Source organism: Hyla sarda, chromosome 4 (genome assembly GCF_029499605.1).
Source record: "Hyla sarda isolate aHylSar1 chromosome 4, aHylSar1.hap1, whole genome shotgun sequence".
Classification (NCBI taxonomy): Eukaryota; Metazoa; Chordata; class Amphibia; order Anura; family Hylidae; genus Hyla; species Hyla sarda.
In genome coordinates, this window is record NC_079192.1 from 57,421,937 (window position 1) to 57,494,025 (window position 72,089).

Consider the following 72,089-nt stretch of genomic DNA (forward strand, 5'->3'; position numbering starts at 1 on the left):
CAACAACGCTGTGCTCTGTGTCCTACAGAAGGCTGAGGTGACTAAGAGGTGAAACGCTGCTGTAAAAAGCTTTTCTGTGTAACACACACACAGTGATGTCTGTCTTATCTCTATTCAGTGTAATGAATGAAATGACGAGCTGGAAAATATATAGGGCTGTGACATCACAGGGGTGACTGGCTGCTGATAGGCTGCATACTGCATGTGATTAAGGGTCATCCCGCCTACCTCCCTTCCTGCATTGCCTTCCCAGCGTTCCTTGCCCCATGTGGATCCGCCATTTTAGATGCCCTGGAGCCTGGGCCGCACTAAATGGAGTTTAATGAAGCGATTCGCGCAATAGAATCGTGGCGATATTCACATTCGTTGCGAATCAAATTTTTCATGAAATTCGTAACGAAATCGGGTTTGTCAACTTCGATTCGCTCCTCTCTAAAAGTAACCTTTTAAGGAATGCTCGACAAATATGTTATAAGGGGTTCCTGATTGTCATTATATAAGGTATGTTTTGACCAAACACCATGGATCCAAATTCTAAAAGAACATTGAACATGTACAATCTTCTGTCGGAATTCGATAGTAAAACCCCCATAAGTCAATAGAAATTTTGCACGAAATAAGAACTGATTCAGGTTGATTTCTGGTCCATCTACAATGGATAAGCAGGAAATTTTCCTTGCTGAATTCCATACTGTCAACACACCCTTAGGCTGGATCCACACTGCATAAAATTTGGTGGATGATTTATTTTACCTAGGATTTATTATAAAAATGAGGCAGTAAAAAATAAAATAAAGTGCCTGCATACCAGGGGAATATCAGAGCGTACAATACAATACATGCCAAAAATGTTATGGTGTGAACCCAGCCTTAGAATAGGAAAAGGGCCAGATTTTTATCAATCTGTTTTGAAACAAAAAAAAACTGTCTGGTACAACAACCAATCGCAGCTCAGCTTTTATTTTACTAGAGCAATTTAAGAAATGTGTATACAGGGATGGTAGCCGTGGCTGTTTGTGTGTATTTATATGTGTGTGGGGGTGGTGCTAGCTCTGGTTATATAACCGTAATTACAGCTAATTATTATTTCTAATGAATCATCGTCACATCTAATTGTGCGGAAGCTGAAGTGTGCACTGTGGGAGCAGCGTGACATGTAGCCGTGTTCTGTGCGTGACAGATCTTTCATCTTCAGCATAGCTGGTGGCAGGAGATGTGTGAGGTCTTCATTGACAGCTGTCGGAGATTTAGTGTTTACTGACATGACCGCCATTGTCTGACTGACTGTCTGACTATACCCATAGGTCACGTTTTAGTATATTTTTTATCAAGTGGTATGTTTTTTAGACTTCTTTAAGAGGATATGTTTTGGTCTCACTTCTCTAGACTCCTCCACAGGTGTCTGGTTAATGGGCAGAATTCCATAGACATTTTTCTTACTAGTGAAGAGAAGAAAATGATGAGGAAGATCCAAGTCATATTTCTAAGGCTGAGTTTCCACTTGTTTTTTTTTTTCTGGCAGTTTTTGGAATAATGCCACTGCAGTTTTTGAGCCAGCTGTTGCTGAGCAGCAGAGTACCCCTTTAAGCTGACATCTGTCTGTGATTGCCGTGGTCAAGCCAAGAAGTGTATATCAGTGTTGTTGTCATCTAGCTTGGTGGACATATACTGCATATTGCCACGGACATAATTTCGTAGCCTAATCCAGCAGAAACATTTGGCTCAGAAATTCCATTGCAGCGGCCTTCCATTATTTTCAATGGGATTCTGCGGCATTGTGCACACAGCAGAACATCTGCCATGGAAAGTTCTTATTCCGCACTCCTCAGAAAGTATGAAGATGTTCACTTGGAAATGTGCGCATTTCCAGGTTGTCCTAGCGCCGGCATGTTCTGATATTCTGCCGTGTGAATGGGCCCCTACAGAAGAACATGGACAGTTTTTGTAGCAGTTACCTCAAGTCCTAGATGCCTGAAGGTGCCCAAAGGTCCCTCTACCTAAGAAGGCAGCATCATATATAGAATATAGTAGGTCAGGTCCCAGTTACACATTTTGCAGATAAAAGCTGGTCAAACACATGAAATAACGGTCGACTGATATTGAAAATTTCGTTCTATCTTTGTGATCGGCCATGTTTTTTGTTTTTTTGTCGTGGTTGGCTGAAGTGTATGGCATGGTTGGCCCAATCCAGCTGATAATTTGACACTTACAACTAAAGTCCTTATCCAAGTGAAACTTTTTAAGAATAAAATAAAAAGATAAAAACAAAAATGGATTTACCTCCCGCCACTTCCCTCCGGTATCCTGCCCCTGTCCTCCGATGCGATCTTCTTCCTGGTAATGGGGCCCAATATGTCACACGGTTGGTCAGCCAATCAATGGCCGGACATTGGCCGGTGATTAGCTGAGCTGAGGAAGACAACACTGGGGAACAAGAGCAGGTTACCGGAGGCACTAGGGGGAGGTAAGCTGCAGGAGGTTAGTCTTGTTTTTTTAATTTTTTTTTTATTATTTTTTATTTTATTTATTTTGCCAGCATTCTGGGCAGATTTAAAAAAAGTTTCATCCCTGATAATCCCTTTAAAGAAATCACAGTGTCTCCCTGTTTAGTCTGGCATGTTGCTGGTTGGATTGTTTGTACAATTGATTGGCTATATGTATGATCAGATTGAAGTAAATGTATCATCAAAAAATAACAACCTATCGTCTTTGTCCCGCTACAGCCACATCTTGCTTCTCCTCTTTGCTTCACAACTCCTTGAACAACATGTCTACTTTTTTTTATACATAGAACATAAAATAGAGAATAAAAATACACAAATTTGGTATCACCACCATGATCATAAAGACCCAAACAATAAATTTTTTTTTTTATTTATACTTAAAGTTGAACAATACAAAAAAAACACCATGATTGCGGTATTTGGACACTCCTCTCCTGCTTGCACAATGACATATGCACAGGTCACAGAGCTTGCAAACAAATTTGCATAGAAGTCAGTAGGGTACTGTACGGTCCATTGTTGCCTATGTCCATGGGACTTGCTGTAAAGCATATCTCTAAATGCTTTTAAAAACAGCTCTGACAAGATGGATGCCCCCATAATAATGTTACTGTTATCTTGAAGTTTTCCCTAATTAGCTGTTAAAAAATGTGCACCAATCTAATTGCATCTCTTCTTCCTAATACATGACACAGATTGTCTGCCACTTGTCATGATGCTTCCCTATTCTCTCACAATCATTAATACCCTAACCCTTTCTGTCCAAACCTTCCATGATCCTCCCAAGGGATATACCAGGCACTGTCAGCAATTTGCAGGACCATAGTAATATAGGCAAAAGTTATTTAATGTGTAACGTATTGTGCGTTTCTGGGCCAATCTGGCCCCTTCATCAGGAACGATTTCTGATTCTTACCTGATGAAAGAGCGTGATTGGCCCAGAAACGTGCTGTACTTTAAAGATAACATAACTTTTGCCACCACGGTCCTGCAAATTGCTGGCAGCGCCTGATATATAACTTGGTAGGTGACATCCTCCAGAGAAGTCCCGTTTGTCAGAGGGGCGACACTTATGTTCACCGCAAATTGCAGAGGAGCAGGAATATCGCGGATCCACAGAGAAATTCAGTAAGGAAATTTTTCTTGCTGAATTTCCTCAGTGTAAGCGATCCCTGTGAACCATGCAGGTGCCTTTTGGCCCGGAGGCGAAGGGCTTAGTTTGTTTGGGGGCCTCCCTCTGTTGGAGAAGGGCATACGATGGACCGCATCCTTGTGCACGTTTTTTTCTGTGAACACTTGCTGGCACTTTTTACTTGCACTTGGGTGATTTGAGAGTATGTACCTCGACTCTTTAAAAAATCTGTGAAGAAAATATCTTTTCCATGGTCAAAATGAAAACCGAATGACCATGGATTCAGGAGTTTGTCTGGCGCAGAGAGGAACCATCAGGAAGCCAAGTAAAATCAATGGATTTATTAAATGCAACGCGTTTCGCTGCACATGCGCAGCCTCATCATGATGCCTGATGAAGCTGCGCATGCGCAGCGAAACGCGTTGCATTTAATAAATCCATTGATTTTACTTGGCTTCCTGATGGTTCCTCTCTGCGCCAGACAAACTCCTGAATCCATGGTCATTCGGTTTTGATTTTACTTCTACCCAGGAGGGCTGCAGTGGACCTTCTTTTACATTTCTTCTGCACTTTACCTTGTTGTGTGTGGGCGCACAACCAACTTTGGTAAGCGGTTTGGGAATTACCGTCCCCCACCCCCACTAACAAGATCTGCTGATCCCGCACATGAGGCGCCTTCCTCCCTCTCTCTAGATGGTCAAAATGAGTTACACTAGTTGAATCTAAATGTTCCCTCCAAACCTGGGGGTCACGAGGTGTACTTATTTGCAGAACCAAGGCTAGGCAGGATTTGGTGCCCTGACCATGGCAGAATGGCTTGTAGATTCTCCACTGTCACCCACATGTCCCCAGCTATGCCCCTGCATTTTAATTGAGATTATGGCATTAAAGGGGTACTCCGGTGGAAAACATTTATTCTTTTTTTTAAATCAACTGGTGCCAGAAAGTTAAACAGATTTGTAAATTACTTCTATAAAAAAAATCCTAATCCTTCCAGTACTTATCAGCTGCTGTTATGATCCACAGGAAGTTCTTTTCTTTTTGAATTTCCTTTCTGTCTGACCACAGTGCACTCTGCTGACACCTCTGTCCATTTTAGGAACTGTCCATAGTAGGAGCAAATCCCCATAGAAAACCTATCCTGCTCTGGACAGTTCCTGACATGGACAGAGGTGTCAGCAGAGAGCACTGTGGTCAGGCAGAAAGGAAATTCAAAAAGAAAAGAACTTCCTGTGGATCATACAGCAGCTGATAAGTACTGGAAGTATTAAGATTTTTTAAATAGAAGTAATTTACAAATCCGTTTAACTTTCTGGCACCAGTTGATTTAAAAAAAAAAAATGTTTTCCACCGGAGTACCTCTTTAAGCTTTCCATAGGTTGCAGATAGCTGTTGCAGATAGCTATTCCATAGGTTGCAGATAGCTATTAATCCTGATGCCCCATACACATGCATGCACGGTTCAATTGAGCATGCATGTATTCTGAATGGGTAGAAGGAAGAAAGCTGCTGCCAGACACCTCTGGTGGCAAATTACTTGAGAACAAAACAATAAGGCTAGGTTCAGACTACGGAATCTCCGGGCAGAAAATTTCCGCCCGGAGATTCCGAGTGCGGCCAGCGCTGACTGAATCAGTCGGCGCTAGGACCGCGCGGACACAGCAGTCTCCAATAGACTGCAATGTGTTTAGCACGGATTTCCGCCTGAAGAAAGAGCAACGCCTTTCTTCAGGTGGAAATTTCCAAGCGGATTTTCTGTTCACAAATTCCGCTTCACAAATTCCGAAGTGTGAATTTGTGAACGGAAACCCATTCACTACACTATACATTTTAGCAAGCGGAATTTCCGCCTGCAATTTCAAAGCAGAATTGCAGGCGGAAACTCCGTAGTCTGAACCTATCCTAAGGCAGATGTAAGAGAAGAGTCAGGAGGCCCCCCCATACACATTAGATAGTAGGCCAATCCTGCCGAAATTGTGGGTTCAGTCGAGAATCATAATTTTTTGCTCATCAATCTGTTTGGGTCTATTCTCTATGGCCCAGATTTTACAAAGAATGTCTACGGTAGAGCTATTTTCCCATGTTTATTTGGGTGGTGGGTTTGACTAGCGTGCATCTTATTTATCAAGAAGGTGCAGCAGGATGATGAATTTTGCGCAGCTCTTGTGTGGTGGGAAAAGCTCTACCACATACTCTTTTTCTAGACGTTTCTAAGGGAGGGAAGTACCGTATTTTTCGCCCTATAGGACGCACCGGCGTATAAGACGCACCCAATTTATAGGTGCAAAATAAAAAAAAAATAAAGATTTTGAACCCAGTAGTGGTCTTCAACCTGCGGACCTCCAGATGTTGCAAAACTACAACTCCCAGCATTCCCGGACAGCCGTTGGCTGTCCGGGCATGCTGGGAATTGTAGTTTTGCAACATCTGGAGGTCCGCAGATTGAAGACCACTGCATAGGAGGTAATACTCACGTGTCCCCGCCGCTCCGGACCCGTCGCCGCTGCCCTGGATGTTGCTCCATCGCTGTCGCCGTGTCCCCGTCGCTCCGGAACGTCTCTGCTGCCGGCCGGGTATCCTCGCTCTCCGTCGCCGCCATCACGTCGTTACGCACGCCGACGCACGTACGCAACGACGTGATGACGAGGAAGGAGAGCGCCGGCCATACAGGGGATCCCTGAACAGAGAAGACACCGAGGAGGCAGGTAAGGTCCCCCCCGGTGTCCTGTAAGCACTAACCCGGCTATTCAGTCGGGCTGTTCGGTGAAATCGCGGCGGTCCCGAACAGCCCGACTGAACAGCCGGGTTAGTGTCACTTTCCCTTCAGACGCGGCGGTCCGCTTTGATCGCCGTGTCTGAAGGGTTAATACAGGGCATCACCGCGATCGGTGATATCCTTTATTAGCCGCGGGTCCCGGCCTTTGAAGGCCGCAGGGACTGCCGCGATAGGGGTGTATTCGCCGTATAAGACGCACCGACTTTTCCCCCCCAGGGAAGAAAAAGTGCGTCTTATACGGCGAAAAATACGGTAGACACTTTCCCGGGTTCTTAATTTGGCAGGTTAGGTGTTTTTACAGTGGTCCCTCAACATATGATGGTAATCTGTTCCAAATGGACCATCGTTTGTTGAAACCATCGTATGTTGAGGAATCCGTGCAATGTAAAGTATAGGACAGTGGTCTACAACCTGCGCACCTCCAGATGGGCATGCTGGGTGTTGTAGTTTTGCAACATCTGGAGGTCCGCAGGTTGAAGACCACTGGTATTGGAGGTTATACCCACGTGTCCCCGCCGCTCCAGACCGTCACCGCTGCCCGGGATGTCGCCTTCCATCGCTGTCGCCGCGTCCCCGGGGTGTCCCCGACGCTCCGGCAAGGCCTCTGCTTCCCCGGCATCCTCGCTCTCACGTCGTCGCCATCACGTCGCTACGCACGCCGCTCCTATTGGATGACGGGACGGCGTGCACAGCGATGTGATGACGACGATGGAGAGCGCCGACGATGCAGGGGATCCCGAAGAGGACGCGCCGGAGCCCCGAGGACAGGTAAGTGATCGTCAGCGGACGTAAACGGCTATCTGGTGGCAGCTGAAGCAGTCTGCGCTGCCGGATAGCCGTTTATGTGATGGCCCCGAAATACAAAAGCATCGTATGTTGATGCTGCCTTCAACATGCGATGGCCTCTGAGAGGCCATCGTATGTTGAAATGATGGTATGTCGGGGCCATCAGAGCTGCTTGGACATTTTTACTTGCATTTTAGACGCTACAATCAAATTTGATTGCGGTGTCTAAGGGGTTAAAGCCGGGCATCACCGTGATCGGTGATGTCTGGCATTAAAGATGGGTCCTGGTGGCAGATAGCTGCCAGGACCACCCAGCTGTGACCCGCGCTCAGCTCCTGAGCGTGTGTCATAGTCGGGGAGTGGGACACTGTCGTCCACAAGTGGTTATAGGTTGAATTGCAGAAGGTAGAAGTGATTCTCACGCCTACTGGTAGGTGGTGTAGCTTTGGGCCTAAAAAAGTACCTTTCCACAAAAAAATGGCGACTTTTCACAAAAGTCGCAAATGATAAATACGTGACCACTGCATGGTCAAAAAGAAAAAGTTCTACGGGCAGGCAAACAGAGTAAAACTGTGTGGTGTCCCGTACCGTATTTTATACGTTACCTTTGCAGAAACCCCCATAGTCAGAGTCCCTAGGACGTCGGGGTCCCTCTCCTATAATTATCCCCTTGTCACCCCTCAGTTAGTCAATGATTATATAGAAGTTCATATAAGTATATAGATATATGTATATATGTAATTGCCTACCTGTTCAAGCATAGCAGGACCTGCGGGTCACGTGATTATATTAGAACTGGTTTTGCTACAGGACCTTTGGAGGTTCCCATGACATGTTCACCCACATAATGGTGAGTGACAGTTGTTATGGACCAATCCAAAATGGCCAGCCCCTGCCCATATAAGGGACCTGCGCCATCTTGATCCTCTCTTGGGTTGCTGACTCTGGAAGAGGTAGGACCTCCGCAGCTTACAAGACGATTTACTATGCCAAAGCCTTGCGGCCTAGGCCTCTAACATAGCGGATATACTAAGCAATTTCCCATTACTCACCGCAAGATCACTGGACCTAAACGCACCCCTAAATCCAGCGGATCTCTGCTATACAATCCCTAAGAAGCTAAATTAAGCTTATCTGATCCCAACACACTGTCAATCGCTGCTCAGATATATCTATAGAGACTCTGGGAGCAAACGGAGCGGGGGAACCCCTGGCGTAGTGGTGCCTTGACGGGGGTTTTAGTGGCCCTCCCAGATGTTAGTAAGGGTTAATGTGGTTAGAGGTATATTTCAAGGGAATGGGGGTTAAAGGGTTAAATGGCTGCTGCTCCTTTAAGGGACAGTAGCAGGTGGCTCGAGAGTGGGGTGAAAGGGAGGTCATCTGGAGGGGAGGGGGAGGAGGGTATATAGGGGGGTGCCCCGGGGGGGGGAGGGTACTCACCAGTCGGCATGTAGAAGCGAGAAGAAGGTGCCATGTCGTCCCTACAGTGAGTAGGGGCACTTCCTGTGCGGCTTCCCGGGGGACAGTGTCAGGGCGTAGGGCAGAGGATGCAGGAGGGGGGGCAGCTGCTGGTCCCTCCGCTCCTTCCCCACTGTGCGGCCCGGGTGGTGGTGCGGCCGTCCCTGAGGAGGGAGTGTCAGGCCGGAGATCATCGAGGAAGGGCACCAGGAGTGAACGGGGGACGGCCGGAGCTGCCGGTCCCCCTGTGATGATTGCTCCGGCTTCTACATCTGCCCGGCGTGGGTCCCGACGTGAGGAGCTGGCGGGGCCTTCTAGTACTGAGGCCCGGCAGGTTGGAGGAGAGGAGGCAGGGCCGGCCCTGTCCAGTACAGGGTCGGGCTCTAAGCAGCGTTCTGGGGCCAGGTCTGCAGAGGAGAGGAGGCCCGAAGGCAGCAGGGACATGGCTGGCTCACCTTCTCTGAGTGCAGCACAGCAGCAGAGCTCCGGGAATGCAGGGGAGGCCAGAGCTCGGAGATCTTCTTCTTCTATCAGAGTCTCTATGCCTGTGAGGGAAGATAGGCTGGTTGGAGGACGGCAAGATCCAGAGTGCTACAGTGAGAGGGCGCCACCTGGTGGTAGGAGTCGGCATGGCAGGTCTGGAACTGCAGCTGGGGAATATTCTCGTTCTGATTCTTCCCTTTCTGATTGTGCTGCAGATGCTGAAGAGGAGCTGGCGGATCCGGAAAGGAGGGTGGCCGGTGAGGCGGTCAATCGTCGGCAGGAGCCTGGAGCCGATTTGGCGGGACCTTCATCAGCGTTGGATGACAGGAGTGCGGCCGGCGGTTCCAGGGAGCGGACGCCCAGGCCAGCGGCTGTTGGGGCATCGGCTTCGGGTCAGCCTGGTGAGTCCTCTGGGGATTTGGGGCTGGGGCCTGTTCCTTTGAATGTGACGGGTGATGGGGGGTTGCGGGTTTTGCTTTCACAGTTAATGTGTGTTTTTTCTGGGCGTCCTGGGGGTGCGGCTGTGGGGGCGTCCCCGGTTCCTGTGTGGGTTGCTCCGGCGGTGGGAGTGCAGGTTGAGGCGCCGGCAGGGGGCGGGCCGGTGGTGGCATCGGCCGTGGGTAGAGGTGCTGCAGGAGCTGCGGCGGTCGCTAAGGCAGCGGTGGAGGATGTCCGTATGGCGGACTCCGCGAAAGGGGAAGTGTATGTCTGTTTTGAGGGGCCCCTGGGGGCTGACTTGAAACCGGAAGTGAAGGAGAAGATCTGGAAGGACGAATATGTCGAGATCTTCTCCTTGCTTCCGTTGGAAAAATGTAATTTAGATAGGAAGAAGCCGGAGGAGAGTAAGAAGGAGGAGGAGGAGAAACGGCGGTATCGGCTGATACCTCTCACGTTTACTAATTGGATGCAGGCCTTTTCTATCCTGGCGAGTGTTATCGGGGAGAAGGCACCAGAACATTGTTCGGCGCTTTTTTGTTATTTTGATTCTATTGGTGAGGCATACCGGGTGTATGGGGGAGTGGCGTGGCTGCGTTATGACGAGCATTTTCGTCAGCGCAAGGCGGTCCGGGCTTCCTTGAGGTGGGATCATAAGGACATAAGTTTATGGATGCACCTTATGGCCGCTCCTCATGGGGAGTCTCAGCCCTTTCAGGGGGTGGCCGGCGGTTTCTCAGCGGCCGGCGGTTTCTCAGCGGCCGGATTTGGTGGTTTCACCGCTAGGCCTGGTTCCTAAAAAGGAGCCGGGCAAGTTCAAATTAATACATCATTTGTCTTACCCGCCTGGGGCTTCGGTTAATGATGGGATTGCGGAGGGTGTGTGTGCGGTGCGGTGGGTTCGGAAGTTTGGACAAGGGGCTTTATTGGCCAAGACGGATATGGAATCGGCGTTCCGTTTGTTGCCGGTCCATCCGGGTACTTTTCGTTTATTAGGAATTTGTTGGGAGGGTCAGTATTATGTTGATTGTTGTTTGCCGATGGGCTGTTCGATTTCATGTGTGTATTTTGAGACTTTTAGTTGTCTTTTGGAATGGGTGGTGCGGCAGGAGGCCGGATGGTCCTCTGTGCTGCATTACCTTGATGACTTTCTTTTTTTGGGGCCCAGGGGCTCTCGGATTTGTTCGGTGTTGTTGCATACTATGGAGGCAGTAGCGCAGCGTTTCGGGGTCCCGTTAGCTCCTGATAAGACGGAAGGACCGTCCACGGTGGTGAAGTTCTTGGGTTTAGTGATTGATTCGGATCGTATGGAGTGTCGCTTGCCGGAGGATAAGTTGGCGGATTTGAGGCAGTGTGTGCAGCAGTGTCGGCGTTGTAAGAGGGCACCTTTGAAGGAGATCCAGTCATTGTTGGGGAAATTGAATTTTGCCTGTAGGATTTTACCTATGGGTACGTTTTTTTGTAGACGTTTGTCCTTGGCCATGGCGGGGGTGACGGTTTCGCATCACTATGTTAGGTTGTCTGGGGAGGTGCGTGCAGACTTGGAGGTGTGGGATTCCTTTTTGTTGGTTTACAACGGCAGGTCCATGTGGATGATGGTGGTTGATGATGCTGAGTTGGAATTGTTTACCGATGCATCGGGTTCGGTAGGTTATGGGGCATTTTTTCAGGGGGAGTGGAGTGCGGCGGGGTGGCCGGATTCTTGGCGTGCGGTGGGTTTGGTGGCTAATCTAGTTGTGTTGGAGCTGTTTCCTATTGTGGTGGCAACGGAAATTTGGGGGGATCGGCTGAGGGATAGGAGGGTCCGTTTTCGTTGTGACAATATGGGGGTGGTCCATGCGATTAATCATCAGACTTCTAGTTCTCCGCCGGTTTTGCGCTTGCTTCGTCATTTGGTTCTGCGGGGATTGTTGTTGAATGCGCAGTTTGTTGCTGTACATGTTCCAGGTGTTGTCAACTCTGTCGCTGATTCTCTTTCTCGTTCACAGTGGGACAGGTTTCGAATGCTGGCACCGGAGGCAGAGCGGTGCGGGATCCCTTGCCCCGATTGGCTGTGGAGCGTGGTTTGGGAGCGGCGGCGCAGTTGATCCAGAGGTCACTGAGTGCTCGCACTTGGTCTGCGTATTCGAAGGTTTGGTGAGAATGGGAGGCGTTACTGGAGAGGGTGGGTGTGTGTGCTGGTACTGAGGACTGGGTGACTGTGGTGCTGTATTTTGTGGGGATGCAGTTTGAGTCGGGGGTGTCTGTTTCGGGTGTGTCACGCCGCATGTCAGCTCTGGCGTTTTGGTTTTTGGTGCGGGGCCTGGGGGATGCAACTAAGCATTTTTTAGTGCGTCGCGCCCTTATGGGATACCGTAGGGGGGGTACGCAGCCAGATAGGCGTCGCCCGGTTTCTTTTGATTTGTTGGGTTTTCTGGCGGAACGGGTGGAGTGTGAATGCACGGATGCTTACGAGGTGCTGTTGCTTCGGGTGGCGTTTGTGTTGGCCTTTTTTGGGGCCTTTCGGATTTCGGAACTGGTGGCTCAGAGCAGATCGGTGGTTGGGGGTTTGTTGTATGGGGATGTGATGTTGCAGGCGGAGGGGGTGAGTTGTTTTTTACGCAGGTCCAAAACTGATCTGAGAGGTCGGGGTTGTTGGGTGGTTCTAGGTGAGTTGCCAGGGTCCTTGGTGTGCCCGGTGCGATGCGTGCAGGCGTTTCTGTCAGTGAGGCCGGATGGTATGGGATCTTTTTTAGTGCATAGGGATGGGTCATCTCTCTCGCGCTTTCAATTTGTGTCTGTTTTCCGTAGATGTTTGAAGGCACGGGGGCTAGAGCCCGGGGATTACAGTTCTCATTCATTTAGGATAGGGGCCGCCACTGAGGCGGCCCGGTGGGGGATGGGTGAGGAAGTGATTCGGCGGATTGGGCGATGGGAGTCTGCTCGTTTTCGTCTGTATGTTCGTCCTCATCTGTTATGAGTATGCTACGTGGGTTATTTTGCTTGTTATGTTTTCTTGTTTGTGTTTTTCAGGTCGTGATCCGTGCTTGGTGTGGATTTTTGGTCACTCCTATGTTCGGAGGGGTGCGATCCGGGCTGCGTTGAGACGGGACGGGAGGCAGCTGGGTTTTTCGAGGGACCTGGCGGTGTTGCGGTGGATTGGAATTGGTGGCATGCTGTGGTGCGGGGTGCTCCCTGAGGTACAGTTCAACGCTTCTTTGGACCGCCCCCGGACATCTTGGTGGTGCATGCTGGGAACAATGATTTAGGCCTTCGGTCGTCACGGGAGTTAATTAGAGACATTAAGCTTGACTTGACGTTCTGAGGCTAAAATCTACCTTTCCAGGTTTGTTGTTCGTTTGGTCTGACATGGTGGCTCGGCGAGTGTGGCGGCACGCCAGGTCGGTGGATCGCTTGAATAAGGCTCGGGTCAAGCTCAACAAAGAGGTGGGTCGTTTTGTTCGTAGGAATGGGGGGATAGTGTTGAGGCACACTGATCTGGAGGGGGAGCCTTGGGAATTTTTGGATCCCGATGGTATTCATTTAAATGACATTGGGATGGATTTGTGGACGTTGGCCTTGCAAGGGGGTATTGAGCTGGTGTTGCGTGTGTGGCGGGATGAAGGTCAGTGAGGTGTCACTGTCTTTCATCTGTGGCATGTGAAAGGGTCCCGGGGGAGTTAGTAGTTTGAAAGATATAGGTTTGAGATGGTTCAATTGGGCCTCCTGGTGGTGGTTCTGGGCCTCAGGAGTTCGAGGGATTGTGCAGAAGGTTACCGGGGTGCCTCCGGGCCAGGGGCTCGCGGCCAGGGGTAAGAAGCGTGTTGCACAAATCCGGTTGGGGGAGGGGAGCGCCCTCCAGTTTGGTTATGTTTATATGTAAATATAAACCCAATTTTCCCACAGCAGGTGTCAGTGTCTTTTCTATTGGGAGAAGGGGTTGTTACGTGGTTAAGAGTGGGTTAGATAGGAAGGGATGTATCTAAAATCCCATCCAGTCATGGGAGCAAACGGAGCGGGGGAACCCCTGGCGTAGTGGCGCCTTGACGGGGGTTTTAGTGGCTCTCCCAGATGTTAGTAAGGGTTTATGTGGTTAGAGGTATATTTCAAGGGAATGGGGGTTAAAGGGTTAAATGGCTGCTGCTCCTTTAAGGGACAGTAGCAGGTGGCCCGAGAGTGGGGTGAAAGGGAGGTCATCTGGAGGGGAGGGGGAGGAGTGTATATAGGGGGGTGCCCCGGGGGGGAGGGTACTCACCAGTCGGCGTGTAGAAGCGAGAAGGAGGTCCCTCCCGGGTACTCACCAGTCGGCGTGTAGAAGCGAGAAGGTCCCGCCCGCCCTCTTTTAAACGCTTGGTGGGTGGGATTCTGATAAGGGGGAGGCATGTGAAAGGGTCCCGGGGGAGTTAGTAGTTTGAAAGATAAATGTATGAGATGGTTCAATTGGGCCTCCTGGTGGTGGTTCTGGGCCTCAGGAGTTCGAGGGATTGTGCAGAAGGTTACCGGGGTGCCCCCGGGCCAGGGGCTCGCGGCCAGGGGTAAGAAGCGTGTTGCACAAATCCGGTTGGGGGAGGGGAGCGCCCTCCAGTTTGGTTATGTTTATATGTAAATATTCAAATGTTATTTATTGGTTTGTTAAATAAATGGGCCACACGGCCCAATTTTCCCACAGCTGGTGTCAGTGTCTTTTCTATTGGGTGAAGGGGTTGTTACATGGTTAATAGGGGGTTAGATAGGAACGGATGTATCTAAAATCCCATCCAGTCATGTTATCTGGACTGTTACTATTGCTGCATGTACAGAAATTCATCAGAAAAAGTTCCTGCAAGTTTTCAGTTAACAGTGGTTGTGGACAATCCTTAATTTCTGCATCGCCTATTGCTCTTGGGAAGGGTGGCAATAGGCCTATCAAGATTACAGAATTTAACCCCCACCCTGGCGTCACGAGTGACAAGGGTTAACAGCGCCCTTAACTATACCGAACAGCAACACCCTAACTACCCTACACTCCCACAAGGCTTGTTCCCAAATCCGCCACCACAACTGTCTATATCACAAAGCGCATAAAAGTGTCAAAATATACTGCTTGAACATAGACAAAAAAAAAATGCTCTAAAAGCAATGCTAAATCTCCCCCTATGTATCTTGACTGCAGACATGTGCCTGTCACTTTATTAACTAATACGGAGGGAGATGTTGTGATCTTTGTTTAGTGCTTGATAAAGTATGCGCATACGAGGGGGATAGAGATGAGCGAACTTACAGTAAATTCGATTCGTCACGAACTTCTCGGCTCGGCAGTTGATGACTTATCCTGCATAAATTAGTTCAGCTTTCAGGTGCTCCCGTGGGCTGGAAAAGGTGGATACAGTCCTAGGAGACTCTTTCCTAGGACTGTATCCACCTTTTCCAGCCCACCGGAGCACCTGAAAGCTGAACTCATTTATGCAGGATAAGTCATCAACTGTCGAGCCGAGAAGTTCGTGACGAATCGAATTTACTGTAAGTTTGCTCATCTCTAGAGGGGGGATAAGGGTCTTGCAGAGAGTACTGTATGTGAGGGAAATCAAAGTGTGTGGGAGTCAGATTGAGTTTTATGTAAATGCTGCCTTTTTCTGGAGCCAATGAGAAGGAAGACTGGATGTTGTCCCTGCCCCTCATTTCTTGCCAATTTGACTACCAGACTCTGCTGTCAGTGGATAATCGATTGCCGTAAGCTACAGGTCTGGCCCTGGTGTGGAGGACTATAAATGGGAGCAGGTGAGTTCAGAGGGCAAGGGGGGCATTACTCTAGGGCAGTGTTTCCCCAACCAGGGTGCCCCCAGCTGTTGCAATACCACATCTCCCAGCATGCCCGGACAGCCGAAGGCACCCCGGCAACAGCTGGAGGCATCCCGGCAACAGCTGGAGGCACCTCGGCAACAGCTGGAGGCACCTCGGTTGGGAAACACTGCTCTAGGGAAGGAACTGTGGATGACTTAACATATGGACTGAGTGATAGTCTGCAGCCTACATAGAATTCTTATATAGGGGTATAAGCAATGTGTTGCATCGAACAGGTACAGTTAGATTTGGACAAGTTACCTGTTCACCTGTTATCGAGTGTCCTCAGGGAGAAAATACAAAGGACTCTCCATGGAAAAGCTGATACTCTGCATAAATGAGGGGGGGAGTTGGTAAGGATCTGCGAGCATGATGAAGGATTGGGGGCATACTATTTAAGGAAGAAGGTGGAGGCACCAGTTTTCAAAGGGAAAGGAGAAAGAAGCAATGTAGGAAGCAGAAGCTTTATAACTGGAGCAATACTCTGCAGATCTGAAGAAAAGATTTTGGCAACTTGTTTTTTTAAGATTCAAACGTTCCCTGGCAAGGTGATCCTACGGGAAATGCGCGACCACAGGTTGTATGACCCAGCGTATGTATTGGTATCGATCAGTGTTTCCCAACCAGGGTGCCTCCAGCTGTTGCAAAACTACAACTCCCAGCATGCCCGGACAGCCAACGGCTGTCCGGGCATGCTGGGAGTTGTAGTTTTGAAACAGCTGGAGGCACTCTGGTTGGGAAACACTGGTATAGATAGGGGGGACACTTATTTGCAAGGCTTTAAACTCAGTGCTTGTGGTGTGATCATCTGCAAATGTAGTGATGCTGGAGCAATGCTCTGCAGTCACTTTTCTCTTTCTCCTTAAAGAACGATGCTCTGCGAATGACATGGATGACATGTTCTGCAGTATGGGGTCATGTTCTCGGCATCTCTGTTGTGTCTATTGCTAGAGGCTGCGTGTGTGTTGGTGAAGAATGAATGATGCTCTGCAGATAGTCACTAATGAAATGGTTAACTGAGTGAAGTTCTATCGTAAGAAGGACGGTCAATAGGAAGATACTTTGCGGTGGCATCATTTCGATGATAATCTGCAGTGGCATCAATAAGACGATGCTTTGCAGAGGCATCAATAAGATGATGCCCTGCGGTGCCATCAGTAGGATGATACTCTGCGGTGGCATCCATAGGGTAATATTCTGCAGAGCCCTCAAAAGGATGATACTTTTCAGGTGGCATCGATAGGATGGTACTTTTTGGTGGAGTCAGTACCATGATACTCTGAAGTTTCCTCAATAGGATGATACTATGTGGTGACTTTAGTAAGATAATACTGTGTGGCGGTTTTAATAGGATCATACTCTGCAGTGGCATCAGTAGGATGATATTTTGCGATGGCGTCAATAGGACGATACTCTGCAGCGTCTTCAATAGGATGATACTTCATAGAGACATTAATAAGATGATACTCTGCAGCGTCTTCAATAGGATGATACTTCATAGAGACATTAATAAGATGATACTCTGCAGCGTCTTCAATAGGAAGATACTTCATAGAGACATTAATAAGATGATACTCTGCAGCGTCTTCAATAGGAAGATACTTCATAGAGACCTTAAAGGGGTATTCCAGGAAAAAACGTGTATATACATATATAATATATAATCAACTGGCTCCAGAAAGTTAAACAGATTTGTAAATTACTTCTATTAAAAAAAAATCTTAATCCTTCCAATAGTTATCAGCTGCTAAAGTTGAGTTGTTTTCTGTCTGGCAACAGTGCTCTCTGCTGACATCTCTGCTTGTCTTTGGAACTGCCCAGAGTCGAAGAGGTTTGCTCTGGGGATTTGCTTGTACTCTGGACAGTTACAGAGACAGGTGTCATCAGAGAGACAGAAAAGAACAACTCAGAACTTCAGAAGCTCATAAGTACTGAAAAGATTAAGATTTTTTAATAGAAGTAATTTACAAATCTGTTTAACTTTCTGGAGCCAGTTGATATATATAAAAAAAAGAAAAAGTTTTTTTTCCTGGATAACCCCTTTAATACAGTGTTTCCCAACCAGGGTGCCTCCAGCTGTGGCAAAACTACAACTCCCAGCATGCCCGGACAGCCTTTGGCTGTCCGGACATGCTGAGAGTTGTAGTTTTGCCACAGCTGGAGGCACCCTGGTTGGGAAACACTGTATTAATAAGATGATACTGTATCAGTAGGTTGATCAATAGAATGATGCTCTGTTGTTTCTAATTCATAGAAGTTTTCCCACTAAACACATTTTATATGTGGAGATGTAGAAGAGCAGAGTTAGTCCTATATATATATATATATATATATATATATATATATATATATATATATATGTGTGTGTATATATATATATATATATATATATATATATATATTTATATCCATATAAGACTTCAGGTAGATTACATAATTTTAGAAGCCATTTCCGAAGCGTTAAATGACACATTCAGCTCTGCTAGGACTGATCTACCAGTCAAGTTCTAGTCTATTCCCTGCTCTGCTATAAGACTGGAGGTAAAAAGGGTTAATAGAAGGATGGTCCGTGGGTTACAGGTGGGGAGGGATTAATGGAGCGAAGTATTGTAGAGGCTCGGAGCGAAGAACCAGGAATCCTTGTGTGAATTTGGAGAGGTGAGACGTTCTTCTGTGTGAGTGTTCGACGTGTCTCATACGAGTCCGGTTATGTCTACGGTTGTGTTGTGGCAGGGGAAGGGTTAATTGTGCCAAATCCCTGTTGATCCTTTGTAGTGATTGATTCTGTTTAGCATCTATAGCAAATAGTGTCTTGGGAGGGGGGGACGGGGAGACGATGTGAGCTCTTGGGGTCCATTGAACATGTCGCAGTTTACAGTGTTTTATTCCAGTTGCCAAATTAGACTGAAACGCGTCAATTGAGAATCAAGAACCTAATTTCACTAAACTAAAAAGGGGCTAAAAACCCACTCAGGGACACTAGAGATAATAATACGTCTCATTTGTGAATCTAAAGCCCATTCCGGGAATGATCTTATTCTTGAATGATATAGCAGAGCCGGATTTGTCGCTAAACGTTGCATTGTGATTACCCCATCGGTTATTCTACGGTCCTATGTCAAACCTCAGTGATAAATTTGGGCTGAAAACAGATAGATTTAGCTTTGCCCCAGCTATATTCTATGTATACGGATTCTATTGCCTGCATTGTAGGTGGGCGCTCCGTGCGATGTATTGTCGGTTGCGTCTTCGCATTTGTCGTGCGGTTACTTTCTTGGGCTTTGACATAGCGAGCAGATGAGGGCGTTCTTGTAAAATGTTGGGATTTTTTCTTCTTCTTCTAAATGTGTGGGTCTGTTGCCATAGGATGCTGTCAGAATCTGACATGATCTGGTAAAGAGGCTGTTATCCCTGACGGTGGCTCCAGCCTGACTCATACAGCACAGAGTGTGCGTGGGAGGCTCCGCTACCTCCAAGACTATCGAAAAATCAGGGACTGGGAGACTTTCTTAGGGGCTGAACGGAGGAGTGTGTGGGAGACTGCTGCTTGCCTGGAAGAGTTTGAACCTTCCTCCAGGATCACGCCTTAATCTCAGGGCTCCTTCCCTTCCTATATGGAAGAAAATCTTTAACCCCTTAAGGACGCAGGGTTTTTCAGTTTTTGCACTTTCGTTTTTTCCTCCTTACCTTTTAAAAATCATAACCCTTTCAATTTTCCATCTAAAAATCCATATTATGGCTTATTTTTTGCGCCACCAATTCTATTTTGCAGTGACATTAGTCATTTTACCCAAAAATCCATGGCGAAACAGAAAAAAAAATCATTGTACGACAAAATCGAAGAAAAAACGCCATTTTGTATTTTTTGGGGGCTTCCGTTTCTATGCAGTCCATTTTTCGGTAAAAATGACACCTTATCTTTATTCTGTAGGTCCATACGGTTAAAATAATACCCAACTTATATAGGTTTGATTTTGTCGCACTTCTGGAAAAAATCCTAACTACATGCAGGAAAATGTATACGTTTAAAAATGTCATCTTCTGACCCCTATAATTTTTTTATTTTTCCACGTACAGGGCGGTATGAGGGCTCATTTTTTGCGCCGTGATCTGAAGTTTTTGTTGGTACCATTTTTGTTTTGATCGGACTTTTTGATCACTTTTTATTCATTTTTTAATGGTATAAAAAGTGACGAAAAATACTCTTTTTTGGAATTTGGAATTTTTTTGTGTGTACGCCATTGACCGTGCGGTTTAATTAATGATATATTTTTATAGTTCGGACATTTACGCACGCGGCGATACCACATATGTTTATTTTTATTTACACTGGTTTATTTTTTTAATGGGAAAAGGGGGGATGATTCCAACTTTTATTAGGGAAGGGGTTAAATGATCTTTATTAACACTTTTTTTTAAACATTTTTTTTGCAGTGTTATAGGTCCCATAGGGACCAATAACACTGCACACACTGATCTCTCATCCTGATCACTGTATTAACACGCCTGTGATCAGTGTTATCTGCGCTTGACTGCTCCTGCCTGGATCTCAGGCACGGAGCAGTCATTCGCCGATCGGACACCAAGTAGGCAGGTAAGGGCCCTCCCGGTGTCCGGTCAGCTGTTCGGGACGCCGCGATTTCACCACGGCGGTCCCGAACAGCCCGACTGAGCAACAGGGATAGTTTCACTTTCGCTTCAGACGCAGCGGTCAGCTTTGATCGCCGCATCTGAAGGGTTAATACAGGGCATCACCGCGATCGGTGATGTCCTGTATTAGCCGCGGGTCCCGGCCGTTAATGGCCGCCGCGATATGACCTCATGGCATATCGTGGGAGCCGGCGCAGGACGTAAATATACGTCCTTCGTCCTTAAGGAGTTAAAGGGGTACTCCAGTGGAAAACAATTTATTTTAAATCAACTGGTGCCAGAAAGTTAAACAGATTTGTAAATTACTTCTCTTTAAAAAAAAATCTTAACCCTTCCAGTACTTATCAGCTGCTGAATACTACGGAGAAAGTTCTTTTATTTTAGAATTTCCCTTCTGTCTGACCACAAGTGCTCTCTGCTGACAACTCTGTCTATGTCAGGAACTGTCCAGAGCATGATAGGTTTGCTATGGGGATTTGCTCCTACTCTGGACAGTTCCTGACATGTACAGAGGTGTCAGCAGAGAGCACTGAAGTCAGACAGAAAGGAAATTCAAAAAGAAAAGAACTTTCTCTGTAGCATACAGCAGCTGATAAGTACTGGAAGGATTAAGATTTTTTTTAAATAGAAGTAATTTACAAATCTGTTTAACTTTCTGGCAGCAGTTGATTAAAAAAATAAATAAATAAATGTTTTCCACCGGAGTACCCCTTTAACTGTTGCAAAACTACAAATTCCAGCATGCCCTGAGCGCAACAGGTTGACGACCGCAGTATGTTGTTAACTATTAATGTCAATAGATGTATTTTGCTACACAAAAATGTACCCTACCCGATATCTGAAGCTCCCTTCTCATCAGTGTAAGTTTCCACCACATATGCCCTTCATTCCCCCCAAAACAGTGTGCAAATGGTTAACTATCATGTACCTCTCTATTCACCCTGACCAAGCAGCTCTATAGGTTAGGGGTGAACTATGGTGTTTGGATGTCTTTCTGAACTACAGCTACAATTATTTTCCATCACCCTAACATGGATAAAACTATAAAATGACCACATTCTGGTTGTTTTGGCTTCTTCTGGATCAACGCTGCAGCATAATTAAACTGGATTATCATTTACATAAGAAGGCTCTGCAGAACAGATCCCCTCAGAACCTTACTGTGATCCGAAATGTTTTCTGTCTTCCCACTGATGCTCATAAATAGTGTTGCTCGCGAATATTCGCAATGCGAATTTTATCCGCGAATATAGCGCTATATATTCGTAATTACGAATATTCGTGTATTTTATTTTTTTTTCACAGTACACATCACAGTGATCATCCCTCTTTGCTTCCAGCTTGTGTGGTGTAAAGAAGGCTCTAATACTACTGTGTGAGACGGGGGCGCGAATTGACGCATATGCAAAAAATTTGCATATGCTAATTTTCACATATGCGGATTTTCGCTTATACTAGTTTTTGTTTATGCTAATTTTCGCATATGCTAATTTTTGCATATGCAAAAATAAAACGTGAATATTACAAATATGCGTATTTAGCGAATATTCGTCCATATATTCGCAAAATATTGCAAATTCGAATATGGCCTATGCCGCTCAACACTACTCATAAATGCCTATTAATACCTCCTTTTATAGAGACTAATGACCGAATGTTGCTTCTATATCTAGTTGCCCTAAACCAGTGGTCTTCAACCTGCGGACCTCCAGATGTTGCAAAACTACAACTCCCAGCATGCCCGGACAGCCAACGGCTGTCCGGGCATGCTGGGAGTTGTAGTTTTGCAACATCTGGAGGTCCGCAGGTTGAAGACCACTGCCCTAAGCCCTTACCAAGCCGGTGTTGTTCACCATCTACCCCATTTATATAGGGATAACTTTCTGATAGCAAAGGTCTGATAGCTGGGCTCTACCCCACAATCTCGAGAACAAGGACCATTGGAATGAAGCAGAGGGATGCGTATGCGTCCAATCGTTCCCTATGGGAGCCGCAGAGACAGCTGAGTTCTGTACTTGGCCACCTCATTCTCACATAAAGAATGAATGAAGCCATAGTGCCCATGTGCAACCCTCCACTCCATTCTTATGGTAGAGTAGGGTCCCCGTTCTCAAGGTTGCTGGGGATTCCAGAAGTCAGAACCCCCAATCGGATAGTTATTCCTTAGGGGATAACTTTGCCAGTTGAAAAAAACCCTTTAAGGGTACGATCACACGGGCAGATTACCTGCGGAATTTCTGCAGCGTATTTACGGCAGAAAATCCGCAGCGGATTTTGCTACCATTGACTTCAATGGGTCATCAGAAAATCCGCCATAGAGGCAGTTTTGCTGATTTTCTTTCGGACCCATTGAATTCAATGGTAGCAGATTATCTGCTGCGGAAATTCTGCAGGTAATCCGCCCATGTGAACGGTACGATCACATGGGCAGATTACCTGCAGAATTTCCGCAGCAGATAATCTGCTACCATTGAATTCAATGGGTCCGAAGGAAAATAAAGGGGTACTCCACTGGAAAACATTTTTTTTATTTATTTAAATAAACTGGTGCCAGAAAGTTAAACCGATTTGTAAATTACTTCTATTTAAAAATCTTAATCCCTCCAATACTTATCAGCTGCTGCATGCTCCAGAGGAAGTTCTTTTCTTTTTGAATTTCCTTTCTGTCTGACCACAGTGCTCTCTGCTGACATCTCTGTCCATTTTAGGAACTGTCCAGAGTTGGAGCAAATCCCCATAGCAAACCTATCCTACTCTGGACAGTTCCTGACATGGACAGAGGGGTCAGCAGAGAGCACTGTGGACAGAAAAGAAATTCAAAAAGAAAAGAACTTCCTCTGTAGTATACAGCAGCTGATAAGTACTAAAAGGATTATTATTTTTAAATAGAAGTAATTTACAAATCTGTTTAACCTTCTGGCATCAGTTGATTTAAAAGATGTTTTTTTTCAAGAGGAGTACCCCTTTAAGGGAAAGGATCTAATTTTGATGGCAACCTCGCCTATTCACACATTACATGTGCTGTTCATGAATTGATAATCCTGGGGGTAATGCCTAATATTCTCAGTTAGGCCTTGTTCACATGGTGGAATTTCCGTGCAGAATTCGGCAGAAAAATTCAGCTCAAAAATTCAGTTTTGGATGGGATTCTGCTGCACAAAGGGAATTTCCACAGCGGAAACATCTGCCGTGGAAAAAAAGATAGCAGCCTCCGAAATCCGTTTGGAAATGCATTGCCAACTGTGGAGGCGGCGCAGTTCTGAATCAGCGACGTTTCACACGAATGCGCTTTCTCAGGTTGAACCTACTGATTCAGCCTCTGGCCACGTCCACATTCTGCCTTTTTCCTGAAGGATTCTACATGAAATAAAGGATCCTGTCACATATGAACATAAAGTGAAGGGTGAGTGCGGCTTTCTTCATTTCTTACCTACTGTATTATACACTTGGAATGCATGTGCCACTCGGACCACATGATGGTCATCTAAGTAGATGGTCACCAAGCATCATCGGCAGGTGTCCAGGATCATGTATAATATGACAAGGTTTTTTGGGCAGATCCGTAAAAAGTTGTTTTCTTTTTGGCATAATCTATGTGAGGTGTTTTGAATTCCATAGGAGACCATTTAACAACAATCTACCTTGAGTTTAAAGGCACCCTATATCTCCTGTATATCCTATACTCTACAAGTCTATAACTGACCTATACATTTTAAGTGATTTCAGTGGTAAAAGAAAAACCATTATTAAAGAAAAGAAAATCACCACTATAGGTAGGGTCGCTTTAAGGTAGGGTCACACATAGCATATACAGAGCGTATTTCATGTTGTGCAAAATATGCTTGGCAGTGGGAAATATGCTGCATATTCTCCTATGAGCAGACAAACAGGACTGCCTCCAAACCTTACTGCGCACACAGGACTTCCTCCAAACCTTACTGCGCACACAGGACTGCCTCCAAACCTTACTGCACACACAGGACTGCCTCCAAACCTTATTGCACACACAGGACTGCCTCCAAACCTTACTGCACACACAGGACTGCCTCCAAACCTTACTGCACACACAGGACTGCCTCCAAACCTTACTGCACACACAGGACTGCCTCCAAACCTTACTGCACACACAGGACTGCCTCCAAACCTTACTGCACACACAGGACTGCCTCCAAACCTTACTGCACACACAGGACTGCCTCCAAACCTTACTGCACACACAGGACTGCCTCCAAACCTTACTGCACACACAGGACTGCCTCCAAACCTTACTGCACACACAGGACTGCCTCCAAACCTTACTGCACACACAGGACTGCCTCCAAACCTTACTGCACACACAGAACTGCCTCCAAACCTTACTGCACACAGGACTTCCTCCAAACCTTACTGCACACACTGGACTGCCTACAAACCTTACTGCACACACAGAACTGCCTCCAAACCTTTTTTTTTTTTTTTTTCGTTTTTTTTTTTTTAATTTTTAAGATTTTCCTTTATTGTAATAATAAAATTTTCAAAGCTACAGTATACAATTCAGATATACATAACAGCACCAGTCAAAAGAGACCGTATAACCAACTTATACTTGTTTACATCTAAGAAGTATACATAATCATTATTAACACCCTCTAGCTTTATAAACACAATATGTGTCCCAACCCTTAAGTGATATTAATTTCTATAGCTTTGATTGGAATACACTCTTTAAATATTTTTTTTTACCCTACACCAGTGCTCTCCAATCTGTAGACCTCCAGCTGTTTCAAAACTACAACTTCTAGCCAAAGGTTGTCCGGGAATGCTGGGAGTTGTAGTTTTGCAACAGCTGGAGGCACCTTGGTTGGCAAACACTGCTATAGACCTTCATGGTGACAGAAAGGTTTCTGAGCACTGCTGCACTTCATTGTAACATCCTCCCTGGTAAGCTGAAACTTGTAGTTCATCAGGTGTACATCTATAGGCTGGACACACTTTGCAAAACTACAACTACCAGCATGCTTAGACAGCCGCAGCCAGTACCCTATAACCACGATGGGACAAATCTGGCGTCAGCAGCGCCGCACTCCTGCGCTTTAACCCTTTCCACGCCAGCCGACTGAACCTTTTGTCCTGCTCTTTTCAGGAGGCGTCAGACTTCCTGTTGCCACGGAAACAGAGCGCTGCCGCTTGGAACACGGTGTACAATGTATGTATTTTTACTGTGGCCTTTATGATTGACAAACTATGGCATTGTGCTCGATCACAGGATGTTATTGTTATTATTCTATGACACAAATGACGGCCTATTCACGGTGCTAGCTGTGCATTACCAAATCAGGATAGAAAGCTGCTTGTGTAACCAGGTAAATATAGGATTTATTCCTCCCACATTATATATGCTATTATATAGATGGTATAACATTCTACACATTGTCGCAAATTCCTTTGTGGTCCCTATAGATAAGATACTAGCACCTGCCTTCCCCATAGTAAGTTACTTCCACAGATGCTCCCATAATTCAGATAAAATGCCCTATTTGCATCATTCTGTCAGGATTTATCCCCAGAATCCATGCCTAAATCCCTACAGAATCTTCAATGTGTGAACGTTGCCAAGACAACAGTGATTTATTTATAAAATGCCCCCAAAATAGTCACTGATTGCCCCCCCCCCCCCCAAATAGTTTGTACCTACCACAGATGCCCCATAGTGGTCGCTCAGATGTGAAGGTGTCCTAACATTGCCATAGGCTCTCTGTATTTAGATGTCTTAACATAGCCGGAGGCTCTCCGCTTCCAGCATTGCTTATTTGCATTGGCTTTGGTTATTCTTATTAGGAGACAGTCCGTGTTCCATGATCGTTCCTGATTATCTAAGAAGACTGCATATGGCATGTCCATGCTCATGGAGGCTCCATATAAAGCAGATTTTGTAGGTCCTGTAAATTGCGAGGTGTGGCTTCCATTGACCTCCCTTGGATACCTGGGTAGAATGAGATCAGGAGTTTTGAAGTCCACGTCAGCACCTTTGTCATGTTCCTCAAACCGTTCCTGAACAGTTGCTTTACTGTGGTTGGTGCATTATCCTACTTAAAGAGGGCTTTGCCATCAGGGCCGCAGCAATGAAGAGGGTGATCTGGTCTGTACAATGTTTAGGTAGGTGGTACATATCACAGTAACATCCACATGAGGTCAGAAGCCAAGGTTTCTCAGCAGAACATTGCCCCGATCATCACTTTGCCTCTGCCGGCTTGCCTTCTTCCCATTTTAAATCCTGGAGCCATGTCTTCGCCAGATGACGCACATGCACCTGGCTAACCATCCGAGAACATGGTTCATCAGACCAGACTGCTGGCTTTCATTTTTCCATGATCCAGCTCTGATGCTCATACCCATTATAGTCTCTGTCATTGGTGGACAGTCGGCAAAATGGACACTCTGTCTGCTCTGAGACTATAGAGCAAGTGTATCCTCACCCTTTTCTATCATAGCCAACATGAACTCTTAGCAAACTATCTCCTAGTTGCTCTTCTGGTTTAAACTAGACATGCCCTCTGAGCCTTCTACATCCATGACCTTGTGCGCCACTAGTGCACGGGTTTGCCTTATTGGACCACTTTGGGTAGGCATGAACCACTGCATACTGAGAACAGCCCGGCCTGGTATTCTGGAGCTTCGCTGACCCAGTCATCCAGCCATTACGATTTGCCCCTTGTCAGTGTCGCCCATGCTTCTTTTTCCTGACAGGTGCCATTCCAACATAATAATCATTATTATTCAGTTTTCATGGGTTTAAACAGTATTTTTCATCTGTGTATATACAGTTCACTGAACACTGAAGAAATTACCCTCTCCTACAATGTAAAGTAGTGAATGCACAGCCTGTATAACAGTGTTTAATGTTAAATGATGATATCTAGCTCACCACCGGGTCAGCTGTGCACGGAAACGTGTGGACTACATGGGAAGACTTAAAGCAAGATGATAGAGTGGGTTCAGCACATCATTAGCGGGTAAAAAAGCTGTTTCTTAAAGCATCAAAAGTGACGACAGTTCACAGAAGCAAGGGCCAGAGAGTGACGCGTTTCAGGGGACGTGGCCACCTTAGTCATACTGAGGCGGCCACGTCCGCTGAAACGAGTCACTCTTTGGGCCTTGCTTCTGTTTTGTTGCTTCAATAAACAGCGTTTTTGCCGGCTAATGCTGTGCTGGACCCACTCTATCATCTTGCTTTAAGAGTTTAATGTTGTGTCCCCTCAAAATAACTGAACACACAGCAATTAATGTCTAAACCTTGGCAAGAAAACTGAGTGCACCCCTAAGTGGAAATGTCCGAATTAGGCCCTAATAGTCAATATTTTGTGTGGCCACCAATATTTTTCGCCACTGCCTTCAAGCCTTTTGAGCATGGAGTTCTCCAGATCTTCACAGGTTGTCATTGGAGTCCTCTTCTACTCCTCCATGACAACAACACAAAGTTGGCAGATGTTAGAGACCTTGTGCTCCCCCACCTTCCATTTGAGGATGCCCCAAAGATGCTCAATAGGGTTTAGGTCTGGAGACATGCTTGGCCAGTCCATCACCTTTATTCTCACCTTCTTTAGTAAGGCAGTGGTCATCTCGGAGATGTGTTTGGGGTCTTTATCATGTTGGAATACTGCCCTGTGGTCCAGTCTCTGAAGGGAGGGGATCATGCTCTGCTTCTGTATGTCACAGTACATGTTGGTATTCATGGTTCCCTCAATGAACTATAGCTCCTCAGTGCCCCAGTTCCAATAATCCATGACATTAGTCCTTTGTCTTCAGCAAACTGTTTGTGGGCTTCCTTGTGCATCATCTCTAGAATAGGCTTCCTTCTGGGACAACAGCCATGCAGACCGGGAAACTGCTGGATGGTCTTGCCCACTGTGCTGCAGCTCATTTTAGGGTCTTGACAGTCTTCTTCTTTTAGCCTAGGCCATCTTAATAAAGGGCAAAAAAATTTTCCCTGATCCTCAGGGAGTTCTTTGTCATGAGGAGCCATGTTGAACTTCCATTGACCAGTATTAGAAAATATGAGCACAATAACACCAAATTTAAGACACTTGTTCCCCGTTTACACATGAAACCTCGTTAATACTAACCAGTCACATGACACCAGAAAGGAAAATGGCTAATTGGGCTCACTTTAACACCTCCAGTGGTGTACTCACTTTTGTTGCCAAGATTTAGACATTAATAGCTGTGTGTTATTATTGAATTATTTTGAGGGGACACAACATTAAACACTGTTATACAGGCTGTGTAATATGTGCAAAAATATGAGGCGTGTACTTACATATATTACTGTATATATACAATAAATTCATGAGGTACTCATGTTAACACTTGTGTTTGGCAGTTTTATTATACAACCAACCTCCTGATTTAATTTCTAAAGTAAAAATAATTTATTGTATCTAATAAATATAAAGAAAAATGTATTAATAAGCAAAACACTGCATTCTGTACTGTCCCAAACTATAAATAAAACTATTGCATTATTAAATAGTGTAATAAAAAACTATGACAGAATAATGTTTTTTGTTCATGCTACTTCCCTAAAAATGAAATAAACAGGAATAAAAAAGACTTATGTGCCCCAAAAAAAAGTATGGATGTGAATGTCGACTCATCCAACGCAAAAACTGAAAAATAAAAAAGGTATAGCTTTCAAAAATGAAGTGATGAAAAAAATGTTAATTAATAAAATCCTCAAGAGCAAAATCCCCATGTTAATCATGGCTGCCTGTCTCTAGGTGATGTATAACATGGCTGCCTGTCTCTAGGTGATGTATAACATGGCTGCCTGTCTCTAGGTGATGAATAACATGGCTGCCTGTCTCTAGGTGATGAATAACATGGCTGCCTGTCTCTAGGTGATGTATAACATGGCTGCCTGACTCTAGGTGATGTATAACATGGCTGCCTGTCTCTAGGTGATGTATAACATGGCTGCCTGTCTCTAGGTGATGTATAACATGGCTGCCTGTCTCTAGGTGATGTATAACATGGCTGCCTGTCTCTAGGTGATGTATAACATGGCTGCCTGTCTCTAGGTGATGTATAACATGGCTGCCTGTCTCTAGGTGATGTATAACATGGCTGCATGTCTCTAGGTGATGTATAACATGGCTGCCTGTCTCTAGGTGATGTATAACATGGCTGCCTGTCTCTAGGTGATGTATAACATGGCTGCCTGTCTCTAGGTGATGTATAACATGGCTGCCTGTCTCTAGGTGATGTATAACATGGCTGCCTGTCTCTAGGTGATGTATAACATGGCTGCCTGTCTCTAGGTGATGTATAACGTGGCTGCCTGGCTCTAGTTGATGTGAAACATGGTTTCCTGTCGCCAACTGATGTAGAACATGGCTGCCTGTCTCTAGGTGATGTAGAACATGGCTGCCTGTCTCCAGGTGATGTAGAACATGGCTGCCTGGCTCTAGGGGATGTATAACATGGCTGCCTGGCTCTAGGTGATGTATAACGTGGCTGCCTGTCTCTAGTTGATGTGAAACATGGTTTCCTGTCGCCAAGTGATGTAGAACATGACAGCCTGTCGATTAGTAATATAGAACATGGATGCTTGTCTCTAAGTGATGTATAACATGGTTACCTGTGGCTAAGATATGTAGAACATGGCAGCCTGTAGATAAATGATATATAACATAGCTAACTGTCTCTATATGATGTATAACATGGCTGCCTGTCTCTAGGTGATGTATAACATGGCTGCCTGTCTCTAGGTGATGTATAACGTGGCTGCCTGTCTCTAGTTGATGTGAAACATGGTTTCCTGTCGCCAAGTGATGTAGAACATGACAGCCTGTCTCTAGGTGATATATAACATGGCTGCCTGTCTCCAGGTGATGTAGAACATGGCTGCCTGGCTCTAGGTGATGAATAACATGGCTGCCTGGCTCTAGGTGATGTATAACGTGGCTGCCTTGCTCTAGTTGATGTGAAACATGGTTTCCTGTCGCCAAGTGATGTAGAACATGGCCGCCTGTCTCTAGGGGGGACGTATAATATGGCGTCCTGCCTGTAAGGGATGTATAACATGGCTGCCTGTCTCTAGGTGATGTATAACATGGCTGCCTGTCTCCAGGTGATGTAGAACATGGCTGCCTGGCTCTAGGTGATGTAGAACATGGCTGCCTGGCTCTAGGTGATGTAGAACATGGCTGCCTGGCTCTAGGTGATGTATAACATGGCTGCCTGTCTCTAGGTGATGTATAACATGGCTGCCTGTCTCTAGGTGATGTATAACATGGCTGCCTGTCTCTAGGTGATGTATAACATGGCTGCCTGTCTCTAGGTGATGTATAACATGGCTGCCTGTCTCTAGGTGATGTATAACATGGCTGCCTGTCTCTAGGTGATGTATAACATGGCTGCCTGTCTCTAGGTGATGTATAACATGGCTGCCTGTCTCTAGGTGATGTATAACATGGCTGCCTGTCTCTAGGTGATGTATAACATGGCTGCCTGTCTCTAGGTGATGTATAACATGGCTGCCTGTCTCTAGGTGATGTATAACATGGCTGCCTGTCTCTAGGTGATGTATAACATGGCTGCCTGTCTCTAGGTGATGTATAACGTGGCTGCCTGGCTCTAGTTGATGTGAAACATGGTTTCCTGTCGCCAACTGATGTAGAACATGGCTGCCTGTCTCTAGGTGATGTAGAACATGGCTGCCTGTCTCCAGGTGATGTAGAACATGGCTGCCTGGCTCTAGGTGATGTATAACATGGCTGCCTGTCTCCAGGTGATGTAGAACATGGCTGCCTGGCTCTAGGTGATGTATAACGTGGCTGCCTGTCTCTAGGTGATGTATAACATGGCTGCCTGTCTCTAGGTGATGTATAACATGGCTGCCTGTCTCTAGGTGATGTATAAGGTGGCTGCCTGTCTCTAGTTGATGTGAAACATGGTTTCCTGTCGCCAAGTGATGTAGAACATGACAGCCTGTCTCTAGGTGATATATAACATGGCTGCCTGTCTCCAGGTGATGTAGAACATGGCTGCCTGGCTCTAGGTGATGTATAACATGGCTGCCTGGCTCTAGGTGATGTATAACGTGGCTGCCTTGCTCTAGTTGATGTGAAACATGGTTTCCTGTCGCCAAGTGATGTAGAACATGGCCGCCTGTCTCTAGGGGGGACGTATAATATGGTGTCCTGCCTGTAAGTGATGTATAACATGGCTGCCTGTCTCTAGGTGATGTATAACATGGCTGCCTGTCTCCAGGTGATGTAGAACATGGCTGCCTGGCTCTAGGTGATGTATAACATGGCTGCCTGGCTCTAGGTGATGTATAACATGGCTGCCTGGCTCTAGGTGATGTAGAACATGGCTGCCTGGCTCTAGGTGATGTATAACATGGCTGCCTGTCTCTAGGTGATGTATAACATGGCTGCCTGTCTCTAGGTGATGTATAACATGGCTGCCTGTCTCTAGGTGATGTATAACATGGCTGCCTGTCTCTAGGTAATGTATAACATGGCTGCCTGTCTCTAGGTGATGTATAACATGGCTGCCTGTCTCTAGGTGATGTATAACATGGCTGCCTGTCTCTAGGTGATGTATAACATGGCTGCCTGTCTCTAGGTGATGTATAACATGGCTGCCTGTCTCTAGGTGATGTATAACATGGCTGCCTGTCTCTAGGTGATGTATAACATGGCTGCCTGTCTCTAGGTGATGTATAACATGGCTGCCTGTCTCTAGGTGATGTATAACATGGCTGCCTGTCTCTAGGTGATGTATAACGTGGCTGCCTGGCTCTAGTTGATGTGAAACATGGTTTCCTGTCGCCAACTGATGTAGAACATGGCTGCCTGTCTCTAGGTGATGTAGAACATGGCTGCCTGTCTCCAGGTGATGTAGAACATGGCTGCCTGGCTCTAGGTGATGTATAACATGGCTGCCTGGCTCTAGGTGATGTATAACGTGGCTGCCTGGCTCTAGTTGATGTGAAACATGGTTTCCTGTCGCCAAGTGATGTAGAACATGACAGCCTGTCGATTAGTAATTGTTACGCCGAGCGCTCCGGGTCCCCGCTCCTCCCCGGAGCGCTCGCTTCACTCCCTCCGCTGCAGCGCTCCGGTCACGTCCTCTGACCCGGGGCGCTGCGATCCTGCTGCCAGCTGGGATGCGATTCGCGATGCGGGTAGCGCCCGCTCGCGATGCGCACCCCGGCTCCCCTACCTGACTCGCTCCCCGTCTGTTCTGTCCCGGCGCGCGCGGCCCCGCTCCCTAGGGCGCGCGCGCGCCGGGTCTCTGCGATTTAAAGGGCCACTGCGCCGCTGATTGGCGCAGTGGTTCCAATTAGGGTTTTCACCTGTGCACTTCCCTATATTACCTCACTTCCCTTGCACTCCCTTGCCGGATCTTGTTGCCTTAGTGCCAGTGAAAGCGTTCCTTGTGTGTTCCTTGCCTGTGTTTCCAGACCTTCTGCCGTTGCCCCTGACTACGATCCTTGCTGCCTGCCCCGACCTTCTGCTACGTCCGACCTTGCTTCTGCCTACTCCCTTGTACCGCGCCTATCTTCAGCAGCCAGAGAGGTGAGCCGTTGCTAGTGGATACGACCTGGTCACTACCGCCGCAGCAAGACCATCCCGCTTTGCGGCGGGCTCTGGTGAAAACCAGTAGTGGCTTAGAACCGGTCCACTAGCACGGTCCACGCCAATCCCTCTCTGGCACAGAGGGTCCACTACCTGCCAGCCGGCATCGTGACAGTAATATAGAACATGGATGCTTGTCTCTAAGTGATGTATAACATGGTTACCTGTGGCTAAGATATGTAGAACATGGCAGCCTGTAGATAAATGATATATAACATAGCTAACTGTCTCTATATGATGTATAACATGGCTGCCTGTTTCTAGGTGATGTATAACATGGCTGCCTGTCTCTAGGTGATGTATAACGTGGCTGCCTGTCTCTAGTTGATGTGAAACATGGTTTCCTGTCGCCAAGTGATGTAGAACATGACAGCCTGTCTCTAGGTGATATATAACATGGCTGCCTGTCTCCAGGTGATGTAGAACATGGCTGCCTGGCTCTAGGTGATGTATAACATGGCTGCCTGGCTCTAGGTGATGTATAACGTGGCTGCCTTGCTCTAGTTGATGTGAAACATGGTTTCCTGTCGCCAAGTGATGTAGAACATGGCCGCCTGTCTCTAGGGGGGACGTATAATATGGCGTCCTGCCTGTAAGTGATGTATAAAATGGCTGCCTGTCTCTAGGTGATGTATAACATGGCTGCCTGTCTCCAGGTGATGTAGAACATGGCTGCCTGGCTCTAGGTGATGTATAACGTGGCTGCCTGGCTCTAGTTGATGTGAAACATGGTTTCCTGTCGCCAAGTGATGTAGAACATGACAGCCTGTCGATTAGTAATATAGAACATGGATGCTTGTCTCTAAGTGATGTATAACATGGTTACCTGTGGCTAAGATATGTAGAACATGGCAGCCTGTAGATAAATGATATATAACATAGCTAACTGTCTCTATATGATGTATAACATGGCTGCCTGTCTCTATATGATGTATAACATGGCTGCCTGTCTCTAGGTGATGTATAACATGGCTGCCTGTCTCTAGGTGATGGATAACATGGCTGCCTGTCTCTAGGTGATGTATAACATGGCTGCCTGTCTCTAGGTGATGTATAACATGGCTGCCTGTCTCTAGGTGATGTATAACATGGCTGCCTGTCTCTAGGTGATGAATAACATGGCTGCCTGTCTCTAGGTGATGTATAACATGGCTGCCTGACTCTAGGTGATGTATAACATGGCTGCCTGTCTCTAGGTGATGTATAACATGGCTGCCTGTCTCTATATGATGTATAACATGGCTGCCTGTCTCTATATGATGTATAACATGGCTGCCTGACTCTAGGTGATGTATAACATGGCTGCCTGTCTCTAGGGGATGTATAACATGGCTGCCTGTCTCTAGGTGATGTATAACATGGCTGCCTGACTCTAGGTGATGTATAACATGGCTGCCTGTCTCTAGGTGATGTATAACATGGCTGCCTGTCTCTAGGTGATGTATAACATGGCTGCCTGTCTCTAGGTGATGTATAACATGGCTGCCTGTCTCTAGGTGATGTATAACATGGCTGCCTGTCTCTAGGTGATGTATAACATGGCTGCCTGTCTCTAGGTGATGTATAACATGGCTGCCTGTCTCTAGGTGATGTATAACATGGCTGCCTGTCTCTAGGTGATGTATAACATGGCTGCCTGTCTCTAGGTGATGTATAACGTGGCTGCCTGGCTCTAGTTGATGTGAAACATGGTTTCCTGTCGCCAACTGATGTAGAACATGGCTGCCTGTCTCTAGGTGATGTAGAACATGGCTGCCTGTCTCCAGGTGATGTAGAACATGGCTGCCTGGCTCTAGGGGATGTATAACATGGCTGCCTGGCTCTAGGTGATGTATAACGTGGCTGCCTGTCTCTAGTTGATGTGAAACATGGTTTCCTGTCGCCAAGTGATGTAGAACATGACAGCCTGTCGATTAGTAATATAGAACATGGATGCTTGTCTCTAAGTGATGTATAACATGGTTACCTGTGGCTAAGATATGTAGAACATGGCAGCCTGTAGATAAATGATATATAACATAGCTAACTGTCTCTATATGATGTATAACATGGCTGCCTGTCTCTAGGTGATGTATAACGTGGCTGCCTGTCTCTAGTTGATGTGAAACATGGTTTCCTGTCGCCAAGTGATGTAGAACATGACAGCCTGTCTCTAGGTGATATATAACATGGCTGCCTGTCTCCAGGTGATGTAGAACATGGCTGCCTGGCTCTAGGTGATGAATAACATGGCTGCCTGGCTCTAGGTGATGTATAACGTGGCTGCCTTGCTCTAGTTGATGTGAAACATGGTTTCCTGTCGCCAAGTGATGTAGAACATGGCCGCCTGTCTCTAGGGGGGACGTATAATATGGCGTCCTGCCTGTAAGGGATGTATAACATGGCTGCCTGTCTCTAGGTGATGTATAACATGGCTGCCTGTCTCCAGGTGATGTAGAACATGGCTGCCTGGCTCTAGGTGATGTAGAACATGGCTGCCTGGCTCTAGGTGATGTAGAACATGGCTGCCTGGCTCTAGGTGATGTATAACATGGCTGCCTGTCTCTAGGTGATGTATAACATGGCTGCCTGTCTCTAGGTGATGTATAACATGGCTGCCTGTCTCTAGGTGATGTATAACATGGCTGCCTGTCTCTAGGTGATGTATAACATGGCTGCCTGTCTCTAGGTGATGTATAACATGGCTGCCTGTCTCTAGGTGATGTATAACATGGCTGCCTGTCTCTAGGTGATGTATAACATGGCTGCCTGTCTCTAGGTGATGTATAACATGGCTGCCTGTCTCTAGGTGATGTATAACATGGCTGCCTGTCTCTAGGTGATGTATAACATGGCTGCCTGTCTCTAGGTGATGTATAACATGGCTGCCTGTCTCTAGGTGATGTATAACATGGCTGCCTGTCTCTAGGTGATGTATAACGTGGCTGCCTGGCTCTAGTTGATGTGAAACATGGTTTCCTGTCGCCAACTGATGTAGAACATGGCTGCCTGTCTCTAGGTGATGTAGAACATGGCTGCCTGTCTCCAGGTGATGTAGAACATGGCTGCCTGGCTCTAGGTGATGTATAACATGGCTGCCTGTCTCCAGGTGATGTAGAACATGGCTGCCTGGCTCTAGGTGATGTATAACGTGGCTGCCTGTCTCTAGGTGATGTATAACATGGCTGCCTGTCTCTAGGTGATGTATAACATGGCTGCCTGTCTCTAGGTGATGTATAAGGTGGCTGCCTGTCTCTAGTTGATGTGAAACATGGTTTCCTGTCGCCAAGTGATGTAGAACATGACAGCCTGTCTCTAGGTGATATATAACATGGCTGCCTGTCTCCAGGTGATGTAGAACATGGCTGCCTGGCTCTAGGTGATGTATAACATGGCTGCCTGGCTCTAGGTGATGTATAACGTGGCTGCCTTGCTCTAGTTGATGTGAAACATGGTTTCCTGTCGCCAAGTGATGTAGAACATGGCCGCCTGTCTCTAGGGGGGACGTATAATATGGTGTCCTGCCTGTAAGTGATGTATAACATGGCTGCCTGTCTCTAGGTGATGTATAACATGGCTGCCTGTCTCCAGGTGATGTAGAACATGGCTGCCTGGCTCTAGGTGATGTATAACATGGCTGCCTGGCTCTAGGTGATGTATAACATGGCTGCCTGGCTCTAGGTGATGTAGAACATGGCTGCCTGGCTCTAGGTGATGTATAACATGGCTGCCTGTCTCTAGGTGATGTATAACATGGCTGCCTGTCTCTAGGTGATGTATAACATGGCTGCCTGTCTCTAGGTAATGTATAACATGGCTGCCTGTCTCTAGGTGATGTATAACATGGCTGCCTGTCTCTAGGTGATGTATAACATGGCTGCCTGTCTCTAGGTGATGTATAACATGGCTGCCTGTCTCTAGGTGATGTATAACATGGCTGCCTGTCTCTAGGTGATGTATAACATGGCTGCCTGTCTCTAGGTGATGTATAACATGGCTGCCTGTCTCTAGGTGATGTATAACATGGCTGCCTGTCTCTAGGTGATGTATAACATGGCTGCCTGTCTCTAGGTGATGTATAACGTGGCTGCCTGGCTCTAGTTGATGTGAAACATGGTTTCCTGTCGCCAACTGATGTAGAACATGGCTGCCTGTCTCTAGGTGATGTAGAACATGGCTGCCTGTCTCCAGGTGATGTAGAACATGGCTGCCTGGCTCTAGGTGATGTATAACATGGCTGCCTGGCTCTAGGTGATGTATAACGTGGCTGCCTGGCTCTAGTTGATGTGAAACATGGTTTCCTGTCGCCAAGTGATGTAGAACATGACAGCCTGTCGATTAGTAATATAGAACATGGATGCTTGTCTCTAAGTGATGTATAACATGGTTACCTGTGGCTAAGATATGTAGAACATGGCAGCCTGTAGATAAATGATATATAACATAGCTAACTGTCTCTATATGATGTATAACATGGCTGCCTGTTTCTAGGTGATGTATAACATGGCTGCCTGTCTCTAGGTGATGTATAACGTGGCTGCCTGTCTCTAGTTGATGTGAAACATGGTTTCCTGTCGCCAAGTGATGTAGAACATGACAGCCTGTCTCTAGGTGATATATAACATGGCTGCCTGTCTCCAGGTGATGTAGAACATGGCTGCCTGGCTCTAGGTGATGTATAACATGGCTGCCTGGCTCTAGGTGATGTATAACGTGGCTGCCTTGCTCTAGTTGATGTGAAACATGGTTTCCTGTCGCCAAGTGATGTAGAACATGGCCGCCTGTCTCTAGGGGGGACGTATAATATGGCGTCCTGCCTGTAAGTGATGTATAAAATGGCTGCCTGTCTCTAGGTGATGTATAACATGGCTGCCTGTCTCCAGGTGATGTAGAACATGGCTGCCTGGCTCTAGGTGATGTATAACGTGGCTGCCTGGCTCTAGTTGATGTGAAACATGGTTTCCTGTCGCCAAGTGATGTAGAACATGACAGCCTGTCGATTAGTAATATAGAACATGGATGCTTGTCTCTAAGTGATGTATAACATGGTTACCTGTGGCTAAGATATGTAGAACATGGCAGCCTGTAGATAAATGATATATAACATAGCTAACTGTCTCTATATGATGTATAACATGGCTGCCTGTCTCTATATGATGTATAACATGGCTGCCTGTCTCTAGGTGATGTATAACATGGCTGCCTGTCTCTAGGTGATGGATAACATGGCTGCCTGTCTCTAGGTGATGTATAACATGGCTGCCTGTCTCTAGGTGATGTATAACATGGCTGCCTGTCTCTAGGTGATGTATAACATGGCTGCCTGTCTCTAGGTGATGAATAACATGGCTGCCTGTCTCTAGGTGATGTATAACATGGCTGCCTGACTCTAGGTGATGTATAACATGGCTGCCTGTCTCTAGGTGATGTATAACATGGCTGCCTGTCTCTATATGATGTATAACATGGCTGCCTGTCTCTATATGATGTATAACATGGCTGCCTGACTCTAGGTGATGTATAACATGGCTGCCTGTCTCTAGGGGATGTATAACATGGCTGCCTGTCTCTAGGTGATGTATAACATGGCTGCCTGACTCTAGGTGATGTATAACATGGCTGCCTGTCTCTAGGTGATGTATAACATGGCTGCCTGTCTCTAGGTGATGTATAACATGGCTGCCTGTCTCTAGGGGATGTATAACATGGCTGCCTGTCTCTAGGTGATGTATAACATGGCTGCCTGACTCTAGGTGATGTATAACATGGCTGCCTGTCTCTAGGTGATGTATAACATGGCTGCCTGTCTCTAGGTGATGTCTAACATGGCTGCCTGTCTCTAGGTGATGTATAACATGGCTGCCTGTCTCTAGGTGATGTATAACATGGCTGCCTGTCTCTAGGTGATGTATAACATGGCTGCCTGTCTCTAGGTGATGTATAACATGGCTGCCTGTCTCTAGGTGATGTATAACATGGCTGCCTGTCTCTAGGTGATGTATAACATGGCTGCCTGTCTCTAGGTGATGTATAACATGGCGGCCTGTCTCTAGGTGATGTATAACATGGCTGCCTGTCTCTTAGTGATGTAGGACATAGCTGCCTTTCTAAAGGTTATGATAACAGGTGATGTTTACAGAGCCCATCACATGGCCCTAGTGTGGTATGGGGAGGGCACACAAATGATCACTGGATCGATCGTGCCGCCATTCATGGTAATCAGTTGTCGGCCGCACATTTCCTATTACACAGGGAGAGGGGCGTCTGAGGCCTGATGATTTTTTGTGGGTCAAATCAATCAGCCATTGAATGATTGTTCTTGTTTGTTGGCTAATTGCTGGCCCTGTTACCCCGAGCAGTATTGACCTGTTCGGCTGATAATCACCCCCTGTAATAGGGCCCTTAGTGTATGTTCACACACAAGATTTTTTCAACTGAAGAAAATCCAAGGCATAAAGTCTGTGGCAGATCTGCAGCTTGTATTCAAGGATCTGGGTTACCCTCATATCAGTAGCATGCATGCCCAATGGAAACAATGGAAGCAGATTCTACGCAGTTTAAACACAAAATATTTGTAAAGTGAAAAAAGACTCTTTTCGATGGGTTTTTATTTTAACAAGCATTGATCATTTAAAGAGCCTTTAAGTTGTGTTCACGCGTTGCAGTTTCGTTGCAGCACTGTCGCAGTACTGCCTAATTACTGTAAAAATGCTGCAGTAACACAACAGTACTGCAATGAAAGTACAACATGTAAACACAGCCCTACACAACTTGATGACAGATAGCCCACCGACTGGACAGAATGGAAGGGGAGGGGGCTCATGACAGGGGTGGGATGAGGAGCAAGAGGGGTCAGGAAAAGGTCAGGTCTAAGTGCAGGGCGAGGAAAAGGGAGAGGAGTGAGAAGGGGTTAATAGGGGGCTGGCAGGATGTGCAGGGCCAGTTGCCCGGAAGACAGAAGATTGTCCTGCCAGCCTGCCCTTATTATGGGTGATAGGTGGTGGACGGGTAGGGGGTTGAAGGGGTCACATTGTCGCAGCGGCAGGAAAGAAAAAGGGGGGGACTTGGAGGAATTTATGGGAAAGTGGTGGCAGCGGCCCGGTTATACCGACCCCTGGTGGAGCTGGGCTGGGACCCAGCTGGTTCTGGTTGTATACTCTCCGAAGCTGGGGCCCTTGGGTCAGGGGGAGAGGCGACTAAAGGCACAGTAGGAGAATGTGGAATTCGGTTGCCTTCAGGTCCCCCCTTCATTCTGCTGGAGTTCTAAGAGCTCAGGTTAAGCAGGTTTTTGCACTGTTATTATTGTTGTTTGCACTTTTATATCTGTTTTATGGAATGAGGTTAATGTTTGACTCCAAAATTGCTGTTAATATGAATATTTATATCTTTATATATTTATGGAATGTTGTGTTAATAAAATGTGGTCCGCTGTGGCCGTTTCTACCACAAAGCAGGTGTTTGTGTCGTATTTAAAGGTGGGAGAGATGGTAGTGGTCAGCACCCATCTCCCATCTATGTAGGGCAGTGTTTCTCAATTCCAGTCCTCAGGTCATGTTTTCAGGATTTCCTAAGTCTTTCTCAGGTGACATAATTATGGTCAGTGAGTCAGGCATCAGCACAATTATATCACCTGCGAAAGACTAAGGAAATCCTGAAAACATGGCCTGTTAGGGGGCCCTGAGGACTGGAATTGAGAAACACTGATGTAGGGCAATGTACGGCTGATAACCATGAATTTATTGCTTACACAAAAGATTCGGTCAACCAATGAATGAGTGTTTTCCGTCTTAAGGTTGCGTTCACACATACGCAGATTTGATATGCAGGATTTTCTGTTACAGATTTCAATGTAAACCAAATGATTGAGCACTTTTTCTAATCTGCAGTTACAAATCCTGAGCATCAAATCTGCGTGTGAATGTACCGTAAATGTTATAATCTGTAGTCATCTGTCTTTGTATAAACTTATGCTTGTATGCAAACAAGAACTTAAAGACCCTGCACATAAAGCTTAGTCTCTATACAATGCTTTATTTTAACTACCTTTTATTTTATCCCATAGGTTCTTTATATCAAATGATGGGTGACCCTGGGAAATGACCCTCACCTCCTCAATTTCCTCTCCAGCTTCTTGCAAAAGTGGCCCCCTTATCTGTCCTGTACTGGAGGCACAATGGGCAGCGTGGGTAGCCTCCTCTCTGGGCATGGATTTAAAAGCAAGCAAGGAAGAGGTTCTCAGCATCGTGGACGAAAACCACCCCACCTCAAGAAACTTAGTCGTTGCTCGGATGGGATCCTCCGATTTGGTTTTTCCCAGGAATCAGGACATGCCAAGGGAGGGGGGTCAAAGATGGGTCGGAGTGAAGACTTCTTCTACATTAAAGTAAGCCAGAAATCACATGTGGGTCCAAGGGAGAATTATCATGAAAGAGTGAGCAACAATGAGCCCGAAAGTCAACCCGTCCCGGAGTATCCTGTACCGACAAGCAAACCGTGTAACCAGCCCAGTATGATGCAGTTTCCCCATCGGCTAGAACTAGTAAGAATATCTTTATGTGCAAATATTCTTGTGTAGCATTTTCAGTTTGGTACAGCTCATTTGCAATAGGATTTAAATAAGAATGTGTTCATGCTTGTGTCAGAGGATCCATCAAGAACCTCAGTTCCTGGTTACATCCTTTTTTGATGGGAAGAATATCACATCATGGAGCGGTATCCTATCCTATCAATACCAAACTCATTACCACAGAACTCAATAGATTATTGGGTCCAGCACTGTGTAGTAGTTTCTGTTCATGATGGAGAACATGGTACAAATGTAGACAATAGCTTAATTTTTCTTTTGTATTAACATCAGCTTTATTGGGCTAAAATATAACTGAAATTATAAAATAAATATTACATTTTTAGGAAATTATGGAATATGTACTAGCTGTTACACCCCCTTCCATAAACATAAATAGAGGTGGCGTGACGTCACGAACACTGAAGCACCAAGCTGCGGTGCTGGCCCCAAGATCGCGAGGGGTCCCCCCGCGATCAGACCCTTATACCCTATCCTTTGGATAGGGGATAAGATGTCTAGGGGTGGAGTATTCCTTTAAATGCAGTTAATTATGATGTTAATATGAAAAATTTGAAAATATAAATGATTATCAAATTAATCCTTTTTCTTTTCTGCTAGGAAATGAATGCCCTGCGCCCATCACCTCTTAAGCCTGGAATGCGAAGAAACTCAGCAGTCACATGTTACCCAGCTGCAGAGAGTGGGCCTCAACTTTCTCTGTACTATCGACCAGATCGTTTGCGAGAGGCAGAAAGTCGGGCTGGGCACTGTATAGGAGGCATGTCAGAATCCGGTAGAAACTCCATGTCTAGCCTTCCAACACATCCCAGCAAGCTGGGAACAGCATGCCAACTCGATGCATTGCTAATGCCAACAGGTCGTTTTGGAGGCAGCGCCCATAATATCACCCAGAGTTCCCGAAGCAACATGTTGAGCCTCAGAGCAATGTCTTTGTCAGATGGTGGAAATGCTAATAAAATTATCAGCGTACCCCCTAAGTCAGGTTTAAGGTCTCCTCCATCTTGTGATGACTTGGTAAGATCAGAACCCGGTGAAAACACAGACGAAGGTCACAGAGGTCCTTCCAGGTCCCGGCAAAGTTCACAAAGGGGCCAGAGAGGCCAGCACAAGTTACAGATTCAAGTGGCTCAGGAGCGAGAGTCTATGGAAAGCAAGGTTCGAGCTTATGAAAAGGAGAGGAAGCTTTCCATGAGTCCATCGATGGATGAAACACAGTGGGAGGTGAGACTACGAAGAACAATGGGGGATTATGGGAAAAGGACAAACTGTAGAGGATAATGTAGGTTATTTTAACCCAAGATCCTTATCTAAATTTATTGAAGTATCCAAAAATAATTGGTTAGTATTTGTAATCGGTTATTATTATCATTATATAGCTGGGTAAATGGAGGGACAAGGTTGTTGTAGTTAGTCTCAATCCCAGTCCTTTCAACTGCTTTCTATATAGCTATGAAAACTATGATGTAAAATAGCTTGAAAGAATAGTATGTATAGAGGGAATACAAGATATAAGCATGTTTGGCTATAGGTTGATTGCAGTATTTTTTATGCATGTCCCCTCTTATAATGTACCATAAAATGGCCAAATAACACTACCTTATCAGTAATCTAAAGAATATACCTGCATGCTATGCATTTGACTTTCCATAGGATTGGGCACCATGTATGAGATCAGGGGTGCGAGCTCTGATTTCCTAGACCATCAGGGTCAATGTCAACCCCTTTGATAGTAAAAGGTGTTCTGGCTTTTGTCACTGCACTGTTAGCTCACCCTAAGGACCAGCTGTATACACCACGGTCATATGTAAATAGTGTAACCGATACTTTACTGCACTCATATGTGACCTACCCACTGAGCTCCCAAAAAGCACCATGAAATGCCCAATTTTCCATGTTGTGGCACTGTAGGGAAATTGGAAATTGAGTTAGTTTTCATTGTAGATTATGGTTGACCTCTAGTAATCCTAGCAACAGTATACACTGTCACCAGCTTACTACTAGGCCGGATTCACACTACATTATCTCTACCCGGAAATACTCTTATTGCGAGGGCGGCCATCAACAACTGTATCAGTAGCCATAGTGCTGTATCAGAATTTCCAAGCAGAATTTCCAAGCTGAATTCCGCTTAGAAATTCCATAGTGTGAACCTGTCCTGAGGGGACTATTCTAACAAAATAAAAGCATTTTCCTTAGCAGAGAACTCTTTTAACAAGCATTAAAAACATTTTCTCTAAGCATGACAATATAAAGGTTGCAAGAAGTGGGCTGTATTTGAGGAAAGTTAAAACATGGAGTGTCTTTTATCTAACTGTCCTACTACTTTCTCCAGGTATGCCAGAAATCTTCAGAAATTGCATCTCTCCGCCAACAGCTACGGGAAATTCAAGAAGAGTCTTCCCTTCGAGCCAGTGAAATTCTCAGCTTGAAAGCCCAACTGCGGGAGACTAAAGGCCGAGCAGAGGCCCAGGAGCAGCGGGCAAGGGAAGCTGAGGAAAGACTACGTGTAGCAGAAGTAGAAAGGGAGGAGAGGGAAGAGACGGCATCATCAGAGGCCGAGCTGGAGACACTCCGCACAGAGCTTGAGGCCGAGCGTCAAAACAACGAGCAGATGACAGATGTCTTCCAGAGGGAGAGGAAGACATGGCGAGATGAGAAGGAGAAGGTCATCCGTTACCAGCGCCAGCTGCAGCAAAATTACCTTCATATGTGTCAACGATGTCAGGCCCTAGAGCAAAGGCTGCGGGCTTTAAGTGGAGAGGACCTGGATGATGGGCCCATTATGACCCTTCCAGATATGGAGCTCTCCTTCCAGGACATATTAGCCACAGAGATATGACTGAAGCAATGGTGTGAGAGAACAGAGTGAGTGTAAGGGTGCGTTCACACTGAGAAATTGGAGAGGAATCCTCGCGTAAAAATTCTTCCGCGGAATTTACGTTTTTTTAAACTCAGAATTCTGAGCGGAATTTACGCAGCGTGAACAGCGCAGAGTAAAATACATTGACGTCAATGGCAAAACAGTTGTTAATTATTTATAGGCGGAGAATTCAAGAGGAATTACTCAAGTAAATTCCTCTTGAATTACTCATTGTGAACGCACCCTAAGAGTAGTTGACTGCTGTATGACTGGGTGTATGGAATTTGAGAACTGGTCATAAAGAAACAGATGCCAATCTGTGTACTGCAGTGTATGGGGAGGGGGGGGTCATAGCTGGGGAAGGGCTGGTTGAACATGTTCCTTAGGCTATTTTTATGGAGGGGAAAACACCAAGAAAAAAGCCAATTCTGCCGCATGGCGTTTTTTCGGCCAAAAACGCTGCGGCCAAATGTTAGCTGTAAATCAATGAGAAATCGCTAAATTCTTTTTACGCTTGCCGTTTTTCAGTTTGGCTTTTTTTTTTTATCCTTTTGACGTTTTTTTCACTCTTTTTTTTAGCTCCTTGACGGGTTTTCCAAAGTCACAGCATGTTGAGCCAATGGCGTTTTTTTCCCTGAAATCATGGCATTTTTCTCCCATAGAAGTCTATGGGAGTGAAAAAAAACGCCAAGAAAAACGACATGTGGGTTTTAACTTTAGCGATCCAAAAAAGTGATGAAGATACCTTTTTTAATAAAAGTTTGTAGGGTAGCATTAAAAAATTAAAAAGATACAGTAGTCAATGAAGAAATTGTATCTAACGAAATTTATCTTTTTATAACAAAATTTTTATAAATTTTTAAAACAGGGATCAATTTATGTGAACAGGTAGGGCACTAAAAATGTAGCTGACAATGATAAAAATGTGTTTGTGTGTGTTTTTTTCTTTATTTTTTACATTTTTTTAGATAGTACTACTCCCAGCATGGAACACACTGTCCCATGATGGGAGTAGTAGTACCTGTACTAATTGACAGATCACCCTGGTCCGTTGCGATCCTTCTGGTCCCCTGTACTGACGTATATATACACCTATTCATATTTCCCGCAGAGATCTGTGATCGGCCAGATGGTTCCAGCCAATCACAGCTCTCTGCAGGAAATATGAATAGGTGTATATGTACGTCAGTGCAGGGGACCATAGAAGAGCGGCCAGCCGCATCCAAACATTATACAGGAGGATCACAGCGGGTGTCAGGAGTGACACTCGCTGTGATCTTTCCTTAACTGCAGGTAATAAAGCTCCCAACATGAGGCAGAGTGTGCTCCATGTTGGGAGTAGTAGTACCTGCAGTTAAGGACAGGTCACAGCGGGTATCACTCATGACACCCGCTGCGATCGTCCTATCTATTGCAGAGATGCTGAGCGGCTCTATACAGCGCTCACATCTCTGCATTATACTTCAGCCAGTGATGTGAATAGAACATCACTCATTCATATTTCCCTCTGAGAGCTGTGATTGGCTGCAACCATCCGGCCAATCACCACTCTGGGTGGAAAATATGAATGAGTGATGTTCTATTCACATCACTGGCCAGAGTATAATACAGAGATGTGAGCGCTGTATAGAGCCGCTCCGCATCTCTGCTATATTATGGATGATCGCATTGGGCGATATGTCTATTAGTACAGGTACTACTACTCCCATCATGGAACAGTCTGTTCCATGCTGGGAATAGTAGTACTACCTAAAAAATGTTAAAAAAAAATTGAGAAAAAAATTAAGTGAAACACACACACTTTATTAAAAATGAATTAAAATTTCATTATAAAAAAATATATAAATTCCGTGAAATAAATTTTTTTCCATCACTACTGCATCCTTTTTATTTATTTTTATTTTTTGGTACCCAACAAATTTAGGGTACCAAAAAAAAAAAACCGCCAAATGGGTCAAAAATGCAATTTCCACTCAAATGCAAAAAACGCAAGAAAAAAACACCAAACACAGGAAAATGCTGTGGCGTTTTTTCTGGCGTTTTTTTGGGCCACAAAAATAACAAGTAGAAACTTAGCCTTAGATGGTGAATGTTAAGGTGGGGTGTCAACAATCTTCATTGCTTTGGCCTGGGTGTCTATTACAGGGGAGATAATCTTTTTTAATTAAAAAGCACTGAGACTCTAACTAAATTTTTGACATGTCTGCATGACGTGACACTAACGCCTTCACAATCAATCGTCATAACCATATATACATTGCACTGCAATGCAGTGCAAGCTTAGAAGCAGCACATAATATCACTACTCAAAAAAATAAAGGGAACACAAAGATAACACATTCTAGAGCTGAATGAATGAACTAATCGTATGAAATACTTTCATCTTTACATAGTTGAATGAGCTGACAACAAAATCACACAAATTATCAATGAAAATCAAATTTATCAACCCATGGAGGTCTGGATATGGAGTCACACTCAAACGCAAAGTGGAAAACCACACTACAGGCTGATCCAACTTTGATGTAATGTCCTTAAAACAAGTCAAAATGAGGCTCAGTAGTGTGTGTGGCCTCCACATGCCCGTAGGACCTCCCTACAATGCCTGGGCATGCTCCTGATGAGGGGGCGGATGGTCTCCTGAGGGATGTCCTCCCAGACCTGGACTAAAGCATCCGCCAACTCCTGGACAGTCTGTGGTGCAACGTGGCATTGGTGGATGGAGCGAGACATGATGTCCCAGATGTGCTCAATCGGATTCAGGTCTGGGGAACGGGCGGGCCAGTCCATCAATGCCTTCCTCTTGCAGGAACTGCTGACACACTCCAGCCACATGAGGTCTAGCATTGTCTTGCATTAGGAGGAACCCAGAGTTAACTGCACCAGCATATGGTCTCACAAGGGGTCTGAGGATCTCATCTCGGTACCAAATGGCAACCAGGCTACCTCTGGAAAGCACATGGAGGGCTGTGCGACCCCCCCAAAGGAATGCCACCCCACACCATTACTGACCCACTGCCAAGCCAGTCATGCTGGAGGATGTTACAGGCAGCAGAACATTCTCCACGGTGTCTCCAGACTCTGTCACGTCTGTCACATGTGTTCAGTGTGAACCTGCTTTCATCTGTGAAGAGCACAGGGCGCTAGTGGCGAATTTGCCAATCTTGGTGTTCTCTGGCAAATGCCAAATGTCCTGCGCGGTGTTGGGCTGTAAGCACAACCCCCACCTGTGGATGTCGGGCCCTCATACCGACCTCATGGAGTCTGTTTCTGACCGTTTGAGTGGACACATGCACATTTGTAGCCTTCTGGAGGTCATTTTGCAGGGCTCTGGTAGTGCTACTCCTTGCACAAAGGCGGAGGTAGCGGTTCTGCTGCTAGGTTATTGCCCTCCTACGGCCTCCTCCACGTCTCCTGATGTACTGGCCTGTCTCCTGGTAGCGCTTCCATGCTCTGGACACTACGCTGACAGACACAGCAAACCTTCTTGCCACAGCTCGCATTGATGTGCCATCCTGGATGAGCTGCACTACCTGAGCCACTTGTGTGGGTTGTGGACTCCGTCTCATGCTACCACTAGAGTGAAAGCATCGCCAGCATTCAAACGTGACCAAAACATCAGCCAGGAAGCATAGGAACTGAGAAGTGGCCTGTGGTCACCACCTGCAGAACTACTACTTTATTGGGGGTGTCTTGCTAATTGCCTATAATTTCTACCTGTAGTCTGTTCCATTTACACAACTCCATGTGAAATTGATTGTCAATCAGTGTTGCTTCCTGAGTGGACAGTGTGATTTCACAGAAGTGTGATTGACTTGGAGTTACATTGTGTTGTGTAAGTGTTCACTTTATTTTTTGAGCAGTGTATTATGAGAAATGTTTGATGGTAGCCATTTGGTTAACCTGCCAGTAGTCACAATAGTCAGTACATTCAAGGCGTTGGCAGGAGGGTACCCTGGAATATACTCCATCAAGTCCTTATCTCTGATGAGCTTGTGCATGGTCTTGGGGTTCCAAAAGTCATGCTTGAGTCCCTTCAGTTTGTACTTTCTCACAGTCCAACAAATACATCACCATCGATCCAGGAAGGTTGCCATTTGTCAAATGCAAAAGTGGCCCACTGCAAAGTGTGAAAGTCACCCTTGTGTCGCTCCCTGTACATAGCAAACCACTTTACTCTGTATTTTGGAGCCTCAGATGAAGTGAAACATAGTCCTGGTATAAAACCAGGCTTCCTTCCAAAAAGATGAGACACTTTCTCTCTCTCACAGCTGTTTCAGGGTCCTTGCCTTACTCCAAAAGAGCTGTCTACACATCCTTGGATGTCTCATCTGTCTGGACAATGGTCCGTCTAGTCTGAGTTTTTCTAATTGCCGCATTGGCCGCTTATAAGTCTACATGCACCACATGGTCTCTTCAATGGTAATCCATAACCCCCCTGAACCCCAGGAGAAGAAAAGACTAGTTTTGTCTCTGCATCTATATAAATCCTGAGTGAACATTTTTTGCAGAGTATTGTGTTTTGTGAGAGGACAAATGTGAGTAAGAAGATGTATGATGGTGGAAGAGTGCGTATGAGTGAGAAGATTTATGCATTGTGTGCACCTTGAGTTTATGCCTTTAGAGTGCATTGTACAGAGTGGTTGTATGTTGCCCTGTGCACTCACACAGTATATTGTGTGTGTGTATAAAGAGCCCTTCTTATAACACCCCAATGGTTTTCTATGTTCCTTGATCATTTTGTGCAAATCACCACAATAACACAGATGGTCCATGTGTTGTGGAGTTTGTGCCGCACGCAGTCAATGTGCGATCTGTGCGCTGGTGGTGAGAAAATGAACAGACACTATATGAGAACTGAAGAAGGTGCTGAAATGCCATCAACCTATGTAGGCAACCAGCAATGGAACAACCAACAGAATAGTCCTCTACGTGAAGAAGAAAACATTGTTGAACACTAACCATTGTAAAGTGGTGCTAATGGAAATACACTGTGCCGGGCTTTGGTAGAGGGCTGGATTTTGGGACTATGTTCTGGAACAAAAACAGCAGTACTATGTTGAGCATTGGTATAAGATGGTGTTTATGATCGCTGCACTGGTTCATGGGAAAGCTAGTGGGACATTGCTGCTCCAATATAGGTTATACTTTCATAGACTGGTCAAGCTGAACAATGCACTGCTGGTCATAGGAAGGCCATACAATCAGGTGACGTCTGTACATGTCCTAAAAGGAAATGCACTTTGAGGGAATTAAATGATCATTGTGATGCTAAGCCTACGTGAATGTATGGGTGGTGGGGGTATCACACCAACCCTTTTACTTGGTAATATTGGGTCAGGATACCTGGGTTGGGAAAGCCATATTTATTTGTGTCTGGTGCAGCCTGGACGCTGTTAACTGGGTGACAAAATCTAAAATTTGATGTTTACATAATTTAAATAAAGAAATCTCCAAGATGATGTGCTGCTGTATTACAATATGTAGTGTTATGTATCTCCTTTCACTGGTTAATGCTGATAGTTGTCTTTGTTTTTTTTTTTTTTCTATAAAGTATTGTGTTGCCAGTTATTTATTCATAGTTCCTTGTACAGATAGGCCTCATGGTTCACTATTAAAACATTTTATTTTTTATAAAAATAATAATAATAATTGCATGTTTGACCATATTTTATGGTTATTTTCTGTATGACTTCTCATTCCTAGTGTTGAGCGGCATAGGCCATATTCGAATTCGCGAATATTCGCGAATATATGGACGAATATTCGTCATATATTCGCGAATATTCGCATATTCGGTATATTCTCGTTTTATTTTCGCATATGCGCATATTCGCGTATGGGAAAATTCGCATATGTCAAAAAATTAGCATATACAATATTAACATACGCGAATATTCGTATATGCGAAAATTTGCATATGCTAATTTTCACATATGCGAATTTTCGCACGCCAGTCTCACACAGTAGTATTAGAGCCTTCTTACACCACACAAACTGGAAGCAGAGAGGGGTGATCACTGTGATGTGTACTGTGAAGAAAAAAAAAATATAATATACGAATATTCGTAATTACGAATATATAGCGCTATATTCGCGAAATTCGCGAATTCGCGAATATGCGATATTCGCGAATAATATTCGAATTGCGAATATTCGCGAGCAACACTACTCATTCCATTTCAATGTAGGGAAATCTAAATTGCTAGGTCCAGTTAACCTTGTAGAATCTCAAGTATTTGGCAAAATAATAGAATGTTGCAGAATCTTGTAATACCTTTTTAGACAAGCTTTTGGGAGTCTTCCCTTTATCATGTTAAAAGCATCTACATCACTGGACTAATATGGCCACTCCAACCTACTGCAAAGAATTGAGAACAACATACAAGTCTAGTCCCTGTAGATGAGTTAGTCCTAAAGGTGTTGTCCATGTTAAAAACCATAGCATCAAGAAATTTATTTTGTAACTCTTCCGGGTATAAGGGAACTCCAATCAGTCAAGCAATTGAAGGCCATGGCCAACTTTGCGCAGAATTTTTCTTATTTCTTATTCATATCCTGAATGCTAAATGAAGCAAGTGTCTAAATAGTCTTCATTTGACATGTCCTGCCATTTAGCTGCTATTCAGTAAAGGATAAGATAAACCTGTCAGGGTAGAAATAGCAGCAGGGACGGGGAGGGAGTTGCAGCTTAGATTGTGGACAGAGGATGAGAGGATAATTGGAGCACAGCTTAGGCTAAGTGCACATTGCCGTTGTGCTCTGTCCCGTTCTAGGTCCGTTCGGCTTTTTTTTTTCACCGACAGATCCCATTGACTTGACTGAAGTCCACTGGGGATCCAGTATTTTACCAGAATTGAATGGTGAAAAAAATAGTACATGCACTATTTTTTTCTCAGCTCAACTTCTGTCGTTCCGAGGGACTAGCTGACAGAGCTCCATTTACCGAAACCCAATGGCAGTGTGAACGAGCCCTTACATAGAAATTAGATACAAGGCAGCATGCAAAGGAAAATCATATTGGCATTGTACAAGTATACAGAGAAAACTGCTCACACAGCATGCTGTAGAGGAAAAACTAAGCAAAATGTTTAATAAAGACCTATGAAGAAAATATGTTTGTGCCATTACAGGTACAAAAAAATAGGTAGAATTTAAAAATGTTTTTTAAAGTATCCATAGCTTCTAAAACTAAAAAGTGACAACCACAAAAAAATTTCTTCATGGAATTCAGCAGTGAAATAGGGCACAAGCTATAAAAAGATTCAGTATATAGTCATCCTTTTGAGGATTGTCCCATAAGGACAAGGGTAATTTAAAGAGGACCTGTGGTACGATCTAAAATATTGATTTTATTTTTGGTATAAATTTAGATTTTTTTTTTTATGTATAGATAGGTTAAAGGGCCCTGATCACATACCTTGTTAAGCTATGCTTTTGGGCCCCTTGTTCCCCATGTTTGGGGCTTTTTATTTCCAATCTAACAGTCCCCAAATCCTTCAGATAGACAGGCACTTCATTGCAAAAGGATCTGTGGTCACAGTGCAGGCTATAAGGGGGGATGGGATTGTGAATATGTCATTGCTTAAAGCGTTTTTAGCACTAGCAACTCATAGGGCCATATACTGTATACATATAGAAGCTGCCGTTCTACCGCCACTTCCTTCATTAAACCTCCCCTCCCCTACTGACTGTTGTTATTCTGAAATTATTTTGGTGATAATGCTGGGTGCTAAAAAGGTACGTGTTTAGGGCCCCTTAACTTTTCTATACATGATGATAAAAAATGATATTTTAGATTTGACCAAAGGTCCTCTTTAATAATGTGGGTTGCCCATGGAAAAAGACTGCACACTACAGTGAGATATGCGACCTCACAGTGTATATAAAGGTGTCAGGCACACAGTCAAATTTTGTCTCTCTAAAATTTTGAGCTGTTCATTCCCATAATAAAGCATCTGTAGACTGTAACGGGGTTCTACTGTATCTCTGTTTGCCTATGAGGCATACCGAGTCAGGTCCGGATTATAGAAAGTGTCCACTACCTAAAAAGTGTGAAACAATATTGGCTGCACAAAGTATAGCACTATTATTGGGGGCACTATGTGTATGGCAGTCAGGGCTGCCATCAGAAATTTTGGGGACCCTTACACAGTTTGTAGTTTGGCTACCCCCCGCCACCCCCGCCCCTCCTCACTGTGGCACACGCTGGATTTTATCTTAATATCGGGCTTAGAAACATAAAATAATATCGCCACTCCATATTAATTCTGCAGTGACTAAATAATACCACCATACTATAAGGAAATAAAAGCCACTATACGCAGACCAGTATCACTAATAACACCTCAATACAAGGGACATATAATTCCGCGACACCATAACCACTACCACTGACTAACACTGCTATATTGTTATTGAATAAAAACCAATATACAAAAGATCAATAACCCCTATATAGGAGTAGATTTGAGCTGTACACAGGTGCTGCAGACCATATAAGTGATTATAGTTACCGTATTTATCGGCGTATAACACGCACTTTTTAGGCTAAAATTTTTTGCCTAAAGTCTATGTGCGTGTTATACGCCGATACACCCCCAGGAAAGGCAGGGGGAGAGAGGCCGTCGCTGCCTGCTTCTCTCCCCCTGCCTTTCCTGGGGTCTAGAGCCCTGCTGCCGGCCCTTCTCTCCTCCTGGCTATCGGCGCCGCTGCCTGTTCTGTCCCCCTGACTATCTGTACCGGCGCCCCACTGCCGGCGCCGATAGCCAGGGGGAGAGAAGCGGCGCCGACAGCCAGGGGGAGAGAAGGGGCAGCGGCACCCATTGCCGGCGCCGCTGCCCCGTTGCCTCCCCCCCTCCCCGGTGGCATAATTACCTGGGTCGGGTCCGCGCTGCTGCAGGCCTCCGGCGTGCATCCCCTGCGTCATTGCTATGCGCGGCGCACTGACGTCATGCGCCCCGCCGTGCAGCGCATAGCAACGACGAAGGGGACGAACGCCGGAGGCCTGCAACAGCGCGGACCCGACCCAGGTAATTATGCCACCGGGGATGCGGGGAGGCAACGGGGCAGCGGCGCCGGCAATGGGTGCCGCTGCCCCTTCTCTCCCCCTGGCTGTCGGCGCCGCTTCTCTCCCCCTGGCTATCGGCGCCGGCAATGGGACGCCGGTACCGATAGTCAGGGGGACAGAACGGGCAGCGGCGCCGATAGCCAGGGGGAGAGAAGGGCCGGCAGCAGGGCTCTAGACCCCAGGAAAAGCAGGGGGAGAGAAGCGGGCAGCGACGGCCTCTCTCCCCCTGCCTTTCCTGGGGGTGTATCGGGGTATACACGCGCACACACGCACCCTCATTTTACCATGGATATTTGGGTAAAAAACTTTTTTTACCCAAATATCCTTGGAAAAATGATGGTGCGTGTTATAGGCCGGTGCGTGGTATACCCCGATAAATACGGTATATACTCACGGGGCGTCTCTGATCGGAGTCGTTCACTTTTCTCTTTCTTCTCCATCTGTCCTGGGTCCTCATGAAGATTTCTTCCGATCACAACTCGTCTTCACCAAATCTGCCAGACAAGCATTTTAGGCTCCTCATTACAGCAAAGTCCTCACCTCTATACAAACCCCCTATATGTATTACACTGCCCCATATAGTAGTTCCTTCTGTGCCCTGTATAGTATTAGGCCCCAACATTGTCCTCATACATTATAATTCTCCCTCACATTGCCCCCCATTTACAATAATACCTCCTCACATTGCTCCTACATATAACAATGCCCCCTGACATTTCCCCCATACATTATAATGCCCCCTGACATTTCCCCCATACATTATAATGCCCCCTGACATTTCCCCCATACATTATAATGCCCCCTGACATTCCCCCCATACATTATAATGCCCCCTGACATTTCCCCCATACATTATAATGCCCCCTGACATTTCCCCCATACATTATAATGCCCCCTGATATTTCCCCCATACATTATAATGCCCCTGACATTTCCCCCATACATTATAATGCCCCCTGACATTTTCCCCATGCATTATAATGCCCCCTGACATTTCCCCATACATTATAATGCCCCCATACATTTTCCCCATACATTATAATGCCCCCTGACATTTCCCCCATACATAATAATGCCCCCTGACATGGCCCCTCACATAATAAAGCCCCCTGACATGGCCCCTTCACATTATAATGCCCCCTGACATGGCCCCTTCACATTATAATGCCCCCTGACATGGCCCCTTCACATTATAATGCCCCTTGACATGGCCCCTTCACATTATAATGCCCCCTGACATGGCCCCTACACACAGCTCCATGGAAAAACAAAAAACACCACTCACCCCTGCCTCGTTCCCCCACTGCTCCTGCAGCTCCACTTCTCTCTCGGCTTCCTGTGCGGACAGCCTCCGCAGAGCCGCTGCCACACAGGAAGCCCGGGCTGGAGTGACAGGACGGAGCCGGCGGCACCTTCCTGTCACGTCAGCTGCCGCAGCCGAGCGCACACTCAATACTGTGTGCGTCTCAGGTTGGCGTACTCAGTGTTGGCTGTGATTGCTCAGAGATTCATGACAGGTGTCCCGAATCCGTGGGTGCCCCCTCCCCCTTCACCTGCTGGCTCAGTCACAGAGTTATGCGATGGGGCCCGCAGGTGAAGATTTGATTTGATTGATAATCTGTTTTCCCTTAGTCTCCTCAGCAGCACAATATGGGGTGTCTCACGCCCCTGTGCGCCCACGGGACGCAGGAATTTTAATAACGAATAAACACATGGCTCCTCCCATCTAGCCCATATAATGGGTGTACTTACAGTAACATGCAGAGTAATTATAAAGAATAACTAGGGAGCGAGATTTGTGCTGCTGAGGAGACTAAGGGAAAACAGATTATCAATCAAATCAAATCTTCCCTAGCGTCTCCATTCAGCAGCACAATATGGGGATATAGCAAGGAGAATACCCCATAGGGAGGGCCTCAATGCTTAGAGGTATTAATTAACGAGTTTGCAAAACTTGGTTGAGAGGAAAGCCTGGTCTGCATCCTATAATAACGAAAAAATTTAACAGGAGTAGACCAGGTAGCAGATAAGCAAATTTGTTCTATGGGAACTGAACATCTTTCAGCCCAGGAGGACGCTACTGATCTAGTAGAGTGGGCCTTAGAAATCGGTGGAGGATCTAATCCCTCCAAAGTATAATAAAAAATGTATACAGTCACAGATCCATCTAGATATGGTAGGCTTGGAAGCTTTTTTACCTCTAGATGGACCGTGAAATAAAACAAAAAGATTCTCTTCTTTCTGAAATGTAGAAGTCCTGTTAAGGTAAGTTCTCAAACAGCGAACTACATCTAGATTTTTAAGCAGCTGATCATCTTCATCATGAAGCATAGGTAATTTGATTTGTGTTCTGAAAAGAAGCACACTTAGTAAGAAAGGTAGGGAGAAATCTCAACAGGACCTTGTCCTTGAGAAAGGACTCTCTAGAAGAGAGGGCTTGTAACTCACCTACCCTTTTAGCAGATGTTATGGCCAGTAAAAATGCTGTCTTCAAAGAAAGAAATTTTATATTATCCTGAATGGGTTCGAATGGATGATCCGAGAGCTTCCTTAGAACTAGAGGTAAGTCCCACGGAGAAACAGGTCTTGGGATCCTGGGTCTTAAATGAGAAACTGCTCTTATGAAGCCCTTGAATTTAGGAATGAGAAAAAGTCTTCATTGAAAAACAGCAGAGAGGGCTGAGACCTGTACCTTAAGTGTGCTTGGTGATAGGCCGTTCTCAAAACCATCTTGAAGAAATTCCAAAATTTCAGGATTAGATGGAATGGAGGGATCTGGAGTGACACCAAGCTAGAAAAATTCTCCTTATTCTTGCATAGGCTTGGTTAGTAGCCCTACTCCTTGAGCAGGCTAAAGTGTCCAAATCTCTTTCTGAATAGCCCTTGGCCATCAAAAGGGTGCGATCAACCTCCAGGCTGTCAGATTGTAAGATCTGAGACTGTGACAGAACCGTGTTCCTTGTGTCACTAAATTCCTCCTCAGAGGAAGGGTCCAATATGTTCCCTCACTCATCTTCATGAGCAGGGGAAACCAGGATCTTTTGGGCCAGAATGGAATTATTGCGATTACTGAGGCCTGATCCTGTTTGACTTTCCTCAATACTTTGGGAATCATGGGCACAGGAGGGAATACATATGCTAGGCTGAATGTCCAAGGGATGGTCATGGCATCGACTGCCAGAGGGTTGTCCGTCGGATACAGGGAGCAGAATTTTCCTAGTTTTGTATTGTTTCTTGTGGCCATGAGATCCACTTGCAGCATGCCCCACATCTCTGTTAACTTCTGAAAAATGTATGGGTCTAGCGAATATTCCCCGGGTAGTACAATGTCTCTGGACAGACAGTCTGCTAGCACATTGTGTGTGCCCCTTATGTGAACTGCTGATATCCTTGATACCCAGTTCTCCACCCAAGACATGATCTTCTCTACTTCCCTGAGTAGGATCTGAGATCTTGTGCCTCCCTGTTTGTTGATGTAGTAAACAGACGCTATGTTGTCCGTCCTGATCTTTACTGTCTTGCCTTCAAGACAGGGGGCAAAGTGACATAGGGCTAGATAGATCACCCTCAATTCTCTGGCATTGGATGACATCATCCTCTCTGCCTGCTTCCAAGTTCCTTGAACTGATTCTTGAAGCATTTGGGCTCCCCACCCGAAGCCTGAAGCGTCTGTGGTAAGTATGATCCAATCTGGCTCCTCTAATTGCGCGCCATCTTGTAGGTGAGTCCACCAGGTTAGGGAGCTTCGAACTGACGCTGACAATTTCATCCTGGTGTCTGGGCTAGAAAGAGATCGGTTCCACTGACCAAGAACTGCAGTCTGCAGAGGTCTCAGGTGCCAGAGGGCCCAAGGAACAGCCTCTATTGAGGAGGACATTAGACCCAGAAGTTTCATGAGGGTCCTTATTGAAACCTGTCGAAGTCTGAGTAGATGCCTCACAGCCGCTAATAGACGGTCTCTCCTCTCTTGAGATAAATGTAGGGTCATTTGAATAGTGTCTATCTTGTAACCACGAAAGGATCCTCTTGTGGATGGAACTGGATGAGACTTCTCTTGATTTACTATCCAGCCTTGAAGATGTAACAATTTGAGAGTTATTTTGACATGGTGGTCCAATAATTCTCTTGATTCTGCTAATAGCAGCCAGTCGTCTAGGTATGGAATTATTCTTATTCCTTTTATCCGAAGATGTGCCATTATGGCAGAAATGACCTTCGTAAAGACGAAGGGGGCTGTGGAAATTCCGAATGGAAGGACTCGGAACTGAAGATGCAAGAGGCTTCCTTGAACCCATACTGCAATCCTTTTCGTCTTCACTGTACGGATTGTCTCCATTCTGAATTTTTTCTTTGCAATGAACTGGTTTAGATACCTGACATCTATTATTAAGCTGAACTTGCCTGATGGCTTGGGAACTAGGAAAATGGGCGAATACACCCCCCCCCCTCCTACTTCGGAGGGGGATACTGGCTCTACTGCCCTCAGGGCTAGAAGTTCCAGAATTGACTCCTCCAGTATCTGGGTAGATATTACTACTCTCTCTCCAGGGCACTGATGGAGAGGTGGTAGGTACCCATGTGAAATTAAAGAAATTACCCACTGGTCCTTTATAAGCTCTTCCCAAGCCGAAATACAAAAATGGAGACGTCCCCCTACAGGAAGACGCGACCCGTCAAAAGTCGAGTCTCTAAGTGGAATCTCTAGATGCTCTGGAACCTCTCTTATGACCTCTGGTACCCCTGCCACGAGATGAATAACCGCCACGTCTTGATCTTGGGGGTGTATATTCCCGGGTTTTGAAACCCTTACGAGCAGGCTTTGGCTGGGGTAAACACTTGCCCTTGCGTTCAGAAACTCATTCCATAATGTCATCTAACTGAGGACCAAATAAGCGTCCTGGAGAGAACTCTAGATTGCAGAGATGGAACTTTGAGGTGTTATCACCTCCCCAAGGCCGAATCCACAAGGCTCTGTGAGAGGCTATGGAGAGAGCCATAGACCTAGATGCTAAAGTAACCTGCTGAAGCGCAGAATCTACTAGGAAATCTATAGCCAGGTTAACTTTCTTAAAGTTATCCAGGATGTCATCCCTCTTGACACCCAAATCTATATCGTCCTGGGCCTTGGGCAACCATTTCTTCAAGGACCTGTTAACCTTGTGTGTAGCGGCAGCTACCATATTGGATCCAGCTGCAGTAGAATACGCTCTTTTCAGAGTGTTTTTGATTCTTCTGTCCATCTGATTCTTTAAGTTGGAACCATCTTCTGCAGGTAAGATAGTCCTTTTGGACAATCTGGACACGGCGAAGTCCACCTTAGGAGGGTCCATCCAGGCAGAAATTTCATCCTCAGAAAAGGGATATAAGGTGCGAAATCTCTTGTCAAGAATTGGGGCCTTCTCTAGATTTTTGAATTCTCTATTCATGAGGGTCTTCTTGGGTTCATCAAATGCGAACACCCTGGGTACCTTAGAGGTAGATGGACTTTCCTCTTCTTCAGTCAGACCCTCAGTCTGAACTAATTTAATTAATTTTTGGATACGCTCAATCGGGAAGAGGGTACGTGAGGAAAATCTTTCCTCCTCAGAATCAATAGAGGGGTAAGCCTCGTCTAAGACCGTAAATTCCTCTCCCACAGACGAATCCTTTCTCGACCTTTTAGTTCTAGACCTAGGAAGGGTTAACTTATCTTCAAGCTTCTTAAAAGACTCTTGCACCCATATCACGAAGTCTCTGACTGTCGGTTCATCCGTATCCATGGGGTTAGGTCTGCAGATGTTGCAGTCAGCATACGGATAATCATCCGGTATGGGGTTATCACACCTCCTACACGTAAAATGTTTGCGCTTGGAGGCGGCTCTACCGGCGGCTTGGTTCAACTACCAGCCACAGTGCCATCTATGAAAGAGGCTCTGCCTGTATATATTATTACCCTAATAATAGATCAAAAGGTAAAATGAAAAAAATGAAGTGTGGAAATCAACTGTTTAGAATACTGCCACTACTGTGCCCCATGTCATATACTGCCCCATACTGTGCCCCTGAATATAATACTGCCACTCACTGTGCTTCTGAATATAATACTTCCACACACTTTGCCCCTGAATATAATACTGTGCCCCTAAATATAATATTGCCACACACTGTGCCCCTGAATATAATACTGCCACACACTGTGCCCCTGAATATAATACTGCCGCACACCATGTCCTTGAATATAATACTGCCACACACTGTATCCCTGAATATATTCCTGCCACACACTGTTCTCCCTGAAAATAGTACAGCCACACACTGTGCCCGTGGGATAAAACTGCTTCACACACTGCCCCTCAGTATAATACTGCTACAAACTATGCCCCTGAGTAGATTACTGATTCACACTGTACCCAGGGGCGTAGCCAGAAACCACGGGGCCCCGGTGTGAAAAATTGCCCTGGGCCCCCCTACCACCTGACGACCCTCTTCCCCAATCCCGGACGACCCCTTACTCGGCTGCACAAAGATATCAGTGACTGCAGCACTGATGGGACACATATAGTTGTGTATTCTCCTGACTGTGTCCCATCAGTGCTGTAGTCACTAATATCTTTGGCCCTGCTTGTTAGTCACTTATATAGTTGTGTATTCTCCTGACTAAGTGACTAACAGGCAGGGCCAGACAGACAAAGCAGGCATTGAAGAATAATATGCCCATTTTTCTGGTGGGGGTCCAACTGCTGGGACCCCCACCAATCACCAATCAGCTGTTGTAAAGCTATAACTCCCATCATGTCTAGAGAGCCTCAGGCATTATAGGAGTTGTAGTTTTTCAACAGCTGGAGAGCCATAGATTAGGGTACAGCGTCACCCATCATTCCTGCAGAACTTACAACTGACTCCAGCTCTGATGGGACAGTCAGGAGAAAACACAATGATATCACTGCCCTGAGTGACGTCTTCTCTGTTGTCTTTTATTTCCTTCTCCATCTGGTCCAGACATCAGGACATCTTCCAGCTCCATCTTCTCTGCAGAGTCTGACACCCGGACATGGTAGGTTCTCACTTTGTCAGTAGATCCTCATCCTCTGTATGAAGACAATAATCATTATTATTCTGCCAAATACTGTACCCCCTGAATATAATACTGCCACACACTGTACACCTGAATATAATACTGCCACACACTGTATCCCCTGAATATAATCCTGCCACACACTGTACCCCTGAATATAATCCTGCCACACACTGCACCCCTGAATATAATCCTGCCACACACTGTGTTACGCCGAGCGCTCCGGGTCCCTGCTCCTCCCCGGAGCGCTCTCGGCGTCCCTCTCTCTGCAGCGCCCTGGTCAGACCCGCTGACCGGGAGCGCTGCACTGACATTGCCGGCGGGGATGCGATTCGCATAGCGGGACGCGCCCGCTCGCGAATCGCATCCCAAGTCACTCACCTGTCCCGGTCCCCGGTTGTCACGTCCTGGCGCGCGCGGCTCCGCTCCTTAGGGCGCGTGTGCGCCAGCTCTTTTGATTTAAAGGGCCAGTGCACCAATGATTGGTGCCTGGCCCAATCAGCCTAATTAGCTTCCACCTGCTCCCTGGCTATATTACCTCACTTCCCCTGCACTTCCTTGCCGGATCTTGTTGCCCTTGTGCCAGAGAAAGCCTTTCTTTGAGTGTTCCTAGCCTGTGTTCCAGACCTCCTGCCGTTGCCCCTGACTACGATCCTTGCTGCCTGCCCTGACCTTCTGCTACGTCCAACCTTGCTCTTGCCTTATCCCTTGTACCTGTCACGATGCCGGCTGGCAGGTAGTGGACCCTCTGTGCCAGAGAGGGATTGGCGTGGACCGTGCTAGTGGACCGGTTCTAAGCCACTACTGGTTTTCACCAGAGCCCGCCGCAAAGCGGGATGGTCTTGCTGCGGCGGTAGTGACCAGGTCGTATCCACTAGCAACGGCTCACCTCTCTGGCTGCTGAAGATAGGCGCGGTACAAGGGAGTAGGCAGAAGCAAGGTCGGACGTAGCAGAAGGTCGGGGCAGGCAGCAAGGATCGTAGTCAGGGGCAACGGCAGAAGGTCTGGAAACACTGGCAAGGGACACACAAGGAACGCTTTCACTGGCACTAAGGCAACAAGATCCGGCAAGGGAGTGCAAGGGAAGTGAGGTAATATAGGGAGTGCACAGGTGATAACTCTAATTGGAACCACTGCGCCAATCAGCGGCGCAGTGGCCCTTTAAATCGCAGAGACCCGGCGCGCGCGCGCCCTAGGGAGCGGGGCCGCGCGCGCCGGGACAGAACAGACGGGGAGCGAGTCAGGTAGGAGAGCCGGGGTGCGCATCGCGAGCGGGCGCTACCCGCATCGCGAATCGCATCCCGGCTAGCAGCAGGATCGCAGCGCCCCGGGTCAGAGGACGTGACCGGGGCGCTGCAGCGGAGGAGGTGAAGCGAGCGCTCCGGGGAGGAGCGGGAACCCGGAGCGCTCGGCGTAACAGTACCCCCCCCCCTTGGGTCTCCCCCTCTTCTTGGAGCCTGAGAACCTGAGGAGCAGACTTTTGTCAAGGATGTTGTCCTCAGGTTCCCAGGATCTCTCTTCAGGACCACAACCCTCCCAGTCTACTAAAAAAAAATTTTTTCCTCTGACCTTTTTGGCAGCCAAAATCTCCTTGACCGAGAAGACGTCCGAGGAGCCGGAAACAGGAGTGGGAGGAACAGATTTGGGAGAAAAACGGTTGAGGATGAGTGGTTTGAGAAGAGAGACGTGAAAGGCATTAGGGATACGAAGAGAAGGAGGAAGAAGAAGTTTATAAGAGACAGGATTAATTTGACACAGAATTTTGAAAGGACCAAGATAGCGTGGTCCCAACTTGTAGCTAGGGACACGGAAGCGGACATATTTAGCGGAGAGCCATACCTTGTCTCCAGGGGAAAAAACGGGGGGAGCTCTTCTTTTCTTATCCGCGAACCTCTTCATGCGTGAAGAAGCCTGTAAGAGAGAATTTTGGGTCTCTCTCCATATAATGGAAAGGTCACGAGAAATTTCATCCACAGCGGGCAGACCAGAGGGCAAGGGGGTAGGGAGGGGGGGAAGAGGGTGACGGCCGTACACCACGAAAAATGGGGATTTGGAGGAAGATTCAGAGACCCTGAAGTTATACGAGAATTCGGCCCATGGAAGGAGATCTGCCCAGTCATCCTGGCGGGAGGAAACAAAATGTCGCAAATAATCACCCAGGATCTGGTTAATTCTTTCTACTTGTCCATTGGACTGGGGATGATATGCAGAGGAAAAATTTAATTTAATCTTGAGTTGTTTACAGAGAGCTCTCCAGAATTTAGACACGAATTGGACCCCTCTATCCGAGACAATCTGCGTAGGCAACCCGTGAAGACGAAAAATGTGTACAAAAAATTGTTTAGCCAACTGAGGCGCAGAAGGAAGACCAGGAAGAGGAATGAAATGTGCCATTTTGGAGAATCGATCAACGACCACCCAAATAACGGTGTTGCCACGGGAAGGGGGTAAATCAGTAATAAAATCCATACCAATCAGAGACCAAGGCTGTTCGGGGACAGGCAGAGGATGAAGAAAACCAGCGGGCTTCTGGCGAGGAGTCTTATCCCGGGCACAGATAGTGCAGGCTCGCACAAAGTCCCCAACATCCGTCTCCAGAGTTGGCCACCAATAGAAGCGGGAGATGAGTTGCACAGATTTCTTGATGCCCGCATGACCTGCGAGATGGGAGGAGTGACCCCATTTGAGGATTCCGAGGCGTTGGCGTGGAGAAACAAAGGTCTTTCCTGGAGGAGTCTGTCTGATGGAGGCAGGAGAAGTGGAGATCAGGCAGTCAGGTGGAATGATGTGTTGCGGAGGGAGATCAACTTCTGAGGCATCCGAGGAACGAGAGAGAGCATCGGCTCTAATGTTCTTATCGGCAGGACGAAAGTGAATCTCAAAATTAAATCGGGCAAAGAACAGAGACCACCGGGCCTGGCGAGGATTCAGCCGTTGGGCCGACTGGAGGTAGGAGAGGTTCTTGTGGTCGGTGTAGATAATAACAGGAAATCTTGATCCCTCCAGCAGATGCCTCCATTCCTCAAGTGCTAATTTAATGGCTAGAAGTTCTCGATCCCCGATGGAGTAGTTCCTCTCCGCTGGAGAGAAGGTCCTAGAGAAAAAACCACAAGTGACAGCATGCCCGGAAGGATTTTTTTGTAGAAGAACAGCTCCAGCTCCTACTGAGGAGGCATCAACCTCCAATAGGAAGGGTTTGGAAGGGTCAGGTCTGGAGAGCACGGGAGCCGAAGAAAAGGCAGACTTGAGTTGTTTAAAGGAGTCTTCTGCTTGAGGAGGCCAGGACTTGGGATCAGCATTTTTCTTGGTTAAAGCCACGATAGGAGCCACAATGGTAGAAAAATGTGGAATAAATTGCCTGTAATAATTGGCGAACCCCAAAAAGCGTTGGATAGCACGGAGTCCGGAGGGGCGTGGCCAATTTAAGACGGCAGAGAGTTTGTCTGGATCCATCTGTAGTCCCTGGCCAGAGACCAAATATCCTAGAAAAGGAAGAGATTGGCATTCAAACAGACATTTCTCAATTTTGGCATAGAGTTGGTTGTCACGAAGTCTCTGAAGAACCATACGGACATGCCGGCGGTGTTCCTCTAGATTGGCAGAAAAAATTAGGATATCGTCCAGATATACCACAACACAGGAGTATAATAGATCACGAAAAATTTCATTGACAAAGTCTTGAAAGACGGCAGGGGCATTGCACAGTCCAAAGGGCATGACCAGATACTCAAAGTGTCCATCTCTGGTGTTAAATGCCGTTTTCCACTCGTCCCCCTCTCTGATGCGGATGAGGTTATAGGCGCCTCTTAAGTCCAATTTAGTGAAGATGTGGGCACCTTGGAGGCGATCAAAGAGTTCAGAGATGAGGGGTAAGGGGTAGCGGTTCTTAACCGTGATTTTATTAAGACCGCGGTAGTCAATGCAAGGACGTAGGGAGCCATCTTTTTTGGAGACAAAGAAAAATCCGGCTCCGGCAGGAGAGGAGGATTTACGGATAAAGCCCCTTTTTAGATTCTCCTGGACGTATTCGGACATGGCAAGAGTCTCTGGGGCAGAGAGAGGATAAATTCTGCCCCGGGGTGGAGTAGTACCCGGGAGGAGGTCGATAGGGCAATCATAAGGCCTGTGAGGAGGTAGAGTCTCAGCTTGTTTTTTGCAGAAAACATCCGCGAAGTCCATATAGGCCTTGGGGAGACCGGTTACTGGAGGAACCACAGAGTTACGGCAAGGGTTACTGGGAACCGGTTTTAGACAGTTCTTGGAACAAGAGGACCCCCAACTCTTGATCTCCCCAGTGGACCAATCCAGGGTTGGGGAATGAAGTTGAAGCCAGGGAAGTCCAAGGAGAATCTCCGAGGTGCAATTGGGGAGGACCAAAAGTTCAATCCTCTCATGATGAGATCCGATGCTCATAAGAAGGGGCTCCGTGCGGAAACGTATGGTACAGTCCAATCTTTCATTATTTACACAATTGATGTAGAGGGGTCTGGCGAGACTGGTCACAGGGATGTTGAACCTGTTGACGAGAGAGGCCAAAATAAAATTTCCTGCAGAACCAGAGTCCAAGAAGGCCACTGTAGAGAAGGAGAAGGCAGAAGCAGACATCCGCACAGGCACAGTAAGACGTGGAGAAGCAGAGTAGACATCAAGGACTGTCTCACCTTTGTGCGGAGTCAGCGTACGTCTTTCCAGGCGGGGAGGACGGATAGGACAATCCCTCAGGAAGTGTTCGGTACTAGCACAGTACAGGCAGAGGTTCTCCATACGGCGTCGTGTCCTCTCTTGAGGTGTCAGGCGAGACCGGTCGACCTGCATAGCCTCCACGGCGGGAGGCACAGGAACAGATTGCAGGGGACCAGAGGAGAGAGGAGCCGAGGAGACGAAACGCCTCGTGCGAACAGAGTCCATATCTTGGCGGAGTTCCTGACGCCTTTCAGAAAAACGCATGTCAATGCGAGTGGCTAGGTGAATAAGTTCATGTAGATTAGCAGGAATTTCTCGTGCGGCCAGAACATCTTTAATGTTGCTGGATAGGCCTTTTTTGAAGGTCGCGCAGAGGGCCTCATTATTCCAGGACAATTCTGAAGCAAGTGTACGGAATTGTACGGCATACTTGCCAACGGAAGAATTACCCTGGACCAGGTTCAACAGGGCAGTCTCAGCAGAAGAGGCTCGGGCAGGTTCCTCAAAGACACTTCGGATTTCCGAGAAGAAGGAGTGTACTGAGGCAGTGACGGGGTCATTGCGGTCCCAGAGCGGTGTGGCCCATGACAGGGCTTTTCCGGACAGAAGACTGACTACGAAAGCCACCTTAGACCTTTCAGTGGGAAACAGGTCCGACATCATCTCCAGATGCAGGGAACATTGGGAAAGGAAGCCACGGCAAAACTTAGAGTCCCCATCAAACTTATCCGGCAAGGATAAGCGTATCCCAGGAGCGGCCACTCGCTGCGGAGGAGGTGCAGGAGCTGGCGGAGGAGATGACTGCTGAAGCTGTGGTAGCAACTGTTGTAGCATAACGGTCAGTTGAGACAGCTGTTGGCCTTGTTGCGCAATCTGTTGTGACTGCTGGGCGACCACCGTGGTGAGGTCAGCGACAACTGGCAGAGGAACTTCAGCGGGATCCATGGCCGGATCTACTGTCACGATGCCGGCTGGCAGGTAGTGGACCCTCTGTGCCAGAGAGGGATTGGCGTGGACCGTGCTAGTGGACCGGTTCTAAGCCACTACTGGTTTTCACCAGAGCCCGCCGCAAAGCGGGATGGTCTTGCTGCGGCGGTAGTGACCAGGTCGTATCCACTAGCAACGGCTCACCTCTCTGGCTGCTGAAGATAGGCGCGGTACAAGGGAGTAGGCAGAAGCAAGGTCGGACGTAGCAGAAGGTCGGGGCAGGCAGCAAGGATCGTAGTCAGGGGCAACGGCAGAAGGTCTGGAAACACTGGCAAGGGACACACAAGGAACGCTTTCACTGGCACTAAGGCAACAAGATCCGGCAAGGGAGTGCAAGGGAAGTGAGGTAATATAGGGAGTGCACAGGTGATAACTCTAATTGGAACCACTGCGCCAATCAGCGGCGCAGTGGCCCTTTAAATCGCAGAGACCCGGCGCGCGCGCGCCCTAGGGAGCGGGGCCGCGCGCGCCGGGACAGAACAGACGGGGAGCGAGTCAGGTAGGAGAGCCGGGGTGCGCATCGCGAGCGGGCGCTACCCGCATCGCGAATCGCATCCCGGCTAGCAGCAGGATCGCAGCGCCCCGGGTCAGAGGACGTGACCGGGGCGCTGCAGCGGAGGAGGTGAAGCGAGCGCTCCGGGGAGGAGCGGGAACCCGGAGCGCTCGGCGTAACAGTACCATGCCTATCTCAGCAGTCAGAGAGGTTGAGCCGTTGCCGGTGGATACGACCTGGTTGCTACCGCCGCTGCAAGACCATCCCGCTTTGCGGCGGGCTCTGGTGAAAACCAGTAGCAACTTAGAACTGGTCCACCGACACGGTCCACGCCAATCCCTCTCTGACACAGAGGATCCACCTCCAGCCTGCCGAATCATAACACACTGTACCCCTGAATATAATACTGCCCCACATCGTGCCCCTGAATATAATACTGCCACACACTGTGCCCCTGAATATAATACTGCCATACACTGTGCACCTGAAAATAATACTGCCACACATTGTACCCCTGAATATAATCCTGCCACACACTGTACCCCTGAATATAATCCTGCCACACACTGTACCCCTGAATATAATCCTGCCACACACTGTACCCCTGAATATAATCCTGCCACACACTGTACCCCTGAATATAATCCTGCCACACACTGCACCCCTGAATATAATACTGCCCCACATCGTGCCCCTGAATATAATACTGCCACACACTGTGGCCCTGAATATAATACTGCCATACACTGTGCCCCTGAATATAATTCTGCCAGACACTGTGCCCCTGAATATAATACTGCCACACACTGTGCCCCTGAATATAATACTGCCACACACTGTGCCCCTAAATATAAACCCTCAAAAATAACCATGCTATACACTGTACCCTCCCACACATCATACATACATACATATATCTTGCTTACACACATCTATCTTTCATACACACACATCATTCATACACACATCATACATACAGTACATAAATGCATCATTCATACATGCCACCTCCGGACCCCCCAACACATGCATAATACATACATACACACACATCTTACATACACTCGCCGCCTGCAGATCCCTCTGCATAATTCATCGCCACACATCATACATACATCCTTCTAGCTCACACACATCTCCACACATCAAACATATACATCTTGCTTACACACATCTATCATTTATACACACACATCATTCATACATCATACATACAGTACATACACATACATCATTTATACACACGCTGCCTCTGGACCCCACACACATACATAATACATACACATAAATAAACACATCATACATACACCCGCCGCCTCCAGATCCCCCCAACATAGTACATGTCCACACATCATACATATACATCTTGCTTACACACATCTATCATTTATACACACACATCATACATACAGTACACATACATCATTCATACACACGTCGCCTCTGGACCTCCCACACATGCATAATACATACACATCATACATATACATACACCCGCCGCCTCCAGATCCCCCAACAAAATATATGTCCACACATCATACATATATCCTTCTAGCTTACACACAACATTTATCATTCATACAACATAAATACAGTATATACACACACATCATTCATACACACGCTGCTTCCAGACCCCAAATCCCCCCCTCCTCTGTACCCCAAATCTCATATCATCCCTCCCCCCCTCCTCTGGACCCCATATCTCATATCATTCCCCCCCCCCTCCTCTGGACCCCATATCTCATATCATCCCCCGCCTCCTCTGAACCCCATATCTCATATCACCCCCCCTCCTCTGGACCCCATATCTCATATCATCCCTCCCCCCCCCCTCCTCTGGACCCCATATCTCATATCACCCCCCCCCCCCTCCTCTGGACCCCATATCTCATATCATCCCTCCCCCACCCCTCCTCTGGACCCCATATCTCATATCACTCCCCCTCCTCTGGACCCCATATCTCATATCACCCCCCCCCCCCTCCTCTGGACCCCATATCTCATATCATCCCTCCCCCCCCTCCTCTGGACCCCATATCTCATATCATCCCCCCCCCCTCCTCTGGACGCCATATCTCATATCACCCCCCCCTCCTCGCGTAATGACGTAGAGCTTAGTGACGCCCCCTTGCTGTGATTTTGGGAACGTCATTACGCAGCCACCGTATCTGTACGGCCGCGCACCGCTCATAAGCTGGGGGAGGAGCCTCTGCGCAGCAGTGAAAGGTATTTCATGCTCTGTCTGATGCAATCAATCTGGGGACGCCAGGTCGGCACAATGAATGAAAGCCGGAGGCAGAGCGGCTTGCAGCGGCGGGCCCGAGACCTGTTGCTGTAGCATAGCAAAGCATAGTATAGTGAAGTGGCAGGGGGGCCGCGCGGGCCCCCCGGGCTACGGGCCCAGTCGCGATTGCGACCTTTGCGACCACTATAGCTACGCCACTGACTGTACCCATGAGTATGATACTACCACACCTGACAAAAAGGGGATATGACCCTCGAAATGCATATGTCTGCACCATCTTATAAAAATTTATTTACTTGATGCAAATGGCACCTTTGTATCCAGGTTTTCCCATGGGTGGTTTTCTGGCCTTTTACTAGACTCCTACTCTGCTACACTGAGTCTACCCGCACTTAGTCCTGATTGATGAGAGGATACTGCCTGCCCTCTGGACCCTCTTGGATTATCACTGGCAACTCCTGGAGGCTCATTTTGACCCTACATGCGAGTAACAGTGTCGTGCCTGAAGCGTAACACTGTGAGATGAGTGCATAATACACCTCACCCCATATCCATTGTTGTGGAATAATGGCACTTAGAGCACCACATTGTTTCCTTTTCCTTTATGCATATATCTGGTATAATACTGCCACACGCTGTGCCCCTGAGTGTAATACTGCCACTAACTGTGCCCCTGAGTATAATACTGCCACATACTGTGCCCCTGAATATTATACAGACACACACTGTGCCCCTGAATATAATACTGCCACATGCTGTGCCCTGAACTGAATAATTATACCTGTTTGCCACAAAATAATGAATTAGGTGTTTGTGCCCCCTCAATGAATAATGCCACTGCGCCCCCATGAACTGTGACTTTATGCCCTCCAATATGTACTTTATCACTATGTCCCCATCCCCTTATAACCTGTGCCACTATACCCCCAAATGAACTGTGTCAATTTGCCTCCCCTCTATGAACTGTGCCACTATACCCCCAAATGAACTGTGTGAATTCCCCCCCCTTATGAACTGTGCCACTATGCCCCGCCCCAAATGAACTATGCCTCTTTGCCCCGCCCCAAATGAACTATGTCACTTTGCCCCCCTTATGAACTGTGCCACTCTGCCCCCCAAATGAACGGTGTCACTTTGCCCCCTTATGAACTGTGCCACTTATACCCCCAATGAACGGTGCTACTCTTCCCCATAATGAACTCTGGAAAAGGAGAGGAAAAAGGGGGTTCTAAACGAGCGCTACTGCTTGAAGAAAAGGATTCGGAACGCCAATATAGCACAGGACAGTTTATTGATTTAGAGCAATAGGACAACGCTTCTTCAGGTCCACAAAACAAATAATTTAGGCGTCCTGTGGCCTGTGTTGCCTGTTGCACGCCATCACAGCACAACACAGGCTACAGGACGCCTAAATTATTTGTTTTGTGGACCTGAAGAAGGCACCTGCTAGTGCCGAAACGCGTTGTCCTATTGCTCTAAACCAATAAACTGTCCTGTGCTATATTGGCGTTCTGAATCCTTTTTCTTCAAGCAGTAGTGCTCGTGTAGAACCCCCTTTTTCCTGGTTTCATTATTTCCGTACCCTTTCGCGGATACGGGCAGGGGTTTTCGAGCAGCACACCTGCCACTATTATCTTCCACTTCACACATGGTGAGGTGCTGTCGCCGTTGATAACCTCAGCGAGACATCACATTACCTTGAGTGCAGTGGTTTCTGACCATCCTATCACACCCCCATCACACGAGAGAGTGCCCCTACCTTTTTTTTACTGCTTCCTCACACCATGAACTCTGCAACTATGCCCTCCCATATAATCTGTGCCACTCTGCTCCCCTTATGAACACTGCCCCCAATGATCAGTGCCACTATATCCCCCATATAAATGTGCCACTATGACTTCTCCCCATCAACTATGCCAACATGCCCTCATATGAAATGTGCACTTAAATCACGTCCATCTTGCACAGACAGAAGGTTCGGCAACAACTGGAGAGCTACATGTATGGGAACACGAGTGTTCACCGGAGGGTGCTCTGCTGTCTCAGGTCCTCTGCTGATCCGCTGCTCTGGCCTCTACTAGTCAGGCCTGGCCAGAGCAGAATGTAGTAGGCAGCAATAATCGCACCATCTGCATCATAGGGGATGCACAAGGTAACAGAGTCTTCTCTTGATCTGTCCCGCACTCGGCTATCCATTTGTAGACACCGATACATATGAATGCGGGGAGATCGGATGCCTCCTCGGGAAACCAGCTGAAAGTCCAGATGATTGGCGGCCATGGTTTGGATCTGGACCATGGTCCGCCAGTTGAGTACCGCATATGATAACGGGTTTTTGAAACAATAAAACCCCTTTTAATCCCTATAGACAATGATAATAACATTATATTAACACATTCATATGTGCAGCTCCCATAGTAGATGCTGACTTTACCCTTTTTGGTGGTGAAATCTGTATCATCCCAAGTCAGTGGTCTTAAACTGTGTCCCTCCAGATGATGCAAAACTTCAACTCCCAGCATGCCCGGACAGCCAACGGCTGTCCGGGCATGCTGGGAGTTTAAGTTTTGCAACATCTGGAGGGACACAGTTTGAGATCACTGTCCTAAGTTTATCTGGAGTTGCCCTTTATAAGGTGCATGTATGGGTATACAGCAGCAGTAATGTACAAAGACTCGTATTGCGGAGTGGATAGGATTCTTGCCGTGCGCTCTGCTCCTTGGCGCCCACACACAGCAGATGAAGATGCTAATGAGCTATAATTGTTCTTTTCGAGAGGAATGATCACAGAACGCATTACGTAAAGAAAAGAGGGGGTTACAGATCGTAGACTGATCCAGAACATCCTGGTTAGTAAACATAACTTACCCTACGCTCTATAGGGGAGATTTATCAAAACCTGTGTAGAGGAAGAGTGGCTTCTTTAAAAATGAAAGAAGCAATCTGGTTGGTTGCTATGGGCAACTGCACCACCCTTCCTCTACACAGGTTTTGATAAATCTCCCCCTATAAGGCTGAGCCATCCTCCGCAGCGTCCCGAAGAGATAACTGTGACCCATTTGTCATGTACACAGCCATCATTATAACCATGTAAGAAAGAGAAAAAAGAAAGACCGGCGGGGGGCGCCTCATGTATTACCACTTAGACCCTGAGGGGGGTAGGGTAGGAAGATGAGCTAAGTAAGCCCTTAGGTAGTGGCCGCTCACCTGGAGCGAATGGAAAATTTGCATATAACCCAACAAAGTGGGTAGCTGTAGAAACCAGGAACTGCTGCTGTGCCTAGGGTCGCAGGAGAAAGGAGTAATCCAATCCTGTGGAGAGTAGGTAGAGACAGAAGAAAAAAAACCTTTGGATGGTGCTGCTGTTCCAATAGAAGTAATGTCCAGACCAGGAATATTTTCAAACAACTGGAGTGGTTTATTACAGAAAAAAAAAAACAGAGTACAATAAAAGATGACGTGTTTCGGAGGAGCCACCC

General features: G+C 46.6%; 1 protein-coding gene across 6 annotated transcripts; it reads left to right on the top strand.

The window, feature by feature from the left end:
- The first annotated feature begins 15,200 nt into the window (after nt 1-15,200).
- Nucleotides 15,201-48,622, top strand: LZTS1 (leucine zipper tumor suppressor 1). 6 transcript variants are annotated; one of them, XM_056571116.1, is made up of 5 exons: nt 15,251-15,310; nt 25,146-25,208; nt 40,691-41,167; nt 41,813-42,436; nt 43,548-48,622. In XM_056571116.1, exons 3-5 carry the CDS (start codon nt 40,802-40,804, stop codon nt 44,052-44,054), a joined length of 1,497 nt encoding a protein of 498 aa, XP_056427091.1. In that variant the 5' UTR covers nt 15,251-15,310; nt 25,146-25,208; nt 40,691-40,801; the 3' UTR covers nt 44,055-48,622. The 6 variants fall into 6 exon arrangements, with proteins under 6 accessions (XP_056427093.1, XP_056427091.1, XP_056427094.1 ...); XM_056571117.1 differs by lacking the exon at nt 15,251-15,310 and adding an exon at nt 17,976-18,031; XM_056571118.1 differs by lacking the exon at nt 25,146-25,208 and having other exon boundaries at nt 15,201-15,310.
- The last annotated feature ends 23,467 nt before the right edge of the window (nt 48,623-72,089 follow it).

Bases quoted from the DNA above. Each gene is read 5' to 3' on its own strand.
- LZTS1 (XM_056571118.1), top strand. From the start codon at position 40,802: ATGGGCAGCGTGGGTAGCCTCCTCTCTGGGCATGGATTTAAAAGCAAG. The intron at 41,168-41,812 runs GTAAGAATATCT...CTTTTCTGCTAG, and splicing joins TTCCCCATCGGCTAGAACTA to GAAATGAATGCCCTGCGCCC. The intron at 42,437-43,547 runs GTGAGACTACGA...TACTTTCTCCAG, and splicing joins TGGATGAAACACAGTGGGAG to GTATGCCAGAAATCTTCAGA.